Below are 72,089 nucleotides of genomic sequence, written 5' to 3'. Positions count from 1 at the left end.
AGAACTTTTGCGGTGGTCCGTTGCCCCCCAAAATATCCTTCATAAGGTGACTCATGAAAAAGTTCTAAAATATGCTTGGTTTCGTGCTCAGTTACGCATTGACGCAGAATATGATCAAGTCCAAGTTGATACAAGAATGGATCATCCGAGAAATAAAATTTAACCTCGTGCCTCAACTTTTTCTTCTATTGGTATGAATAGTCTTCAGGTACTTGGCCGCAAACTATGAAGTTTACGATATTCGCATACCATGGGATGTTAATGCATACCGTCATAAGGTATTCGTCAGGGAATCTATCTTCAATCTCTTTCTCTCTCTTCTAAACCTGACAATTTTTTTAACGTGATAAATGATTTGCGACTTTGTTCTCAGTGTCCTTTCGGTCTTTGATTTCTAAGTCAAATTCTTGCAGGAGTAGTACCCACCTAATCAGTCTTGGTTTTGCGTCCTTTTTCGTCATGAGGTATTTGATCGCAGAGTGATATGTATACACCACCACGTTCGATTCGATCAGGTACTGTCGAAATTTCTCTAGGGTAAACACCGTTACGAGCATTTCTTTTTCGGTGGTTGTATAATTTTCTTGCAAATCATTCAGTGTTTTACTGGCATAATAGATAGGATGCAAAACTCTGTCTTTTCGCTAGCTCAAGACTGCGCCCACTACATATCCACTTGCTTCGCACATCAGCATAAACGATTGCGTCCAGTCGAGCGCAACCAGAATTGGTGCGGTGATGAGCGCATTTCTCAGCGTGTGGAATGCTTCAGCGCATGCGTCATTAAAATCATATTCGCGATCAATCTCGAGGAGCGCACTTAGGGACCTTGTGATTTGAGAAAAGTTGCGGATGAATCTTCGATAGAACCCTGCATGTCCCAGAAAACGTCTAAGTATTTTCACATTGACTGGTGGTGGTAACTTAGCAATTACGTCAATTTTTGCTTGATCCACTTTCGATCCTGCCTTCGATATCTTATGACCCAACACTATTCCTTCTTCTACCATAAAATGGCATTTCTCCCAGTTCAAAACCAAATTTGTTTCTACGTATCTCTTCAAAACTCTTTCCAAATTTGATAAACAAGATTCATAGGTGTTGCTAAAAACTGAAAAGTCATCCATGAACACCTTGACTAACTCTTCGAGAAATATGAGAAGATGGCCATCATACACCTTTGGAAGGTGCCTAGTGCGTTACAGAGCCCAAATGGCATGCGGTGAAATGCAAATGTGCCAAATGGGCATGTGAACGTTGTCTTGTCTTGATCTTCCGGCGAAATCGCGATCTAGTTATACCCTGAAACCGTCAAGAAAGCAAAAGAATTCATTCCTGCAAGCCGATCTAATATTTGATCAATAAACAGTAGTTGGAAATGGTCCTTCTTTGTGGCCAAATTTAGCTTGCGATAATCCATGCATATCCTCAACCCTGTAGTTGTTCTGGTTGGAATTAATTCATTCTTGTTGTTGGTGATGACGGTCATACCCCCTTTATTTGGAATACACTACACCGGGCTTACCCAGCTGCTATCAGATATGGGGTAAATGACACCTACATCAAGCCATTTCACAATTTCTTTCTTGACAACCTCCCTCATCGCAGGGTTTAGACGGCGCTGCCTCTCTACGGATCCTGTTTTTCCCTCTTCAAGACGGATCTTGTGCATACAATACGAGGGACTAATCCTTCGAATGTCTGTTAAGGTCCATCCCAAGGCTTCTGTGTATTTCTCGAGGATCTAGATAAGTGCTTCCTCATTTTCTTTGCTCAGCGAGGCGGAGATTATGACTAGTAGAGTTTCATTGCCTCCTAAGTAAAGTATTTAAGGTGCACTGATAGTGCCTTCAACTCCAACACGGGTGGTTTTTCCAAGGATGGCTTAGTTCGTTGTGTTGATCGTTCAGATAACTTTATTGGTTCAAAATCATGGTCAGTCTATATTGCAACGCAACTCTCCTTCAGCATTGCGCCCACTTCAAAGTCTTCTTCTTCCGTTTCTTCCTGAAACTTGTGGCATTGTTCTTCCTGCAGTTCTCCAAGATACTGGCAGTTTTCCATATCATTTGGGTATTTCAACGCATTAAGAACGTTGAACTTCATTTGCTGATTGTCAACTCTTATAGTGAGCTTTTCTTTTTGTACGTCGATCAGCACGGGCCCCGTTGCAAGAAACGGGCGACCCAATATGATCGACACCTTAGTGTCAGCTTCATAGTCCAGTATAATGAAGTCAGCCGTAAAGATGAGTTTGTCCGCTTGCACAAGCACATCCTCTATCTTACCCTCTGGATGCGTTATTGACCTATCAGCCAACTACAACGTGACTGTGGTGGGCCTTGCGTTGCCAATGTTTAACTTCTTGAAGATTGATAAGGGCATCAGGTTGATACTTGCCCCTAAGTCACAAAGCGCATTTTCGACTTCTTTCCCCCCGATTGAGCATGGCAATGTGAAGCTCCCCAGATCTTTCATTTTCTTGGGGATATTGTTCTGGAAGAGTGCACTACACTCGTACGTTAGTGTGACAGTTTCATTTTCCCCAATCTTCCTCTTATTAGCATGTATATCTTTGAGGAACTTCACATAGTTGGGCATCTGTTCCAACGCTTCTACTAGGGAAATGTTGATATGTAGCTATCGTAGACCATCCAGGAACCTCTTGAATTGTTTACTATCGTCTTTCTTTTTCAACCTAGATGGGAATGGTGGAGGATCCCACCGTACTTCTTGATCGTTTGACTGTTCTTTGAGGTCCCTCACTTCCTGTGTTCTTGGGGATGGAGTTTGCGATGACTTTGGTTCTGGGTTCTGTGAAGATTCATTCTGCTTAGTGATAGTTGCTTCCAAACTGGTGGTTCTGCTCTTCGTAATCGAGTGGTCATTATTGGTGATTACTTATTCTGGTCGTTTTACTGATTCTAGTACTGTTGGCATGGGGACCGCCTTTCTACCGCTTCTCAATGTCATTGCTTGAAATTGCTCCTTCCCACTTGGTCCAGGTGCTTCTAAGCTGCTGGGAGGTGTACTAGGTGTTCTATTTTTAAGTTCGGTCGCAAGCTGTCTGACCTGTACCTCTAAAATCCTAATGGAGGATGCTTGCGACTACATGATCGCCTCGTTCCTTTCTATGTACTATTTAAGCAGTGCTTCCAAGGACGATGTATTGGATGAGGTGTTAGATGAAGAAGGTTGGTTGTGCGGTTGCCTGTTCTAATAATTACTCTGGCCTTGACTATGGTGATGAAAAACTAGAGGATTTTCTCTATTCTCGGAATGATTGGTCTGTATATTTATCTGGCCTCCCTAGTCGTTGCTCCCTCCTTAACTAAAGTTGGGATGATTCCTTCAACCTGAGTTGTATGTGTTGCTGAATGGGTTGTTATGGATAGAGTATACTAACTGTTGATTTAATGGGCAGACTTCCACTGAATGTCCCCCTCCGCATTGTATACAGCTTACAACTGCCACATACGTCAACACATTGGCTTATGTTGCACCCTGAGAGAGAGTTCCTTGATTTATAGCCATGGTTTGAAGGAGCGAGGTGACTGCGACCATCTAGGCGGGCCAGTGTGGTCATTGTATCCACTGGTACAATGGCGCTCTCTATTTTCCTTCGTTCTGGGCCTCTTCCTCCATACCTTTCATCAACCCAATCATCCGTATTTTGTGAGATGCGATCTAGGATGACTTTTGCTTCAGTACATGTTTTATCCATAAACTCTCCTGTCGCGAAGGCGTCTGCAGCTGCTTGCATTGCTCTGTCTAGGCCATTGTAAAAGGTCTCCATGAGGACGCAATCGGGAATCGCGATATGCAGATAGTTTGTCACCAATCGTCGAAATCGCACCCATGCGATGCTCAAAGTTTTGTTTTCTGTTTGCTCAAAATTTAACACTTCCGACGTCTTCTTGCGTTGACAGCGGGAGGGAAGAATTTCTTCATGAACCATTCAACCAACTGATCCCAAGAATTTATATCATTTGGTTCCAACTAATGAACCCACCTCTTTGCTTCGTCTCTAAGTGTGTACGGAAAAAGATATAGTCTTATGCCTTCCAAAGTAACGCTAGGAATGGAAAATGTGTTGCACATCTCTACAAAACTGGTCAGATATGCATGCGAGTCTTCTCCTTACAATTCTCCAAACTGACCCGCATTCTGAATCACTTGGAGCATGATAGGCTTAATTTCGAATATGGCGTTCTTCTCTACTGTAGGCCTTGCGATACCCAGCGAAAAGTCGTATAAATTAGGTGTTGCATAGTTCCTCATGGGAATGTTGCGGTCAGCAGCTAGAAAGACTGGGTCTTGCGGCGACCGATTCATTCCCTAATTCCCCTCAAGTCTCTCATAGTTGTTCGCCATATTCTTCTACGCCTAGTACGTTTTTGACGTGCTCTTCTGCGAAAAGTTCACTTGATTTCTGGGTAGGCGTTGAATTCTGGATCTGTTCCAGTAGTCATGCACCGTCAGTCTGGTGAATCCCGAAGGAAACACAATATCTAGTGGACATCTAACTAATCAGTACAGACACTATCACAGTCTCAACATCACAATTATCACAACATGGTTCTATAACATACGTATACACCTCAACATCATGGCTCTCATCATCATGGTTTTATAACATACATATATATCTCATCGTCCTAGTCCCGTAACATACATATACATCTCATCATCCCCATATTTAGTAGGATCTCCAAGAAGAATAATATACTCAAATCATTGTAGTATTCAAACATCTCTATGCGCATCTAGTCTTTTAAACCCCATGCCAACAAGGCATACATAAACATTACACCATTAATATATCCTCAGTAAATCATAATTATTAATAACTGACTCTAGTCCTTTCAAACCTCAGTCAATGAAGGCATACATGAATATCATATTAAGTAATGATCCTCTGTAAATAATAATTATCATTACATGGCACTAGGGCAGTTCCAGTAGTAAGATTACTTACCTCGATACTAGATTCAGATATCGATCCAAGCAGCAGTTGTTGATTTTGAATTGTCGATTGCGGCGACGTAATGCCACCGCAAGGACCGAATGATTATGTGTATGATGATATGCATTGCTAAATCACATTTCTCAATAATAAATGTGATCATGTGTTAATAAATCCGTGAGGTGGATTAACATCTTCACTTCTGCTCTCACAGGTGAAGATGTCGTTGAGCATGTGTTAGCTAGACATAGCTGATTTCTTCAACATGGATTAATTTGCTCGCTTAATCCTTTCTTCTTACCCTAGAGGATTAGTTACACATGGTGAAAGAAATGGACGATAAATGTATGGTGGTGAACAGAGAGATGAAGATGAATATGATAATGATATTAAAATATAAAGATTTTTGTTTGTTACAGATAAATGAATGAAAGATTAGAAATGAACAACATTTGATGAATAGAAAGTGAGAACAAATGAGGACAGCGTGTCAATGTCTTGACATGGATCCCAAACGGAGTTGATTTGCTTGCTAGCGTGTAGGAGGAGTGAGGTGGAAAAATTCCTCCTCGGGATAATTCCCCAGGTAGAAATGATCTTTGCACAAAGCTTCTCTTCGGGATTGTGAATGAATTTCTGGCTCCCGAGACTTTCTTTCGGACTTGTCTCGTATATCTCTCAGATTCTCTATGAATGTCTCTTCAGACCAGCCTGCTCTCTTTGAAATTGATGTAGCTATTTATAGACCTTAGCACCTCCTTCGTCAGTGGTCCCCCTCTGAAAAGTTACTTTTTCTTCCTTGGCTTGGTGAAACGTCCGCTGTGATCCACATTCAATTTGTCAGATCGTACAATAGAAAAACTATATTTCAGAAATCCTCGTGAATGCGTCGCTCTTTTTATCCATGGTCGATCGTCGCATGTGGCACGAATGCGTTGATTTTTTGTCCACGATCGGTTGTCGCATGCGGTGCAAATGCATTGCTCTTTTTATCCACGATCGACCGTCGCATTCGGTACAAATGCGTTGCTGTGTCCTCGAGCGATCGTCACATGCGGTGATACCTGTTTCCTGTAAAACAAAGACTTGGACATCTCTTTTTGCCATTGTAATGGGGTTAGCAGGTGTACTTTCGACATTTTACAACTTTTGTGTTTCTAAGCCAATTTCTATATGTTCGACACAACTTTTTCTTTCTTTTTGTCGCATATTCTAAATAAGATGGTATAAATAACTTATATTTCTTCAAGTTATCAGTAGTTTTCAATAATCAATCATTGAATTCAATACCCTAACGAAGCCTTAGCAATAACCACCCTTAAGATTCCAATCTCTAAAATCTTTCTTCAATCAGACCCTGCTTCCAAATTTTAATCCTTTTCTCCCGTAAAATTTTCAATTCTCAAAGAATTTAACTTACCCCCTTCCACAATGAAATTAATTCTTGACATTAATTTTAAATTAAATTTGTGTGACATAACCCCGTTCCAAAATGAAATGAATTCATGACATTAATTTCAATTAAATTTGTGTGACATAACCCCCTTCCAATTTATTAACATTAATTTCAAATTAAATTTGTGTGACATTAAAAGTCCAATTTCCATAACTTCCCTCCGATTAAACCATTAAATTGAAACACCTGTTCCTTCCAAAATGAAATTAATTCCTACCATTAATTTCCAAATTGAATAATTTCAACATCAATAGTTAAATTCCCGCAATTGCACTTAAATCCAAAAATTCAAAAAATGTCATCAATTAATAAAAATTACTAAAATTACATCAATAATAAAAATTCGGGGTGTTACATTCTTCCCTCCTTAAAGAACTTTCGTCCGCGAAAGTTCATTCCTGAAAAAGCTCCGAGTACTGGGCCTTCATCTCATCCTCTCGCTCCCAAGTAGCCTCCTTAAATTGGTGATTCTGCCATAGGACGTCACAAATGCAATCTCCCTGCGGCGCAATGTCTTTACCTCTCTGGCGAGAATCTCTACAGGTTTCTCCTCGTAGCTCAAGTTGCCATTCAGCTGCAAGGGCTCAAAGTCAACTACATGGGATGGGTCTGTTACATACTTTCTCAGCATCAAAACATGGAAGAAATTATGAACTGAAGAAAGTGATGGAGGCAATGCCAATCAATAAGGTACGGGACCAATTCGCTCCAAGACCTCGAAAGTTCCAATGAACCTCGGGCTCAACTTCCATTTCCTTCCAAACCTCAAAACACCCTTCATAAGTGCCACCTTTAAGAACACTTTATCACCGGTCTCAAATTCTAGGTTCTTACGTCGTCTGCTTTGAGCTGTTTGCATATGGGCCTTGATCTTCTGTATTACCCCATTCATGGCTTTCATTAGCTCAAGTCCTAGCAATTTCCTTTCTTCTACCTCTTCCCAACACACAGGAGACCTGCAGCTCTTCCCATAGAGGGCTTCAAACGGCAACATGCCAATAGTAGCTAGATAATTGTTATTATGCTAATTCCATCAATTGCAAGTGAGAGTCTCAACTCCCTGAAAACTCTAACGCACAAGTGCACAACATATTCTCTAATGTCTGGTTCAAACGTTCTATCTGACCATCAGTATGTGGGTGAAAAGTTGTATTAAAATCCAATTGAGTACCCAATGCTAACTGGAGACTCTTCCAATAACTAGATGTAAAATGAGGGTCATTGTTTGACATAGCTAAAACTAGTATCAAAAGAGGTGTGACAACCCCTTCCATATATAACTATGAAACTTAAGATGCTGAAAACTAACAATACTTTAACACGTTCAAGCTGAGAACCATGAAAACTATCGTGAGCTTAAGAAATTATTATCCACTAAAAACATATATCTAAGCTTACCATTCAGTCACAGGGAAAACTTCATATGTGTAGTGGAGAAATTGGTCATGCTATATAATGCATCATCTGAAGATGCATACCAGAACAAATTTGCTCAACTAAATACTGCTTCTACTCTAGAAGCGCCGACTATGATGTCTCTCTTAGGGTCTACATGTCTAAGAATAACTCTGTCTAATTAAGTCTCATATTCATGAGAAACACATCATGAGGCCCTATACTGTCATGGGCTATAAAACTACTTAAGCCAATCCTCATATTATTCTTTAGCCTTAAAACGATCACATATCATTACTTAGACCCTGCTGCAGATGAATCTAAAATTCCTTCTGAAAATGAGGTTTTAAAGTCCCTAGATGCTAAAGAATCAATCAATTGATAACACATTTTCATAACTTCGTAATATTTGTAATTGATCACTGTAGTTAGTTTTTACGATAAAATCTTCTTGAATCATAAGTCATAGCTTGAATTACTCGTACTCCCTAGATCTAGTTAATTCATTGCCCATGCAAGGGAAAACATACTATCCCGTACTGCTCCAAACCCACCTATAGCAACTTCTTGTTATCAACTCAACTTTATTACCAATCTGTCCCTTATGCCAATGGTGATATTGGAAGATCCAATTTACTTACTTTTGTGCATATACCACTTTTGTCTACCTCGAGCTGTATTAATTTCCTTTTTCAATCAAATTGATGGTCTTACTAGTTCATGTTTCGAACTTGCACACTACGTCAAAATCCCTTATATCTTACTAATGCCCTTAATGGTTTACCTCTTAACTAATGAAGCCTCAACATACCATGTCAATAGTTCTTGAACATCTACTGTTACTAGTAACTCCATTTTAACTTATCCCGTCTCAACCTTTTATTTTGGTAAAAGATTCTTGTGTTAAAACAAAGGTCCATACAAATCACCTATGTAAGCTATCTTTCTATCAAACTCATATTCTCCTAAAGTTCCACATGATAATGAGATATTTTTCTTTTACACCAAAACAAATTCCTTGTAACCCCTCATGTCATGCCTCCAAACCATACTTAACTAGGTGTTCTGAACACATTAAATTCCTTTCTCTTTCAAAAAGAGTAAACTTTCTTGGATACTTTTTTTTTCCACTTTCCAAGTGGAACATAATCTCTTTACTAAAGTATATTTTACTTAACTCCACCATAAGTCTTATCTCTCACACTAAGAATTTTCATCTTGTAGAATTCTCCTTTGCCAATTTTCATGATTTTAAACTCCAAAAGACTTTCATTTGTTCAAATTTTTCCAACTTTGATCTCCTCATCATAATAAGACTATGGATTTAATTAATCTAGGTACTCTAAAATAATCCTTCAACCCAAACAAATAACACTTTGCTTTATCCCCTTTAAGTCTAAACTCATGTCCAACTATTTTCGTTTCTTTTAATGACATCAACTTAGCTAGATATTCCAAAAGAATCCTTCATATCACTACACATACTTTATCTAGTCCATCAAGTCGTAGTATTGCCAAAGTGATTATGACTTATTAATCCTTTCAAAAATTCCTCTCAAAATGTTTGGTTTTAATACCTCAAAATCTTTAATAAATCCATAGTCTTTTCTTTTTCTCCTTCTTATCCATAAAACAACTTTTATCCTTTTACTTAAGTATGTGGCCTGTGAAGAAATTTATTTGTACCAACACCAATTGCACTACTCAACAATAAAATATAACACTAATCTTTAATGTATTCTTATCTAGACAAATTTAATCCTTGGCTTGAATATTTAAATACCTTTATTCCTGAATTGTAATAACTCTACATAGATTCATCAACCTTTAAGATCTTTGAACAGAGGTATATATTTGTTTGTTTCTAACAAAATTTCCACGAGATAAGCTAGTGCCAAGTGACCTCATAATTTTATTTTTTCCTCCTTTCGTAGCATCGTACCTGAATAATCCGCTTATAATAATTTCTAACGAGTCACTGACCTAGTATTAGATTATAACTAGTGCATTTAAGCTAAACAAATATTTTAACACACAACTACCATAAAACTTTTAATTGATAAGACATACCTAGCGATGACGAGGAATCCATTCATGGGCCATAGGGACATCTGGACTTACATAGTAAGTCAGTCTATAGAACCTAAAACATGAGCTCTAATACCAACTATAACGACCCGACTTCCTAGGACTCAAGTTAGACCGTTACTAAACACATGCATGCATGGAACTTAAAACGACACCTTTTTACAGTGAAATAAATGCTAAATAAATAAGATAAATTCAAAATGCCTTCATTAAATTCAAATATTAAAAACAGGCGATAGGGTACTGATAATGGGCAGAAATGCACGTTATCATAGTGCTAAGTTCTTAAACAATGTTGGATTGTGCTGATAGGATATGTTAAATTGCGTCCATTAAGCATAAATTCTATAATATTGCGGTCCCATGCGTCCAATGCATTAAAGCAGTTGATCTTTATAATTTTGTGTAGAATAATGCGTTAACGCAATACAAAGAATGCGATCATAGGAATACATTGGTCGAGCACAACTTCACCACAAGACTTTGCGTTGATCGTGCTCCCAAACATCCACCCAAGAAGAATCACCGCAACATGGTGGACGCATCCGGACGAAAGGACAATTACGATCGATGGGACAGAAGGCTGACAGCAGTCGAATCCAAATTAAGTTGACAGCCGATAACGGTCACAAAGTACATCCACCTTTATCGGTGACAATTATCCGTTGCATCAGTCAGAAATTAAAGTTGTCCCAACTATACAACCAGGAGAGAGAAACCGCCTTTCACCTTTGATGCCCTATAAATACCAAGTGCATTCTTCACAGAAGGGGTTAAGCAATCGATTACTTCATCACTTACAAGTTCACGCCTCTGTTCATAGTTCTCTTTTCCATTTTACGGTGGAGCTAGAGAAGAGTGGTGACGTCGGAGATCATCCAAGGTGGCTCTAGAGAGAACCTTGAGGCGTAAGAGTAGAGAGCGGGTTGTCTCTCGCGAAAGTGAGAATATCTTTAGAGCACGAGTAGAACAGTGTAATGCCTGGTGGCAAGAAATGGCTTCAGGCTCTTTACTATACTTGCATTGTTATTTTGTACTTCATCTTATATCTATTCAATGGACGTTTTATTTCTACATTTGCTAACTCCCTTAATACGCATGAGTAGCTAAACTAGTTGAATGGGTTGAGAGGAACTAAGCAAACATGATCTAGGAAGTTCATTGCTTGCGATTGTCTTGTTTTATGTTGTGTAAATTACCCCTTTAGAGTTACTCGAGAGAGAATCTAAAGAAAGAACCTAATGTCTCGAGAAGCTAGGTTAGAATTTGGTCTCGAAAGAGCAAGATTAGATTGCATAAACAAGAGATAGGGACTTAGAGATAAGCTTTGTTGTCAACTTGCATCGCATGCATCCTAGGAATAGGAATAATATTATATGGTCGCATATTTGTGTGAATGTCATATTGTCATCGCATAAATAGGGATAGAGGTTTATATGTGAACCCTGTAGACTTATCGCATATTTATCGCATGCGTTCTAACCTTAGAAGCCGTGGCATTCACCCCGAGAGGGGGTTTACTATTGTATGCATGTTGCACGATCGCAAAGCATGAACGCAACCTAGGGAGTGTTAGTCGAAACCCTTCTCAACTCGTTCACCGCATATTCATCGTATTTCCCGTTTACCAACTCTTTTCAAACTCTGTCGCATTTATTATTATTTTCATCAACGCAATAACCACTCAACACTTGTTATTTCACTGGTTACCGCAAGTTTTCATAAAAATCTCCAACGCAACTATTTTCACAAGTCCCCATGTTCGACCCTGGACTTACTAGGAAACTCAGAGGAATTTACACTTGGATTCCGCTGGGGAAACTTGAGTACACAACGATATCCATCTACACATATCATTCGTATCTCCACTTAATAATATAATACATAAAGTTTTTGGTGCCGTTGCCGGGACTTCGGCAAAATAGTTGTTAACGGTAATTTTGTGAATTCTTTGCAGAACTCTCAATCTCTGGCGAACTACAACCCGGAGATTGAGAGAACATTTCGAAGGAGACTAAGAGACCGCCAATAACAACCACTTTCTGATAAATAAGAGATGGCGGAGTAGCGTAGGAATGAAGCACCAAACAACAACAATGTCATGCCAAATCCAATTATGTTGGCAAACGATCGCAATAGGCCCATTAAGAACTATGCATCGCCAAATCTCTATAATTTCTCTCCGAGAATCATGCGGCTTGCCTTAGACGGAAGTAGATTTGAGATGAAACCGATGATGCTGCAGATGATCCAGGCTGCAGGTCAATTCGGAGGAAGGCATGGCGAGGATCCGCATGCCCATATCTGAAGTTTTATTGAAATCTGCAATACTTTTGTGTTCCCGAACATCTCTGCTGAGGAGGTTCGACTAACGTTATTTCCATTTTCTCTCTGTGATCACGCTAGGAAATGGGCTTATTCGTTCGAATCAAGAGAGATCACTTCTTGGGAGTAGGTGGTGGAGAAGTTTATGAAGAAGTATTTCCCACGTATAGAAAATGCAAGATGGAGAAAGCTTATTACTAATTTTGAACAAGATATGGACGAATCGCTCAGCGATGCTTGGGCGAGGTTTAAAAGGTTGGTCCGAGATTGTCCGCATAATGGGCTGCCAGACTGCCTTCAAATGAAAATTTTCTACCACGGTTTGAATTCTGATTCACAAACCGATGCCAATGCAGTAGCAGCTGGTGGTCTACTTGACAAGACTTATGATGAGGCGAAGAATATCCTGGATCGCATCTCCAAGAATCATGAAGATTGAAGGGAGATCGACCAGAGATTAAGACTCAAAGATTCTGATGCAAATAACGGTGCTATTGTCTCATTGCAAAACCAAATGACCACAATGATGAATTTGATTCAAGGAATGACGATCAGCAGCCCAACACCGCAAGGTGGGCAAATCAACGTAATAAGTCAAAACACCGCAAGGTCTGCAACTTGTAGTGATGGGCATGCAATGGAGGATTGTCCACAAAACCCACAGTCTGTAAATTTTATAAAGAACAACCCCTTTTTCCAACACCTACAACCCCGGGTGGAACAACCACCCAAACATTGCTTGGAAGAATCAACAACAAAATTTTCAATCTGTGGCACAAAAAGAATGACCACTTCTTTCAACGCAGCAACGGTCAACAGAGCAACCAAGCAAGTAGCTCACAATAACCACCACAATCTTCTTCCCTAGAAGGCCTATTGAAGCAATATATAGAGAAAAATGAGATGGTGCTTCAAAGTCAGGCTACGTCCATCCGCAACCTTGAATTCCAAATGGGCCAGATTGCAAATGAGCTCAAAAGTAGACCGCAAGGGACGCTACCAAGTTCAACCGAGCTTCCACACAACCTAGGGGGTTTAGGTAAGGAGCAATGTCAGGTTGTCACCTTGCGCGTGGAAAGACTGTGGAGGGAGAAAAGGAGGAGCAGAATAGATCAACCTCTATCGCAGCTGAACTGAGATTGCGACAACGCAAGAAGAAGAAAGAGAAAATGAAGCAGTACAACCTGAGGTTGCGTCAATCTCAAAGTCAAATGAAACGGGAACCATGAAAGTCTAGTTACCACCTTTCCCTCAGAGGCTAAAGAAGAAGAAAAATGAAGAGGTACAGTACCTACGCTTTTTATCTATGTTAAAGCAATTATATGTTAACATTCCTTTCAGTGAAGCGATTGAGAAAATGTCTGCCTATGCCAAGTTACTGAAGGACATGGTAACCAAGAAAAGAGGCGTTGGAAAATTTGCCACGGTGGCACTAACGCAAAGTTCAAATCTATTATTCCACTGAAGATGAGCGATCCTTGGAGTTTCACTATTCCTTGCTCCATAGGAGGACTCTATATTGGGCAAGCCCTGTGTGATGTGAGGGCCAACGTAAACTTGATGCCACTGTCAATCATTCGACAACTAAATGTGGGGCAACTTGTGCCCACATCCGTGACTCTTCAACTAGCCGACATATCTCTGGTTCATCTAGAGGGTAAGGTGAAGGACGTGTTCATCACGATTGATAAATTTATTTTGCCAGCTGACTTCATCATCTTAGATTATGAGGCCGATAAAGATGTGCCCATCATTTTGGGGGGTTCTTTCCTATCAACGGGTCGTGATCAAATTGATGTGCACAAGAGCGAGAGCATTTTGAGCATAAACAGACAAAAGCTCAAATTTAATATAATTCGTGCCATGAAATTTCCTGAGGAAGACCTGTAAGATTCGGAAGATGACTTGAATTTGATTGAAGAAGAAAAGTCTGATGAAGAGTATGAAGAAGAGGATGCCGACGCATCTGTAGCTGCCTATAATGCGATCGTAGCAAAAATAAACAAAGAAGAAGGATCGATCGCAACGCATGAAGAAGAGCCTAAAGAAGACAGAAAAATAACTCAACCTTCTCTTGTCGAGCTACCAATCCTTGAACTAAAAACCCTACCAACACATCTGAAGTACGCATTCATGGGGCAGAATAAGAAGCTACCAGTAATAATTTCCTCCGCACTTAACGCAGATCAAGAGAATGCATTGATGAGCATTCTCAAGAAGCATGTGCGAGCAATTGGCTGGACGCTTGTTGATATCAAAGGAATTAGCCCTGCGTACTGCATGCACCACATTCGTCTTGAGGACGACCACAAAGCAACCATTGAAAATCAACGCAGAATTAACCCTACGATGAAAGAGGTCATAAAAAAGGAGATTATCAAGTGGCTGGATACGGGCATTATCTATCCCATTGCAAATAGCACGTGGGTCAGCCCCATGCAATATGTGCCGAAGAAGGGCGGAATAACGGTAGTCCCCAATGAGAACAATGAATTAATACCACAAAGAACCATCATGGATGACGCATCTATATGGACTACTGCAAATTGAATGCGGCCACAAAGAAAGATCACTTCCCTCTACCATTCATCGATCAAATGCTAGATAGATTAGCAAGGAATGATTTTACTGTTTCTTGGATGGATAAGCCAGGTACAACCAGATCATGATAGCTCCTGAAGACCAAGACAATACCACATTCACTTTCCCATATGGGACATTCGCTTTTCGCCGCATGTCGTTCAGCCTCTGCAATGCACCAAGCACGTTCTAGAGGTGCATGATGGTGATCTTTTTAGATTATCTCGAGGACTCAGTAGAAATATTTATGGATGACTTCTCCGTTTATGGGAACACTTATGAAGTCTGCCTCGCTAATTTGGAGAAAATTCTGAAAATATGTGAAGAGACGAACCTGGTGCTCAACTGGGAAAAATGTCACTTCATGGTGACAAAAGGTATAGTGTTGGGACACAAGGTCTCCCGAGAAGGGTTGGAGGTGGACAAAGCAAAGAATGATGCAATTGAAAAGCTTTCACCTCCAACCAACGTGAAGGCAGTGCGAAGCTTCTTGGGGCATGCTGGATTCAACAGACAATTCGTTAAAGACTTTTCTAGAATAGCAAGACCATTGAGTGCATTACTAGAGGTAGACAAAAAGTTTGAATTTGACAACAATTGCCTCAATGCATTTCGAATTTCAAAGAATGCGCTGAATACCGCACTCGTCTTAATTGCACTAGATTGGACACTGCCGTTCGAAATCATGTGCGACACAAGCAGGTATGCGATGGGAGTCGCACAAGCGCAAAAGAAGAAAACAATTTTTCACCCCATCGAATATGCGAGTAAAACTCTGAACCCTGCTCAAATTAATTATACCACCACTGAAAAAGAGCTTCTGGCTGTGATTTTTACGTTGGAAAAATTCCAGGCATACTTATTGGGAACCAAGGTACTCATTCATACTGATCACTCGACAATCAAATATTTGATGACAAAAAGGGACGCAAAGCTGAGATTGATCAGATGGGTTCTTCTCCTTCAAGAATTTGATACCGAGATAATTGATTGGAAGGGGATAGAGAATCAAGTTGCAGATCACTTGTCTAGATTAGAAAATCCTGAGGTTGATCACAATGAATCTGAAGTGAGTTCCGTGTTTTCGGACGAGCAGCTGTTTCGCATAGAAGAACTGCCATGGTATGCGGACATCGTTAATTATTTGGTCTATGAACAATTTTCTGAAGATTACACCTACCATCAATGGAAGAAGCTCAAGAATGAATGTAGACACTACTATTGGGATGAGCCAAATCTGTATAAAAGAGGTGCAGACCAAACCATTCGATTATGCATACCAGATGCTGCTTAACAATGCATATTGTCACAGTGCCACGATTCACCTTATGGAGAGCACTTTGGAGGACAACGTACTACAGCCAAAGTTTTACAAAGTGGATTCTTCTAGCCTTCACTATTTAAGGCTACTGCTGACTACACAATGAAATGTGATCGGTGTCAATGCACCGGCAATATCTCATGGAAGAACGCAATGTCAATGAATACTATCTTGGAGCTGGACCTATTTGATGTATGAGGGATTGATTTCATGAGACCATTCCTTCCTTCAAATGGTAAGCACTATATTCTATTAGCTCTTGACTATGTCTCCAAATGCGTAGAGGCAATTGCATTTACCACAAATGATGCGGCAGTAGTCTCCTAGTTCCTGAAGAAAAATATTTTCACGCATTTTGGCACTCCCCGTGCCATCATAAGTGATGAAGGATCACGCTTTGTCAACCACGGTATAAAGGAACTGCTGCGTAAGTACAACATCCTCCACAAAGTGGCCACCGCATTCCATCCGCAAATAAATGGCCAAGCTGAAGTGTCCAATCGGGAAATTAAATCGATACTTTAGAAGGTAGTCAAACCTTCGCGGAAAGATTGGGCAATGAAGCTTGATGATGCATTATGGGCATACTGGATTGTATTTAAAATACCTATAGGCATGTCCCCCTATGCATTGGTATTCGACAAAGCGAGTCACTTGCCCTTGGAGCTGGAATATAAAGCATTGTGGGCGGTCAAGAAACTGAATTTTGATTTAAAGGAAGCAGAGGAAGCACGGAAAATGCAATTGGTTGAGCTAGAAGAATGGAGGAACAACGCATATGAAAATGTGAAAATTTATAAGGAGCGCACCAAGCACTGGTATGATCAACACATAGGCGGTAAGAACCTCTAAGTTGGGTAGAAAGTCTTGCTTTTCAATTCACGTCTGCGACTCTTCCCAAGAAAGCTAAAGTCTCGTTGGTCCAGACCGTTCAGAATTTGACAAGTACTTCCACATGGCGCGGTGGAATTATCAAATGACGACGGTACCAACATATTCAATGTAAATGGGCAGCAAGTAAAGGCATATCATGGAGAAGATTGGCATCGCCAAGTCGACTCCATGGAACTAAGAAACTTTGAATAAAGAAGGAAGTAGGTGGTCCCTGCGTTGTCAAATGATCGCAATTTATTAGGGACATAAGCTTGGGAAAAATTCAAGTCTTCAACTATTTTCTCCACTACTCAGAATTTTCACTATTGTTTCAGCTATCTTTTCATTTTTCAGTACTATTTCTGAAAAAAAAAAATAGTTTACGATAACGACTTTTACTTTGTTAAAATAATTTGACCCTCTCTTTGTTTTCGTTACAACGATCGAGGCACTGGATTGTGGAAATATTACACGAAACAACATTTATCTTATTCCATGACCGCAACCCAATAAAGAATGATCGCTGCAAGATGGATGCGTCAATACAATGTGGGCGACAACGCTAAATTTGGGGGTATACTCTTCCTTATCCTTACTTCAAATTTTGCACTATCTCATTGCATATTACTTTCCAAAGTTTTATCACCGCATCCTCCGTGACTACCGCAAACATATCACAAGTAGATAAGTTTAATAGTTTATCGCATGTATTCTTTGCCAAGTATGATTTCAATGATGAAAAATATGCTTCTATCTCTTTCATATATACTAGAGTCAACGTAAATCTTAGGATAGTCACCTCATGAAATATTTCTCGAAGTTAGGGGTTTACTAGCTTTCTTTCAAATTTTCTTTACAACGCATTCTATGACCATCGCATGACTTATTTTAACCTTTTGGCAATGAAGACATTGCCGTATTTTAAATTTGGGGGTGGGGTATTTGTCCAACCTTGCTACAAAAAAAATAATATATATATATATATATATTGCATAATAACTTCACTGTCAACGCAATGGGAAATCCATGTTGATAAGAGTAAGTTGTGAAATACACTTACCTATAGTTCGATGTCCACATGGCACACGTGGGGGTAAACCAAAATGAAAGTAAGTCACCAAGATCAACACATAAATAAATGACCATAACTCCATTGCCAAGTTGGTATGAGTTTAGTCTGAGAAAGAGTGCATTTCTCGTAGTTGGATGTCCACATGACATCCATGGGGGCAAGCCAAAATGAAGGCAAGGCACTCAGATCAGCGTAAGGTCAGAAAAAAAAAATAGCAATGAAGAAATTTTTTGTATAAGGATAAATCATTTGACACCCCGGTGGAAAATTTTCTTTTTGAAATAAATCATGCGATGTTCCAAAATTCAGTAAAGTCCTTTTGAAAGTTAAGCTTGCAATCCCTAAGTCTTAGAAATATTTTAGGAAGAGATTTGAATAAGACTTAAGGAAATTCTAGCATATAGGATCTGAACGAAGTATTCTTGAGAAATCTAAGAAAGAAAACTTTGCGGTTAACTTGCTAAAGAAATCTTTAACTTATGCTTGAGGACAAACATTGTTTAAATTTGAGGGTGTGATAATGAGCAGAAATGCACGTTACCATAGTGCTAAGTTCTTAAACAATGTTGGATTGCGTTGATAGAATATGTTAAATTGCGTCCAAGCATAAATTCCATAATATTGTGGTACCATGCGTCCAATGCATCAGAGCAGTTGATCTTTATATTTTTGTACAGAATAATGTGTTAACGCAATGCAAAGAATGCGATCATAGGAATACATTGGTCGAGTGCAACTTCACCGCAAAATTTTGTGTTGATCGTACTCGCAAACATCCACCCGTGAAGAATCACCGCAACATGGTGGGCACATTCGAACGAAAGGATAATTACGATCGATGGGTCAGAAAGCTGACAGCAGTCGGATCCAAATTAAGTTGACAGCCGACAATGGTCACAAAGTACATCCAGCTTTATCGGTGACAATTATCTAGCGCATCAGTCAGAAATTAAAGTTGTCCCATCTGTACAACTAGGAGAGAGAAGCCACCTTTCATCTTTGATGCCCTATAAATACCAAGTGCATTCTTCACAAAAGGGGTTAAGAAATCAATTACTTCATCACTTACAAGTTCACGCCTTTGTTCATACTTCTCTTTTACATTTTACGGTGGAGCTAGAGAAGAGTGGTGATGCCGGAGATCGTCCAAGGTGGCTCGAGAGAGAACCTTGGGGCGTAAGAGCAGCTCGTGAAAGCGAGAATATCTTTTGAGCACGAGTAGAACTGTGTAACGCCTGGTGGCAAGAAATTGCTCCAGGCTCTTTACTATACTTGCATTGTTATTCTGTACTTCATCTTATATCTATTCAATGGAAGTTTTATTTCTACTTCTGCTCACTCTCTTAATACACATGAGTAGCTAAACAAGTTGAATGGGTTGAGAGGAACTAAGCTAACATGATCTAGGAAGTTCATTGCTTACGATTGTCTTGTTTTATGTTTTGCAAATTACCCCTTTAGAGTTACTCGAGAGAGAATCTAAAGAAAGAACCTAATGTCTCGAGAGAGCTAGGTTAGAATCTGGTCTCGAAAGAGCAAGATTAGATTGCATAAACAAGAGATAGGGACTTAGAGATAGGCTCTGTTCTCAACTTGCATCGCTTGCATCCAAGGAATAGGAATGATATTATGTGATCGCATATTTGTGTGAATGTCATGTTGTCATCGCATAAATAGAGATAGAGGTTTATGTGTAAACTCTGTAGACTTATCGCATATTTATCGCATGCGTTCTAGCCTTAGAAGCCATGGTATTCTCGCCGAGAGGTGGTTTACTATTGTATGCATGTTGTACGATCGTAAAGCATGAACGCAACCTAGGAAGTGTTAGCCAAAACCCTTCTCAACCTGTTCGCCGCATATTCATCGTATTTTTCGTTTACCAACTCTTTTCAAACTCTGTCGCATTTATTATTATTTTCATCAATGCAACAACCACCCAACATTTGTTATTTCATTGGTTACCGCAAGTTTTCATAAAAATCTCCAACGCAACTATTTTTACAAGTCCCTGTGTTCGACCCTAGACTTACCAGGAAACTTAGAGGAATTTACACTTGGATTCTGTTGGGGAAACTTGTGTGCACAATGCTATCCATCAACACATATCATCTGTATTTTCACTTAATAAAATAATGCATCAGGTACCCATAAATCATAAATGATAATAAATAGGTCTGAAAAACAAATCTTAATAGTAAGTTTCAAACATCAAAACTAAAAGTTGAAAAACATAAAAAGAAATCTAAATATCATGAGCGGAAGCATAAAAGTGGTCCCAGTGACTTGATCACTAATTCTCCTTGTCTATCACTGGTGCATCTCTACCTTTACCTGAAACAACAATATGAGAAAGAATGAGTATAAAATACTCAGTAAGTAACCCTGCTACTGAGGTCGGGCGAAGCATCTATGTCCTCTAGATGTCTACCTCTTGTGGAACATAAAAACTTCTCTAGTGCTCATGGGACACATACATACATGAAAAACTGGTTTCTACCCTACTGTAGTTAAGTATAACCACTACCTCTGGTGAATCCAGAAGGCACACAACCCCTGGTGAATCTCGAAGGAAACACAACCCCTGGTGAATCCCGAAGAACACACAACCCCTGGTGAATCCCGAAGGAAATACAACCCCTAGTGAATCCCGAAGGAAACACAATCTGGTGAATCCCAAAGGAAACACAATTTGGTGAATCTCAAAGGAACACAATATCTGATGAATCCCGAAGGAAACACAATATCTAGTGGACATCTAACTGATTAGTACAGACACTACCACAGTCTCAACATCAAAATTATCACAACATGGTTCTATAACATACATATACATCTCAACATCATGGCTCTACAATATACATATACCTCCAGTCATCCTAGTCTCATAACATACATATACATCTCATCATCATGGTTCTATAACATACATATATATCTCATCGTCCTAGTCCCATAACATTCATATACATCTCATCATCCCCAGATTCAGTAGGATCTCCAAGAATAATAATATACTCAAATCATTGTAGCATTCAAACATCTCCATTCGCATCTAGTCTTTAAACCCCCATGCCAGCAAGGCATATATAAACATTACACCATTAATATATCCTCATTAAATCATAATTATTAATAACTGACTCTAGTTCTTTCAAACCTCAGTCAATGAAGGCATACATGAATATCATGTTAACTAATGATCCTCTATAAATCATAATTATCATTGTCTGGCATTAGGGCAGTTCCAGTAGTAAGATTATTTACCTCGATACTAGATTCAGATATCGATCCAAGCGACAGTCTTCAATAATCAATCTTTGAATTTATATCCCAACGAAGCCGTAGCAACAACCACCCTCAAGATTCTAATCTCCAAAATTTTCCTTCAATCAGACCATGCTTCCAAATTTTAATAATTTTTTCCCGTAAAATTTTCAATTCACAAAGAATTTAACTCACCCTCTTCTACAATGAAATTAATTATTTACATTAATTTCAAATTAAATTTGTGTGACATAACCCCCTTTCAAAATGAAATGAATTCTTGACATTAATTTCAATTACACTTGTGTGACATAACCCCCTTCCAAAATGAAATTAATTATTGATATTAATTTCAAATTAAATTTGTATGCCATTAAAAGCCCAATTTCCATAACTTCCCTCCAATTAAATATTAAATTGAAACACCTCTTCCTTCCAAAATGAAAATTAATTCCTACCATTAATTTCCAAATTGAATTATTTCAACGTCAATCCATTAATTTCCAAATTGAATAATTTCAACGCCAATCCATTAATTTCTAAATTGAATAATTTCAACGTCAATAGTTAAATTCCCGCAATTACACTTAAGTCCAGAAATTCAAAAAATGCCCTCAATTAATAAAAATTACTAAAATTGGTGTTATTTTTGTTTGGTGAATATTTTTGTAATTGCGTTGACATAGTTCGTGACATTCATTAACATGTGATAGGTACTTTCCTATTATTTTTTTATATATTGTAACTCACATGACAGAGAACAAAACAGAAAAATAAACAAATAGTAACAACTTTAGTATGATCGTAAATATAAATCCGAAATAAAATCATTTATTTTTCATTTAGCGAAATAAAAAGTTGGAGATTATTTTATTATGATAATCCGATATTTGCCTTGTATTCAACATCTCAATGATTGAATCACATGGCATATTTAATTTGTAGCAACTTTGGATCATTTGATTTTAGTTAAGGAGATAGTGAGGTTGATACATTCCATAATCTCCTCTCTTGCCATGCAATCAGTAACAATCTTTCTGTGTCGGCAAAATAATTCTTCGGCAATGGATTCTCCAAAATGATGAATCAAAAGTGGTTCAGCCACAGATTGCATACACTTGGCAAAATCATAGCCATCAGTATCGGCCATAGACTTAATTAGTGAGCTTAATTCAGTCTTGTGAACGTTTAAGTTAATGCTTGAAACTTGCAATAGATTGAGGATGAAACTTCCTTCCTTTACAACCTCGGCTTCAACTTCCTTTGGTGATGGCATATAGAATGGAACATTGAATGAATCTGCCTTTTTCTCTTCCACAATTCCCTATACATTAATGAATTAATAACAAAATGTATTGGATTATAACATATTTAATAAACTTGAAAAAATTTATCAATTGCCAATTTGTTCCATGAACTTTTCAGAAAAAATGTTCCTAACTTGTCAAAGATTTTTAAACAAATAGATCCTTAAATCTTCAATTTCGGTTATCCACATATTTCAACTGTTTTTTAAAATGAAATGATATATAGATATATAAAATTGAATCTTATGCTTAATAACAAAACAAACTTTTTGTTTAGTGTTTATTAGGACAACAAATTTTAAAAAAGATTGAGTAGGTCAAAGATATATTTAACACAAAATTGAAAATTTATGGGTCTATTAAATATCTTTTAAAATTTAAGGACCAAATAGATATAATCTCGCAATGACATTGGATATTTTTTTAACTTCAATAACCTATCATAAATTTTTTAATGTTCAAAGACCATATATATAATTTCTAAAGTTCATAGACCAAATAAATACTAATTTTTCCTTTGTTAAATAAACACTAGTTTAGAGAGACCAAATTATACTCTAGAAAAAGGGAAAAACCACATAAAGGAGGCAAAAAACGGGTGAAATTTCAAGTTTTTTTTTCCTTGAACTTTCATATTTATGTCTATTTGATTCTTAGTGTTTCAAAAGTATCTAAAAGATCTTTAAATCTCCGATTTATATATAATAAGTCCATTTTTAAGTCCTTGACAAATTCGAATTTTATAAAAATTAATTGTTCTAAATAGATATAAATTAAAATTTTATGTTTAATAGAATCTTGAACATGAACCATCATGAATTAGCCTAGTGGTAATAGAAACATCAAACAAGGTCAAAGAGCCAAGTGGGGTCATGGGTTCGATCCATGGTGGTCACCTACCTAGGATTTAATATCGTATAAGTTTCCTTGACACCCAAATATTAAAAAAGTGGATATTACCTCAATTACCATGGTGTTGAGAGCTAAAGCCAAGAGCTCCCAAATATAATAAGCTCCGGATTTTGATGGATCTTCACTTAGTCTTCCTACTAATGTTAAGACCATATGTCCACCCATTACCAATTCCTCAGCTCGACACTTCAAAAATATTGAAAAGTCTTTTTGAAATTGTTTATAATAAGCTTCAGCCACACTCTTTGGACTTGTACTACCTATGTAAATGTTTCCTTTGTTATTCTGTATCCCCATAGGAACCTGCAATATTCAATATAACTTTACCATAGTATATACTAATGTACATTTAAAAAAAAAAAGATATAAAATATAGTACAAATATGTTTGTATACAACCAAGAGGGTTTCAGAATGAGGTCCATTTGTGATTGCGTTTATGGGAGTAAAAAGTGAAAGAATCTTAAGAGTTTAATTATTTACTAACTTACCACCTTTTGAATTCAACTTCCTTGAAAAATATATTATTTCTTTTTCCTTGAAAAATATATTATTTCTTTTACGCCTATTCACTTTTCAATTTTCTATAACAATTTTGTATTAATTTTATCAAACACTTCGGTATTTTTTTTTAAGTTAAATTAAAATTTATCAAACACTATTTTTGTTTCATGTCACAATTGATTGCAAGAATTATTTTGAAAGCTATAACAATCTCACACTAACCTGAGGAAGAAAAAAACACTTTTGATCTTTTCGTTTAAATTTTGTTGCATTTGGATTACTAATACCCCGTTTGACAATTATTTAGTTTTTTGGTTTTGTTTTTGAAAATGAAGCCTATAGACATTATTTTGACCTTCAAATTTCTCCATTTGTTATCTACTTTTTACAAATGATTTAAAAATAAGTAAAAAAATTGAAAACTGAAAAAAGTATATTTGAAAATTTTGTTTTTGTTTTTGAAATTTGGTTATGAATTTAACCATTGTGCACAAAAAAATATGAAAATCATTGTAAGAAATAGAGAGAAAATAGGCTTAAGTTTTTAAAACAAAGAATCAAAAACAAAAAACAAAAAACAAAAAATGAAGGCCTCGTTTGGTAACTAATTAATTATTTGTTTTTGTTTTTGAAAATTAATCATATTCCATCAACATTTTTTACAACTTTTGCATCTTATTTAAGTAAAATGACTGAATTCTTACTCAAATTCTAAAAATAAAAATAACTTTTTGAAAGTTTTTTTTTTTTAGTTCTCAAAATTTGACTTGGTTCTTTAAACTATGAGTGAAAAGTAGATAATAAAAGAATAAATTAGAGAGAAAATAGTGTCTATAATCTTAATTTTTAAAAATAAAAATAAAAAATAAAATAATTATCAAATATGATCAAAATGATTATGACATGGGATGAAAGTTATCAAACTCCACATTTTAGCGTCAGAATCTCATTCGACACTTTTGGTCATTTTTTGTGATACGTAGGGTTGATTGGAAATCTTTTCGAATTATTTTCAAAATGACGTGACATTAATAATATTCACTTGATATTCTCTAATTGAGTCGATGAGAGAATAATATATTTGACAAAGTGGGGAGAGAAGAGGGGAAGAAGGGAAAAAAGATATAAAATAATAATAATAAATGCATCATTGTCACAGCAACCACCTAACATATATAGAATTAATATATTTATGGCATGTTTGTCCAAAAATAGTAAAACAGAACTATTAAGCTAGACTTACCTATCAGAAATGGAATGACAAACGTATAAACAACCGGAACCAAAAGGCAAGATTATATTTTAAACCCGTTGATATTCCAAGAAAGTAAGTAAATACTCATCAAATTGTCATAAAGATTTATATGGTTAACTAACGGTGTGTTAGTTATGTTTACGGATAGAAGAAGAGATCAATTTTTTCATTGAACAAGATACTAAATTAAAGATAATAAGATTAGGAGTTGCATCAAGATATTTCAACTACTTTGACACCTCTTTAACACCCTCCTCATATCGGGATACCAATAGCGATGCATTCATTCAAATGAAAGAGTATGTCAAAGAGTTAGAGGACGTACAGAGGAAGAGATCAATTTTATTATTAAAGAGAAAATCAGATAATATGAGGCATCATTAGAATTGGATAGTTTATATGTAACTCATCCATCTACATTATAGGGTCAAATTATATTGAGACCTCCATACTTGGTTATTGGGAGAGTTCGATACCAAGACATTCTAAAAAATCTTATGGGCTAAAATATTGAGTTTGAAAATTCTAAGATCCAATTGAATCAATAAATTCAAATCTCACAAAGCAAAATTTTATTTTCTTTTAAAATATAAACAAATATGTTTAAACCCACCTGAGAGAGCCAATGGAGACTACTAGATGAATGAAAAAAGTGCACAGTTTCGCTAGGAAAGAGTCTGGCATAGAAAGAACCTGGCACACCATTGAAGAAACATGTACCAAAATCTCCTCCAATATGGGTCTTTAAATCTTCCAAGAAGCTTGGTAATATTCTAAAAACGGCATTGAAGTCATTTCCATGGAGGTCATTCAAGAAGATTTGATACTCCAAAGGCTTTTTGTGAAGCTTTTGACGAATCTCTTCTACTTGTTTGATCAGATTGGAAACAACTATTAGAGTGTTTAATCCTGAAGAACAACCCAAGTCTACTATTGTTATGGAAGTTGGAAAGTTTTGATGGTAGAAATTGGTAATGGCTTCCTTTGCAATTGAGCAAGTCATGGATATTATCTCTCGCTGTGTATTAAAACTCATAAAATTAAATTTTGGTGTTAACAAAAAAACGAATAAACAATTCTTAATCAAGAATTCATTCATGAAAATTTGAGCTTAAATGTTAGAGTACTAAGAAACATATATAACCATACTCAAAATATATAAATAAATAAAATGTAACCTGAAGTAGTGAGTTGTTGACATAACTGGTATCTCCCATACCTCCATTTACATGCAACATTTCCACTCAAATTTCTATTTACTCTTGAGATTCTATGCTGCTATTTTGCAAAGGAAGGGGCACACTCCCATTTATTATATAGAAGAGAGAATTTTATATTGCAATAACCCAAAGTTAGTTTGTGTTTAGATTGTATTTGACTTACTGAGGTTTTAAATTCAATAATTTATTTTAGGTAACATCCATGATTTAATGGTCCGATTGGACTAATATGAGAAAAAGGTGTTTTTTAAAAAAAAAAAAAAAAACCCTCATTTTTATTTAATATTAGGGTGTATAGGATATAAGAGTATTATTCTAATTTTACTTCTGTACCCTTGATATATTATAGCTATATATTATTAGGCTTCATTAATGAGAAGGAAGAAGACTCCAATTCATTTACATTTTGCCTAACTTGATATGAAATCGGAGCAATAAATTTGGGTTTTCTATGGCCGCCCAACCTTCTCTACCTTCTCGACTCGATCCACCATCGACGGAGGCAGATCTATCTCCAATTTGGTGTACACTCTCCTCCATTGACCCCGATCCCGTCGTTCAAGATCTCAGTTCCTTCTTCCCCTTCCACTTCTGAATCCTTCCTTTGATTCCTCTCTCTCCAGCAAGCCTCTGTCGCAAAACTCCACCGTGTGCAATTCCAGATTCTTCAAATCTTTGTTGATCTGCGCTACCTCCCCTCCAATCGTCCAGATCCGACTGCGAACTACTATAGATCCGCCGCTGGTACCAGATCGGCTATGCTCATGGGTATCCTTCATTTTAGATCAATTTGTGCCGATCACATCGCATTCATGACCTGTATCTCTGTTCGTGGGTCTCAAAATGGCAACTTAGATCTGAGATAAGTGTTAATAACGATATGCGGCAGCTAAGTCCTCTTGAGGTTGTGTGGGTGCATGGTAGACACAAGGAAAGGTGTTAATGGTAGACTACAAGTTGGCTACAAGGAATGTAAGCATTGAGCACAAGGCATGGGCGAGGCACCCTAGGCTTTGAGGCTAGGCATGCACACTGGCCAGTGTGCGGGCTGTGAAGACTATGCATTGGCCACAAGCCTACACAAGGTGAAGATGGAAGATATGTGATAAACGAGATTCATATATCTTTATCTTTTTATCTATATATTTTATTATGCGCTAATGAATGAAAATGATAATTCTCTATGTGCTCCAGTGTTTTGCAATAAAGATATTGTTGCGATACTACATTCTAGGTGTATGCGATGATGATAATATGCTTCGTAGTATGTGATGATGTAGTGCGTGTCACAAGTTTTCTTGCACTAGAACCAAGTATAATTCCAACACAAGTTTCTCAGATTGACCTGAGGTCGAACACAAGGATTAATGTTGTTTAGATGCGATACTAATGTGGTAAATGCGACCGGTTTATCATAAAGAATAAAAAATTTGGTTTGACAGAAATGTAAATTGCGATGAAAAGTAAATTGCGTTGTAAATAAAATGCGTTAAAGTAAATTGCGTTGATAAAATAAATGTCTAAACTATTAATGATATAGGGTGAGGACTGGCTGTGAAGTTGTGAAAAAGAATCTAATGAATGCGGTGGCAAGTCTTGTAAATGAATAAAAAAAAATAATGAGTTGAAGGAAAGGACATCGCAAGTTCGTCAATCTTGTTAAGGACGTAACTAAGGTTCCGCTTTCCCTGGCCGCGTTCCCATATGTCTATGGTGAAACAGGGATGAACGTAATGAACGTAAGGTTGTTTTCATCTCTAGAAATACTTCTCGCTTTAGTTAACACATTCTTCCAACCTTCTCTCGATAGGCGGAATAACATCTTCACTTCTGCTCTCACAGGTGAAGATGCCGTCGAGCATGCTTTAGCTAAACTTAGCCGATTACCTTAATAAAGATTAAATCACTCTCTTAATCCTTCCCCTTTTCCCAGGGGATTAACGACACATGATGGAGAAAATGAATGATAAATGTGTGGAAAAGTACAGAAAGATGATAATGATTACAATAATGATATTTAAATCTAGAGATCAGCATTTGATACATATAGTGAATGAAAGATTAAAGAAATATGCACACAATAGATGAATGAAATAATAGAAAAAAGTATGGAAAGAGTGTCAATGTCTTGATACAGATCCCAATCGGAGACGTTGTGCTTGCCGGCGTGTGGATGAAATGAAGTGGAAAGCTTCTCTCTCAAGCTTGCTTTCCAGGTAGAAGTAACCTCTTGCATAGAGCTTCTTCTTCAGAAATGAAAAGAATTTCTTGCTCAGAGACTCACCTTTCAGCCTTGTCTCGTTGTTCTCCCAGATTTTCTCTATATTGTCTCTTCAGACAAGTCTCCAAAACAATGAATTCGAGGAAGCTATTTATAGACCTTGGCTCTCTATATTAGTGGTCCCACTTTGTAATTCTAATAATTCCTACCACGGCGTAGTGGAAATGTCCGCTCTGCTCCACGATCAATCTGTCAGAATCGTACAACAGAAAGCTGTACACGTCATAAGTCCTTCGAATGCGTTGCTCTTCACATCTTCGATCGATTGCCACATGCAGTGTAGTTGTTTTGAATTACCGCATGCGGTGGAAATGCGTTGATCGCTTGAATCCATGATCGATCGTTGCATGCGCTGCAATTGCGTTGATCTTTTCGTTCTTGATCGATTGCCGCATGTTGTGTGGATGCGTTGTTCATTTTCTCATCGAGCAATTAAATCATGCGGTGACCTATTTCCTGCAAAACAAAGACTTGGACATTCCATTTCTCCATAGCAATGGGGTTAATGGGTGTGTTTGATAACTTGTAGAAATACAAGTTATTTATACTGTTTTATTTAGATATTGCGGTAAAAAGAAAGAAACATTACGTCGATAGTATAGAAATTGGCTAAGAAATGCGAGAATTATAAAATGTTGTCAATACACCCACTAACACCATTGCGATGGTAGAATAGAATGTTTCAATTTCTATTTTGCAGGAAATCAGTCACCGCATGCGTTCATGGCTCAATGATAAAATAAACAATGCATCTACGTCGTATTGTGCCCATAATTCAGGAGATGATCAACGCAATAACGGTGCATGCGACAATCGATCAAGAGCTTAGTGATCAACGCAAATTCAACCGCATGCGCGATCGATCGAAGATGTAAAGAGCAACACATTTGCAGAGGATTCTGACAAATGTACAGCTCAGTTGTGCATTTCTGATGGGTTGATTGCGTAACAGAAGGAATATTCACTCTGCCATTTTAGGAGCTACCATAACCATAAAGTGGGGACCATGAAGTCAAAGAGCCAAGCTTCACCTATAAATAACTTCTGCAAATTCATTGAAAAATATACATGAATACATAGAGACGTGCATATATTGATTATGAGAGAGAGACTGGTCTGAAGTGACTGTCCAGAGTAGATCCGGGATAATCACGAGACAAGGCCGAGAGGTGAGTCTCCGAGCAAGGAATCCTTCCAATCCCCGCCGTTGAAGCTCTGTGCCAAGGCCATTTCTATCAGAAGAGCAAGCCTAAGAGGGAAGCTCTCCTCTCCATTACTTCCACACGCCGGCAAGCAAAACCTCCATTTGGAATCTGTGTCAAGACATTGACACTTTTTCTGTATTTGTTTCTAATCTCTATTTGATCATTTGTATTCATCTCCCTTAATATTTCATTCACACCATGTAGCAGACGCTTAATCGTAGTATTAAATGTTATGATAATTACCATTGTCATTTCTCTATCTATTTCCGTTCATCCATAATCCATTTTCTCTATGATATTTTCCTAATTCACTAGGTAAATAGAAAGAATTAAGCGAGTGAGTTAATTGTGTTAAAGAAATAATTAAGTTTAGCTAAAGCATGCTCGACGACATCTTCACCTGTGAGAGCAGAAGTGAAGATGTTATTCCGCCTATCGAGAGAGGGTTGGAAGAATGCATTAACTAAAGCGAGAAGTATTTCCAGAGATGGAAACAACCTTGCGTTCATCACGTTCATCCCTGTTTCACTATAGAGATATGGGAACACGGCCAATCACCGAGAGGTGTACGCCAAGGAAAAATGGAACCTTAGTTTCATCTTTAACGCAATTGACAAACTTGCGATTTTTTTACTATATATTCTTTCTCTTTTTGCTACATTCATAAAGACTTGCCATCAGATACATAGATTCTTTGTACAATTTCACAGTCAGTTCTCGAACTCAGTATCATGTATCATGTATCTTTATCTTGTATCATATTAGTTTAGGATTTTATTTTATCAACATAATTTTATTTCATCGCAATTTACATTCATGTATAAACCTAATTCTTTATTCATTGTTAAATCGGTCGCATGTATCACAAAAGTAACGCATTAACGAAAACAATCCCAGTGTTCGACCTCGAATTATTCTGAGAAACTTGCGTTGAAATTATAATTGGTTTCAGCACAAGGAAACTTGTGACATGCATTACTCCATTGCATACTACGAGCATATCATTAACAACGCATATATTTAGACGTAGTATCGCATAGACATTCTCTTTATCACAAAAGAACTTTAGCGCATATTTAGCACATCATTCATTGCATCCACAAGCCATACGTTAGAGTAGATAAAGAGATTAAATCTATATCATCAAGTTTATGGTGCCATTGCATGGGACATGGACTTGTTTATTCATTCACATTCATATTTGTCCACATGCTTAAAGATATAAATTTACCGTTACAAGTTTATGGCGCCATTGCCGGGGACATGGACTTGTTCATTCATTCACATTCATATTTTTCCACATGCATAAAGATATAAATTTACCGTTACAAGTTTATGATGCCATTTTCGAGGATTGGTAACGGTTAGTGTTGAGTATTTTTGTGATATTTTGCAGGACAGATCTCTTTGTACTGTCTGTTTAATGTGAAGAACAGGCTGACGGTTTATAAGTATTGGAACTTATCCAGAATTTGAAGCTGACCCAAAGATCGAGCGTACTTTTCGCGTAAGGGCACGCCAGAACGGAGCAAGGCATAGAAGAGTCAATATGGCAGACAACAATAATAATGAGGCATCCAAAGGAAACCAAGAGGTAAACCGGCCAGTGCAAGATCCCATTTTTCTTGCTGCTGACCGCAATATCCCTATGAGGAATTATGCGGAGCCCAATCTCTATGACTTCTTGCCTGAAATTTCACGACCAGTGGTTGAGGAGAATGCACGTTTCGAGATAAAGTCGGACATGCTCCAAATGATACAAAACACGGGGTAGTTCAGAGGTCTACAAGGTGAGGACCTACATGCCCATCTTACCAGCTTTGTCGAGATGTGCAGTACCTTCTCCATCCCTGGCGTAACCCCAGAGGTGGGCTCATTCATTGGAGCCAAGCGAAATAACGTCCTAGGACCAGTTGGAGGAACGGTTCATGAAAAAGTTCTTCCCTCCAGCAGTCAACACAAGAAGACGAAAGGATGTGTTGAACTTCGAGAAGATGGATAACGAGACTCTGAGCACCGCTTGGGTATGATTTAGAAGGTTGGTGAAAAATTTTCCGGATATCGGGATTCCCGATTGCATTCTGATGGAAACTTTTTATAACGGCCTAAACAGATCAACACAAGTCGTTACTGATGCCTCCGCAGTGGGAGGATTTATGGATAAAACCTACACAGAAGCCAAGGTCATCCTTGATCGCATATCGTGAAACACGGATGGCTGGGTGGACAACGAGTACGTAGGAAGAGGCTCCGAGAGAAGAAGAAATGACAATGCCATTGTACCTGCGGATACAATGACAACTTTGGCCGCACAGATGGCCGCGGTAACCTCTCTTCTCCAGACGATGTCACTTAATCAAGGTGCCCTCTCTCAAAGTTCAGTGCAACCCAATACACCGGCATAAGTGGCTGCAATAAATTGCGTCCAATGTGGAGGGGGGCATGCAGTAGAAATATGTCCATTAAACTCGCAGCAAGTGTTTGCTATCCAGAACAATTCATAATCCTACACTTATAGTCCCGGTTGGCAGAATCACCCTAATTTCAGTTGGGGAGGAAATCACAACCAAGGGGGGCCGAGTAACCATCAGAACAGCAACTCCGAGAATCGAGGAAATCCTCCACCTTTTCTTCAAAATTAGAACCAGAGTCATCAGAGACAACCGCAAAACCAACCTTCCTACTTAAACACCTCTGGAAATTCATTGAAGTCCCTGCTCAAGCAATATATTGAGAAGAACGATGATGTCATGCAGTCGCAGGCATCTTCAATAAAAAACTTGGAGATCCAAGTTGGGCAATTGGCAGCCAAACTACGCAATAGAACACCTGGAATGCTGCCAAGAAATTTCGAAGCCTTAGGATCTCACGGGAAGGAGCAATGTCCTTGACGACATTGTAAGCTTGACCGCCTGCTGAGGTGTGGATTGCGTTCATCATGAGAAAAATGTCTTCCGGTCCATATCTCTAAATTCTATGTTTAATTGCTTTCTTAAATACCTTCTTTAATGTTTTATGAATTTTGTTATTTATTGCTTCCTTAAACTTGTTTTTATTGTTTTATGAAATTACTTCTCATTTAATTCACTTGCGTTAATTTTCTTGCTCTGTCTAATTTCCTTTCTTTTCTGTATTAATTACGTTATCCTTAATTGTGGTGAATGATTGTTTAAAAGAAATTGATTACCGCAAAGTCCTAGCGACTTGCATTGATGAAAAAAAAAAGTAAATTATAATAATAAAAAAATAATAACAATCTACATTCGGTATGCATTACGATGATGGGTGCATCTTGTGCCAACAAGATACACTTTGCGTTCATCCTACCCAAATGCATTGCACTGAGGCATGTGTTGCGCTCATATGTATTTTTCACCCGTCCTTAGTGAAAATGCACTATGTTGAGGTAGTGTTGCGCTAGTAGAAATACAGTGCGCCCGTCCTCCAGAAATGCGTTGAGCCGGGGGGTGTGTTGCGCTGATACATGCGTTGTTGCCCGTCCTCTGCAAAGATGCATTTGCGTTGATGGAGGCATTGTGTTGATTCTTAACCTTGCGTCCATCCGAATAAAACACCAAAGACAAATTCTTTTTGCAAATAGAGTAGTCCAATCGTTTAGGGTTCCAAGGACATGATGAATTCGCAGACGAAAGGACGTACTTCTCTGTTGATTCATAAATGTGAGGAGCACGGCGACAGGCTTTTTGAGTACCTCGAGGCCTGCCATCGCAGAGTTTGCGTTGGGCCCATCAAGGCCCAACCTTTAAATTCCAGCCTCCTTCTTCTTAGGTCGTCTATTTGAGTCTTTTGCAAAAAAAAAAAAAACCCTAATCGCCTCTACATACAAAGACTTCCGAGTTTTCTTCCTAAAACCCTAAGAACTTTCCCAACGTTTTCACTCAGTACATCCCTGGCCGATCAGTCTTACCATCCATCCTCTTTACCTTCATCACCCTCACAAGGCCAAATCACTGCAAGAGAGGCGGCATTCCTCGTAGCAAGCTGTCGTCTCGCTGACCAACCAAAACCCATCCCTCGAGTCATCGGAAAACCTCGGCAAAAGCCTTTAGCAGCCAGACCACTTTGCATTAAAGAGGGGCGGAGCACAAAAAGTGCCCCACTCCCAACACTGTCTTCTGAAAGTGAAAAGAAGAGAAGAGACGATAGCGAGGTGTTTGGGAGCATACTTAGTAATATGGAGAAGGAAAAGGGGGCTACCCGAAGTTGGGGTTATTAATCAGCCACTACCTTCGGAGGAGGAGATGAAGGAAGCTTCGAGAAGGAGCGCTCTGGCAATCTCGGATCCTAAGGAAACTACTCACATAGAATTCTATGAGGGACCCATCAGGGTTGCTTTGGAGGAAACGATAGCGGAGAAGCAGCCTGAAATGGCTGAGGAGAAGAAGAAGAAGAAGATCAAGGAGAAAAGGGCTGAAGGAGATCAGGAAGCCCATCCAATCAAAAAGAAAGAAAGAAAAACGAGTGAAAAGAGGGAACGCAGGCGGGAGGAGATGCGCCTAAAGAAGAAGGAGGAGAAGAGAAAGAGGGCTGAGAGCCCAAAAATCGACAAAGAATCCACCTCTGCAAGGGTGGATAAGGGGGAGTCAGCACAACAAAAAGAATCAATGCAACCTGAGGAGGAAACAATGCAAATACAAACGGTTGCGATTGATGATGGAGAAGATTCAGACCTTCCCCATGGATCCTTTACCTTTGGTAGTTCGCCCTCCAAGCCCTCCTACAGAACCCCTCTCCCCACTCCCCGAACATTTCACCAACCTTCTTCTTGCTCCTGCTTCACCTAACGCATATCCAGTAGCCTCATCCTCCCCTTCATCTTCACCGCAATTTTCCTCTCCACCGCCGCATGTTGATGACCCACCTGATTTGGGTGAAGGCACTTCTGCCTAACCCCAAAACATTGAGGGTGAAACATCGCAGGCGCAGCCCACCATTGCCACCCTAGCTGCTGAACTTGCTGATATGCGTTCTCTTCTTTCTCATCAACATGATTATTTCTGCCAGAGAATAACGGAGGTACACGAGCGACAAGAAGAGTTGCAACGCAGTGTTGCGATGACAAGGCAGGTGTGGAGCAACATTCAATGCAATATCTATACGATCCACCTGAACCAAAAACAAGTAACAGAGTGCAACCATGAGTACTTCAACTTCTAGACAGCCTATCTCCATGGTCCCATGGTGCCTCCGCACTTACAGCAACATTTGCACTTTGAAGAAGCTCTTCGTGTTCCTCCACAAAATCCTCCTCCTGAACCTCCTCCTCAATAAATCTACAAATTCTTTTGTGATCATTCTTTTATTTTTATTTCATTTATTATTTCTATGTCTAGAAGCTATTTCTTTATTCTTTGTACATGCTCAAATTTTGTATTGTGTTATTTGTCATTCTTTGTATACTTGGTTAATTTTTAATGCAACTGAGTAACAATTCTTTCCGTATGCGTTAGCCTCTTATTTATCATCCTTTGTCAATTATTGCGATGTTCTTTATCTTTTCTTTTGCATTATTCATTGAGCTACCATGATGAATTATGTGCATACCCTTAGAAACATTTTCCACACTTTGTATTTTCTGACAAACACTTAGATAATTCATAGCAATAGTACTGCTTTACCTTTTATCCTTCAAGACTCTACTCAAACCTTCTTTTCAAAATTTTGACTAAGTGTTTTGTCTATTTTGTCCAAAACAACGCAATGAGGACCTTGCGCATCTCTAAATTTGCGTCGAAGGTGGGTTTCCAAGAACGACGCAATATGAAAATAAAAAAATGAGATAAAAATAAAAGAATATAAGAAACAACTCCTCTGACTAGCAAAAGTTAAACTTAGCTAAAAATCAGGAGTTGAAGTTGAGATTGGCACACAACCGTAGTTGGATGTTTGCATGACATCCGTGGGAACAAGCCAAAACGAAGGGTGTAACCATGATCAACAATCTCTAATAAAATGACACAAACTAGACCACTGCATACAGACGCACCAAGTTGTTTTTGCATGAAGAGTAAACATTCTTTTCAAAACAAGAAAGGAATTTTTTAGAAGAGATTTGTTGTATAAAAGAATAAAGTAGAGTCTGTTTATAAATTATCAAGGATAGAAAGAAATTGCATTGTTAAGTAATGTTGCCTAGGTGGAGCATTCGGAGCAGCCAATCGACGCAAAATAAGGATAGGAATTGAGCAATTTTACCTTAGTAAAAGATATGCTTGAGAACAAGCATATATCTAAATTTAGGGGTGTGATAACTTGTAGAAATATAAGTTATTAATATTGTTTTATTTAGATAATGCGGTTAATTGAAAGAAAAGTTGCATTGATAGTATAAAAATTGGCTAAGAAATGCGAAAATTATAAAATGTCGTCAATACACCCAGTAACACCATTGCGATGGTAGAATAGAGTGTTTCAATTTCTATTTTGCAGGAAATCAGTCACTGCATGCGTTCATGGCTCAAAGATAAAATAAACAACGCATCTACATCGCATTGTGCCCATCATTCAAGAATGAAGAGATGATCAACGCAATGACGACACATGCGACAATCGATCAAGAGCTTAACGATCAACGCGGATTCAACTACATGCGGTAATAAAAAACAATAACGCATGCGCGATCGATTGAAGATGTAAAGAGCAACGCATTTGCGGAGGATTCTGACAAATGTACAACTTTCAGTTGTGCATTTCTGATGGATTGATTGCGTAACAGAAGAAATATTCACTCTGCCATTTTAGGAGCTACCATAACCATAATGTGGGGACCACGAAGTCAAAGAGCGAAGCTTCACCTATAAATAGCTTCTACAAACTCACTGAAAAATATACATGAATACATAGAGACATGCATATATCGATTTTGAGAGAGAGACTGGTCTGAAGCGACTGTCTAGAGTAGATTCGAGATAATCACGAGACAAGGTCGAGAGGTGAGTCTCCGAGCAAGGAATCCTTCCAATCCCCTCCGTTGAAGCTCTGTGCTAAGGTCATTTCTACCAAAAGAGCAAACCTGAGAGGGAAGCTCTCATCTCCATTACTTCCACGCGCCGGCAAGAAAAACCTCCGTTCGGAATCTGTGTCAAGACGTTGACACTCTTTCTGTATTTGTTTCTAATCTCTATTTCATCATTTGTATTAATCTCCCTTAATCTTTCATTCACACCATGTATCCGACGCTTAATCATAGTATTAAATGTTATGATAATTACCATTGTCATTTCTCTATCTATTTTCGTTCATCCATAATCCATTTTCTCCATGATGTTTTCCTAATTCACTAGGTAAATAGAAGGAATTAAGCGAGTGAGTTAATTGCGTTAAAGAAATAATTAAGTTTAGCTAAAGCATGCTCGACGACATCTTCACCTGTGAGAGCAGAAGTGAAGATGTTATTCCGCCTATCGAGAGAGGGTTGGAAGAATGCGTTAAATAAAGCGAGAAGTATTTCCAGAGATGGAAACAACCTTGCGTTCATCACGTTCATCCCTATTTCACCATAGAGATATGGGAACGCAGCCAATCACAGAGAGGTGTACGCCAAGGGAAAGTGGAACCTTAGTTGCATCTTTAACGCAATTGACAAACTTGCGATGTTTTTACTATTTATTCTTTCTCTTTCTGCTACATTCATAAAGACTTGCCATCACATACATAGATTCTTTGTACAACTTCACAATCAGTTCTCGAACTCAGTATCGTGTATCATGTATCTTGTATCTTGTATCATATTAGTTTAGGATTTTATTTTATCAACGTAATTTTATTTCATCGCAATTTACATTCCTGTACAAACCTAATTCTTTATTCATTGTTAAATCGGTTGCATGTATCACAAAAGTAACGCATTAACGAAAACAATCCCAGTGTTCGACCTTGGATTATTCTGAGAAACTTGCATTGGAATTATAATTGGTTTCAGCACAAGGAGACTTGTGACATGCATTACTCCATTGCATACTACGAGCATATCATTAATAATGCATATATTTAGACGTAATATCACACAGAAATTCTCTTTATCGCAAAAGAAATTTAGCGCATATTTAGCACATCATTCATTGCATCCACAAGCCATGCGTTAGAGTAGATAAAGAGAATAAATCTATGTCATTAAGTTTATGGTGCCATTGCCAGGGACATGGACTTGTTCATTCATTCACATTCATATTTGTTCACATGCTTAAAGATATAAATTTACCGTTACAAGTTTATGGCGCCATTGCCAGGGAAATGGACTTGTTCATTCATTCACATTCATATTTCTCCACATGCTTAAAGATATAAATTTACTGTTACAGTGTTCACGACACTGTACAATATTCGTATTTCTAAGCTAATTTCTATACTGTCGACGCAATTTTTCCTTCTTTTTGCCGCATAATATAAATAAAACGATATAAATAACTTGTATTTCTACAAGTTATCACACCTCCAAATTTAGATATATGCTTGTCGTCAATCATATCTTCGACTAAGGCAATTTCGCTCAACTCCCATCCTAACTTTGCGTCGATCGGCTACTCTGAATGCTACGCCTTTACAAAATTACTCAAAACCGTAAGTTCCTTCTATCCTTTAACAATTCATCAACATGCTCTACTTTATTTTCATCTAAAAAAAACCTCTACCCAATGTTCCCTTCAAGTTTTGAGAAGAATATTTTACCTCTTGTTGCAAAAAGATTGAAGTGCATCTTTATGTGATGGCCTGGTTTGTGTCATCGTATAGAGAATTTTGATCATGGTTACACCCTTCATTTTGGCTTGCTCCCACGGGTGTCATGCGAGCATCCAACTTCGGTTCTGTACCAATCCCAACTTCAACTATTGATCCTCAGCCAAGTTTTACTTTTGCTGGTCAGAAGAGTTGTCTCTTTTATCCTTATTTTCTCTCTCTGTTTTTTTATTATGTCAATCCTGGAAACCTAACTTCGTTTTGGCTTGTTCCCACGGGTGTCATGCAAATATCCAACTACGAGTAGGTTCCTTTCACGACTTAACTCTTATCAGGTTGGGATTTCCCTTGCGCTGACAGTGGAGTTTTTATGATTTTTTTTTACGATGTTGATGAACGCATTTACCTGATATTACCGCATCCGCTTGATCGCATCTGCTCAGACCTTCCCTACCCCCAAATTTAGAGATGCGCAAGGGTCTCATTGCGTTGTTTTGGATAGAAAAGACAAATCACTTAGTCAAAATTTTGAAATGAAGGTTTGAGCAGAGTCTTGAAATAGAGAAGGTAAAACAGAGCTATTGCAATGAATTGTCTAAGTGTTAGGCAGAAAATGAAACGTATAAAGAAATTTTGCTAAGGGTATGCATACTACTCATCATGGCAGCAGAATTAACAACGCAAAAGAAAAGACAAGAATTACCGCAATAATTGACAAAGGATGATAAAAGTAAAGAGGCTAACACATATGGAAAGAATAATTGCTCAGTTGTATAAAATTTGACTAAGTACACAAAGAATTATAAACATCGCAACACAAAATTGTAGCATGTACAAAAGAATACAAGGTATAACTTCTATATAAAAGAATTGAATGAATGGCCACAAAGAAAAAAATAGCAAAATTGCGGAGAAGGTGGCACACCCCCAAATTTAAAGTTGCAGTGGGGGATCTTGAGGAGGATGTTGTGGAGGAGCTGGTTGAGGCGCATCTTGAAACTACAGAGGTTGCTGTAGATGCGGAGGCCCCATGGGACCATGTAAATAAGCTATTAAGAAGTTGAAGTACTCATGGTTGCGTTCTGCCATCTGTCTTTGGTTCAGACGGATGGTAAAGATATTGCATTGAATATTAACCATCGCCTATTGCATCATTGTATAACTGCGTTGCAACTCTGCGTTGATCTCCTGCAACTCCGTTATTGCTTGCGGAAGAAGTTAAGTTGATGAGAGAAGAGGGAACGCATTTCTACTAAGTCAGCAGCAAGGGTTGCGATGGTGGGTTGCGTCGTTGATGTCTCACCAACATCGGTTTGAGGTTGAGCAGAAGGGCCTACTCCCAAACCGTGTGGGTCATCAACATGCAGCGATGGAGGTGAAAAGTGAGGTGGAGATGGATGGTGGGGAGACACTGCTAGAGATGCGGTGTTTGAATCTAGAGCAAGAAGAAGGTTGGTGAAGTGTTCGGGAAGAGGGGAAAGGAGCTCAATTGAAGGGCTTAGTGGGAAAATGATTAAAGGCAAAGGGTCCAAGGGTCGTTGGGTTCACTCTTGCAGTGATTTTTCTTGGACTTTTTCCTTACCCTTATCATTGTGGCACTGCTTTTTTGGTTTGGGTTGTTGCGGCGCATTCAGATCTATGAGGGGCCTTTTGGCCTGAAGCTCGGGGCAATGTGGGGAGTCCTTGAGAAGCATTCTTAGGATCTTCATATGAATGAGGTCGTGAACTTCAAGCAAGGGCTCTTCATCAATGCCTACGCCCACAGAGAGGCATAGGCTCAAAATCGTCCACGGAAAGAAGTATTGGCCTCTCACACGGCCAACAAAGCCTCGAATCTGCTTTGCAATCATCTGGCCTACATCAATCGAAATTCCTCGTGCGATATAGTATGCAGCCATGACTTGATCCCTTGAGATTGTTTTTTCATGCGTTGTTGGGATGAGCCATCGTTTCACCAAATATACCCAAACTCGCACCTCTGGGAGCAGCTTATTGGAGGCGAGGGTCCTAATGCCTGTTAAAGATACAGACTACTTGGTGCCTGGTTGCGTTAATACCTTTAGCACATCCTTCATGTGTTCTTCTTTAGGATTATCAATTAACTTGTTATCTGGTGCTTCTGGGATGTTCTTCAACTTGTATAATTCATTGATGTCTTTGCACTAAACGACACTACCCTCCCTTCTATGGTCACTGCATCTTCGGTGTCAAGGAGCCGACCGTGATAAAAGGCCCTCACTACCGCAGGAATAATGATGGATGGGCATTGGCAAAAAGTCTCCCACCCATGCTTCAACACAACACTCGTGATCATATCTGGTAACGGAGTTGACGCAGGAAAGAAACCCATCTCCATCATCATATCATCATTTTCTTTCTTTGTTGATGGGTGCCTCCTAGTCGACGCAAGCTCGCTGCTCTCAACTTTAGCCTTGCCCTTGTCTGGAGCCAATGAAAGGCGGGATTTTTGTCTTTGTTTGCGTTCCCTTATGCGCTACACATTTGCTTTGCATCATTTTTCCTTCTTCTCCTCCCTCTTCTTTTCTTCTTCTTCTTCTTCTCTCATTTCTCTCCCAAGCTGCTCTGAGACAAGCAAAATGTGTTGCTCATCCTCAAGCTTTTTCTTTTTTTCTTCTACTACCCTTGCGTTGTCACAACACACGTCTTCATTGTGCAGTTTCCTGGCGAAATCGTCTGATGCGATGATTTGGCATGCACGTGACATCTTTTCTTGCTTTTCCTCTGCCGCTCTTTTTCTTCTCTCCTCTTCTTCTGCTATCGTTGAAAAATGATGGGTCACTTGTTGACCCTTGTGGCGCATTCTCCTTGCAACGCCGCATAAGAAGGGTAATGTCAGGATCTTCTCTGTCTTCAGTTGCAACCATTCTGATATGCGGTGATGAAACTTGAGGTTACGCTGATGCTTTGGCTTGCGTTGACACCCCCTCTTCCACCCTTGCGGTGGTTGATTCTCCGTTAAAATCTAGGTTTTCTGCCCTCTTCCTTTTCTCTTCCTTCTTCAGGTGCTTCTCTTCTCGCCTGCATTGTTTCTTTTCATTCTTCTTCTTTTCTCTCTTCTCCTTCTTCAACCGGGCAGCTTCATCTTCTTACAACCGTTTTTCTTTGCTTTTTCTCTTCTTCTTCCCTTCGGTCGTCCTCGGCTACTTCTTTGCTCCTACAACCTCCAGAACGGCCCTGATGGGTCCCTCATTGAAGTCAGTTGGAACAGTCTCCTTAGGATCCGTAGTGGCCAGGGCCATTCTCCGCGAAGCTTTTGCCATTTTCTCCTCCGAAGGTAGGGTCTGGTTCACAACTCCAGCATCCGGTAGCCCCCCTCTCTTTCAATATTACTCAAAATGCTCCCAAATACCTCTTTGTCGTCTCTTCTCTTCAATTCGCTTTCTGACGAAGGTACTGGGAGCACCACCTCAGGTTTGGTGGTAGGGGCACTCTCCGTGCTCGGCCCTTCTCGAATGGTGAGTGGTTTGGCTACAGAGGTCTTTCGTCGAAGTTTTCCAACGATTCTTTAGGCAGGCTTAGGCTAGGCGGCGAGGCGGCAGCTAGCAGTGAGGAATGTCGCCTCCCGTGCGGTGACGGGGGCTTGGGAAGGAGAAGATGGTAGATAAGATGAGTGTGAAGATTGTCCGGCCATGGTTTCAGTTGAGTGAAAGAGTTAAGAAAATTTTGGTTTGAGGAATGGGATCGGAAAGGTATGGTATGTAGAGAAAATTTTAGGGTTTTTTTCGTGAAAGATTCAAATAAACTCCTTGGTTGAAGGAGGTAAGATTTATAGGTTGGGCCTTAATGAGCCCAACACAATCTTTGTGTTGCAGACTTCGATATTCTCAAAAAGCCTGCCGCCGTGCCCTCCCATTATTATTTAGTAGAAAGGACGTCCTTTTGTCTGCTAAGTCATAATTCCCTCGGATGCTTAAATGATTCAACTACTCTCTCATAAAGATTTTATCATTTTATTTTATTCAGACAGGCGCAATGTAAGGATTAACGCAATGCATCCGTTACCGCAAATTCATAGTTGTGGAGGACAGGGACAACGTATGCATTAGCACAACACACCCCTCAACGCAAACGCATTTCTAGAGGATGGGTGCACGGTATTTCTATCAGCACAACACTACCTCGACATAGTGCATTTTTGCTGAGGACGGGCGCAGTGTACACACGCACGCAACTCATTCGTCAATGTAATTCATTTGTGGAAGATGGAAGCAAAATGTATCTATCAGCGCAAGATACACCGATCATCGTAATGCATACCAGATGTTATTAAAGTTTTTATTATTATTATTATTATTTTTGTTTCATCAACATCGCAACTGTTATCCTCACAACTAAGTTGGTAAGACGTTGCAGTGTTCATTTTCTTTTTACTATTCATTCACTGTAATTAGGAACAATGCAATGCTAAGACAGGAATGTAAATAAATTCAACAAAGCATGAAATTAACGCAACGTGAATTGAAGTAGAGGTAAATTCAGAAAGCAATAAAGACTAATTTAAGAAAGCAGTAATAACGCAATAAAGAAAGCAGTAGAGAAAGTTGTAAAGAAAGTGATAACGAAAGCGATAAAGATAGATGTTAGGGATGCTGCTTGAGACAAAGTTCTTCAAGAGTACCGCAATCTGCATCCCTGCAGGCGGTTAGACTTTCCTGCGCAATGTCACTACTGACATTACTCCTTCCCATGAGATCCGGGGGCTTCTGAATTACTTGCCAGCGTTCCCGGTATTCTAGTCCGAAGCTCGGCTGCCAATTGCCCTATTTAGACATCCAAATTCCTTATGGAAGACGCCTACAATTACATAACCGCATCATTTTTCTCGATGTACTACTTCAGTAGGGCTTTCAAGGATGATGAATTTATAGAGATGTCTGATATGGAAGGTTGGTTGTGCGATTTCCATTAGTGACTCTGATTCAGACCCTAGTGAAAAGCTGGAGGATTTCCTCGATTCCCGGAGTTGTTCTATGAATTCCTCTAGCCTCCCTGATCGTTGTTACCCCCTCCCCCCCCCCCAACTAAAGTTAGAGTGGTTCCGCCAACCTGGATTATATGTGTTGCTGTACGAGTTATTCCAAATGGCATACACTGATTGCGGGTTCGATCGGCACATTTATGCTGAATGACACCCTCTGCATTGTGCACAGCTGATTGCTACCACTTGTGCCAGCGCATTGGTTTGTGCTGCACCCTGAGAGTGGGTTCCTTGGTTAATTGCCATCGTCTGGAGGAGAGAGGTCACTGCGGCCATTTGTGCGACCAATGTTGTCATTGTATCAGTTGGTACAATGGCATTTTCTGTTCTTCTTCTCTTTAGGCTTCTTCCCTCATACCCGTTGTCTATCCAGTCATCTGTGTTTCGCAAAATGCGATCCAAGATGAATTTAGCTTCAATATAGGTCTTGTCCATAAATCCTCCTGCCGCGGAGGTATCAACAACAGCTTGAGTTGATCGGTCTAGGCTGTTGTAAAAGGTCTCCATCATAATGCAATTGAAATCCCGATATACAGACAGTTCTTTACCAATCTTCTGAATTGCACCCAAAAGTGTTGAGAGTCTCATTTTCCATCTGCTCAAAATTCAACACATTCCTCCATCTTCTTACGTTGACAGTTGGTGGGAAGAATTTCTTCATGAACCACTCTACCAACTGGTTCCATGAAGTAATTTCATTTGGCTCTAGTGAATGAGCCCACCTCTTTGCCTCATCCCTCAGTGTGTACGGGAAGAGATATAATCTAATTCCCTCAAGAGTAATGCCAGGAATGGAGAAAGTGTTGCACATTTCCACGAAGCTGGTCAAATGTGCGTGCGGGTCTTCACCTTGCATACCTCCAAATTACCCCGCATTTTGGATCATTTGAAGCATGACCGACTTGATCTCAAAGTGTGCATTCTCCTCAACCATAGGTCTTGAATTTTCGGGCAATAAGTCATATAGATTCGGCGCCACATACTTCCTCATCGAGATGTTGCGGTCGATAGCAAGAAAAACAAGGTCTTGCGTTGATCGATTAACCCCTTGATTCCCTTCAGGCCTATGATTACTATTCGCTATGTTTCTCCTTCGCCTAATTCGGTTTTGGCGTGCTCTTGCGCGAAAAGTACGCTCGATCTCTGGGTTGGCTTCGAATTTTGGATCAATCCCAGTACTCATAAATCGTCAGCTTGCTCTACGCGATAAATAGACAGTACAGCAGAGATCTATCCTGCAAAATACCACAAAACTATTCAACAATAAACGTTACCAATCCCCGGCAAAGCTCGATGCGCCTGAACCCCGAACCATCTTGACCTCGGCTAAGTCTGGCGCCAAAAACTTGATAACATTTAAAAATTTATAATTTTCTATATTGCTTATGCATACTGATGAATGAATGATTCAAGTTCTTGTCCCTGGCAACGGTGCCAAAAACTTGATAAACGAGATTTATGTATCTTTATCTTTTTATCAATATATTTTATTATGCGCTAATGAATGAAAATAATGATGCTCTATGCGCTTAAGTGTTTACGATAAAGATATTGTTGCGATACTACGTTCCAAGTGTATGTGATGATGATAATATGCTTCGTAGTATGCGATGATGTAGTGTGTGTCACAACTTTTCTTGCGCTGGAACCAAGTATAATTCCAATGTAAGTTTCTTAGATTGACCTGAGGTCGAACACGGGGATTGTTGTTGTTTAGATGTGATACTAATGTGGTAAATGCGACCGGTTTATCATAAAGAATAAAGAATTTGGTTTCACAGAAATGTAAATTGCGATGAAAAGTAAATTGCGTTGATAAAATAAATGTCTAAACTATTAATGATACAGGGTGAGGACTGGCTGTGAAGTTGTGCAAAAGAATCTAATGAATGTGGTGGCAAGTCTTATGAATGAATCAGAAAAAGAATGAGTTGAGGGAAAAGATATCGCAAGTTCGTCAATCTCGTTAAGGATGCAACTATTTTCGCTTTCCCTTGGCTTACACCTTTCAGTGATCGGCCGCGTTCCCGTATGTTTATGGTGAAATAGGGATGAACGTATTGAATGCAAGATTGTTTCCATCTCTGGAAATACTTCTCGCTTTAGTATAGCATTCTTCCAACCTTCTCTCGATAGGCGGAATAATATCTTCACTTCTGCTGTAACAGGTGAAGATGTCGTCGAGCATGCTTTAGCTAAACTTAGCTGATTACCTTAACAAAGATTAACTCACTTACTTAATCCTTCCCCTTTTCCCAGGGGATTAATGATACATGATGAAGAAAATGGATGATAAATGTGTGGAAAAGAACAGAGAGTTGATAATGATTACGATAATGATATTTAAATCTAGCGATCAGCGTTTGATACATATCGTGAATGAAAGATTAAAGAAAGATGAACACAGTAGATGAATGAAATAATTGAAAAAAAAATATGGAAAGAATGTCAATATCTTGATACAGATCCCAATCGGAGACGTTGTGCTTGCCGACATGTGGATGAAATGAAGTGGAAAGCTTCCCTCTCAAGCTTGCTTTCCAGGTAGAAGTGATCTTTTGCACAGAGCTTCTTCTTCGAGAATGGAAAGAATTTCTTGCTCAGAGACTCACCTTTCAGCCTTGTCTCATCGTTCTCCCGGATTTTCTCTGTATTGTCTCTTCAGACCAGCCTCCAAAACAATGAATTCGAGGAAGCTATTTATAGACCTTGGCTCTCTGTATTAGTGGTCCCACTTTCTAATTCTGATAATTCCTGCCATGGCGTAATGGAAATGTCCGCTCTGCTCCACGATCAATCTGTCGGAATCGTACAACAGAAAGTTGTACACGTCAGAAGTCCTTCGAATGCGTTGCTCTTCACATCTTCGATCGATCACCGCATGCGGTGTAGTTTTTTTGAATTACTGCATGCGGTGGAAATGCGTTGATCACTTGAATCCATGATTGATCGTCGCATGCGCTACAATTGCGTTGATCTTTTTCGTTCTTGATTGATTGCTGCATGCTGTGTGGATGTGTTGTTCATTTTGTCCTCGAGCAATTAACGCATGCAATGACCTTTTTTCTGCAAAACAAAGACTTCGCCATTCTATTTCACCATCGCAATGGGGTTAGTGGGTGTGTTCACAACACTTTACAATTTTCGTATTTCTAAGCCAATTTCTATACTGTTGATGTAGTTTTTCCTTCTTTTTGCCGCATAATCTAAATAAAACGATATAAATAACTTGTATTTCTACAAGTTATCAATACGCCAGAGCATGCGTTGAGTAGTAGGTATGTGAACGGGAAGGCAAGGCATGTAGGCGAGGCGATGATGCTGCCTAAGAAGCTTTACGTTAAGGCTGAAGCCATGCGTTGGTCGAGAGAATATGCGACCAAGGAGCCAAGCGATGGCAAGGATGTGCTGTCTATGCTAGGCAATGGAATTTTAAGCTAGGGAAGCCAAGGGAACAACCTTGAGCTAGGTGTTGGGCTTAGGTTAGCGATGGCCTTAAGGCATGCGGCCAAAGGAATGTGTGCTGGTTCAAGCGTTGGTTCTAAGACATGCGTCAATTGGATAGCATACGTTGTTGGGGCTGTTATGCCTTGAAGTTAGTTGAAGACAAGGACTTGCATTGATAGCAAAGGGAAGGAAATCAACATAAATCACCGTTTAAGGGGGCCACCTATCCTAATTTTGTGATTTACTCCTACTTAGAGGTTGAAGTGGCAGCTTAATAAGCAATGCATGGCTAGCAATCTCAAGTATAAAAGGAAGGCTTATTTTAAAAGCATGTTTTGAGCAAATTATTTGTGCTATCAGGGTGATTTTAAAGCCACCTAAAAGCTGTAAGAGTTTATTTGTTGAGGTAGGGTTGCCGAGGGAAAAACTTCAAAGAGAACGTGCTAGATCTTGAAGAAACTGCAAGAAGGTCGAGCTCTTAGGTAATTCAGAACCAGTGTTGAAGATTTGAAATTTTTGGCCAAACAACAAGGAATTCAAAGCTTAAATTTTAAGGTATGTATTTTAGGATAATTTTGAACAAGTTTGTAGAAAGAAAATTTCTTATGAAAAGTCCTAGAAAATGAGTTATTTAAAGAGTAAGTTGAATCTAGAATTCTTCGAACAAGCAGGCAGCTGCTTGAGTTGAACAAGTAGACAACTTGAAGTTGGACGCAAGTACATAGACAGTAGCAAGTGTCAGCGTGCGTTGATCCATGCGGGGGACTATGTAGATGATCATAGGTGTCTTGAACGCCCAAGGGAAGGCTTAGGCGTTGATGTGCAGTAGGTGAAGCACCTAGGACATGCGATTGATGCATGGTGTGCGTTGATGTTGTGTTGGACTGTTGCATAGTAAGCTTGACACCTAAAGGAAAATTCATTTCTCAACGCATAGGGAGGTTGGCGTTGGAGACTTAAATGTCAAGGAGGAAATGAGTTTATTGTCTTGTCCACGGTATTGACATCAATAGGGGAAGCTTATCAACCTTAAAGGAATTGCCCAAAAACCATGAGTGACTAAGTGTTTTATAATGCTTTTAGAAATTCATGTTTCAAATGGAAGTTTATTCTCATGTTAGTTATTTGACAAGAAATTTCTAAGCAAACACATGTATTTATGTTTCTAACGCATGCTAGTTAATGAAGCTATGAAGCATGTTTTAATTAACGCATGCTAGTACTTTGAAAAGAAGTTTTAAAACATGATTTAGTTAGAAACACTAGAAGAATTTTGGGCCTTAATGTCGGTTGACAACCAACATTAAAGATAGTGTTATTAAAACCCTTTAATGTCGGTTGTCTTTAATATCAGTTTTAAACCAACATTAAAGGTTTAATAACACTGTCTTTAATGTCAGTTGCAACCGACATTAAAGCCCTTTAATGTCGGTTGCAATTGAAGCCTAAGAATCAAATGAAGCCCTTTAAATCGACATTGAAGCCCAGAATCTATTTGTTTTATCAATTATTGTCCGTTTTTTTAAATTCCTGCCAAATCCATTTTTTTAGTTAAAAAGTATAACATGACACATCATCATCGAACACTGTGGCTATGACATATTATTTACGTATGGATTGCAATTCTATTATATTTAATTCGCAAATTCTGCTATAAAATTATAATTTAAAAGGCCATACAATAATCCAACCCATTGAAAACACAAATTACAAGTAATACAAACATTATGAGTTTACTGTCCCTCTCCACTTGATAAGTATGAATCCCTTCATAATTCTTCTTGAACAGCCCCCCCCCCCCCCAGCTTTAGCAGTGTCTGGTTATAGGCATTTTTGTCTGACCACTGCTGTTCAAAGGATCACAAACAAAAAAGGTTTAAGACAAATGATTGAAAGTGAAAATGTGATCAGAATTCATATTCAACTAACCGTATTTATTGGGAATGTATATAAATGGTACATTCAAGGCAAAATTCTTGTAGTGAATGTGTTGAATCTAGAGTTCCCCAAGAAAAAGCATAAAGAGGTTGTGATACCAAATCTTTACTCCTTTGTTGCACCTGCAAAACAAGAAAACTCAATAGTTGAATAAATGAGAGAATCTTCTTTTTCAAGATCTTGAAGAAGAGAAGCTTGGTTAACTAGATATGAAATACGAAGACGATGGAAAATTTTCGACAGCATAACGATGCTACCACAATAAAACACAAGATTTACCTTGAACCTGTTCAAAGAAACACACTCCTAAAAATATTTGACAACCACTTGTTCTCAACAGAACTATCAGAATTCCCAAAAAAAATGAATATTCAAGAATGCATACATCAATAAGAAAATTTAGCTCACAATGTATTTCAAATCTCAAAAGTTGTCACAAAAACTGCCTTAGTGCATGAATAAACCACAAACTACCATAGTGCAACCCACAAACTCAAGCACCTTGAATCAAATCTAAACTATAAATAAATAGTAGTATAACTAAGGAGTATACCTAATGTGAGGCAACTTCAATCAATATGAACTAAACCTATACTTATAGGAAACTAAGGAAGTAGGAGTTTTCTTGAAACAGACACAATTCTTTTAAATTCTTATAATGCCAAAGCATTCTCCCTCTCAACAAACAAACAAACAAAATAGAGGCTTAAAATGTCAAGCATTTTGATTATTCTCGTTCCCCTATAAAACTTTTCCAATACATATATTCAAGAACCAACAAGAATAATAGATGAAATATGGAGTGCTTTCTTGGACATGAAGGAAAAATACATAGAAAAACTATTATTATAGAAAGGTCTGGAAAACAATATTTACATCCTCAGGGTTGCTAAAGCACATTTGACAAGAACAAGACTCAGGACAATACATCCTAGCGGCGAAACAATCATAATACCTGTAAATGAACAAGTAGTATAAGCAAAAATGGTGGAAAACAAGAAACGGAACAACAAAAGATTCTTTAACTTTGTATAAGTGACTAGAGCTTTGAGCTTAGCACCATCTAAAAACTAGATACAATATACGATATAGAATTTTGAACAAAACATTATAAAAAACCACAATCAAATAGTTAATTTGCACAATCAAATTTAGCAAGTACATTATCAAGGAACTTGCATGGCGTTTTCTATACGAAAAAAAAATCATAGTTTACCAATCAAGATACACGAAATATATAGAGTCAAATGTTTATACCTAAAAATTGAACTTACTTGTATCCACCTTGAGTAGTAGAACAGAAAATTTCATTTCCACTAAGATGAACAACACACTAACAAGATCGCCATCGCATTCTTCAAACGCAAATTCAATCTACAAACAAAAAAATTAGGTCAAGAAACAAAATTGAAAACCCCTACTACCTACTTTCAATTATCCTTAGTTACGCAATTATTAGTGAAACAGAAACAGAAGAAGGAGAGCAATAAAGACAAAGGAAAGGATCAAACTAGAGGAGATGATGAAAGAGAAGTGGTTTTGGGATCAAACGAGAAGATCTCAAATGAAGAAGGACATGAATACGGTTGCTTGGACCTCCCAATAAGGGAAGAAGAGCATACGAAACATAATGGTGACGGTAGCACAGTGGACAAAAACCTGTAGATGACTAACGAAGATGGTGACGGAAACCCAGATAGAACCGCAAACGAAAAGAGTTTGATGGCTAGGCGAACGCACGTGATCCGGCAGCAGAACGAACGACGAACGATGATGGAACGAACGATGAATGGTGGTAAAACGAATGACGAATGACGACGGAACGAATGGCAAACGACGACGACGGTAGATCTAGCAAACGACGGCGGAAGATCTGGAGACACACGAAGGACAGCGGCAGATCTAGAGACACGTGAACGAAACGAATAGCAGATCCGACGAACGACAGATTTGGAGACACGCGGGTCTTTAATGTCGGTTTAAGTACCCCTACAATGTTGGTTTTAAATCGACATTAAAGATCCTCTTTTTTTAAAAAAAAACAAAACCGACATTATACATCCGATTTCACTTTTTCCAACCGATATTAAAGCCTAAAATTCTTGTAGTGAAACTATGGTATTGAGAGCTAAAGCTAAAAGCCCCCAAATATAATTAGCTCTAGATTTTGATGGATCTTCACTTATTCTTCTAACTAATGTTAAGATCATATGTCCACCCATTACCAATTCCTCAACTCGACACTTTAAAAATATTGAAAAATCTTTTGATGTAAATGTTTCCTTTGTATGCTCTATCCCCATAGGAACCTGTAATGTTCAATATAACTTTACCATAGTATATACTAATGTACATCTAAAAAAAAGATATAAAATATAGTACAAATATGATTGTATAGAACTAAGAGGGTTTCAGAATGAGGTCCATTTGTGATTGCGTTTGTGCTTACCACCTTTTGAATTCAACTTCCTTCAAAATACATTTTTTCTTTTACGCCTATTCACTTTTCAAGTTTCTATAACAATTTCGTATTAATTTTATCAAACACTTCGGTTTTTTTAGTTAAATTAAAATTTATCAAACACTATTTTTGTTTCATAATTGATGGCAAGAATTATTTTGAAAGTTATAACAATCTCATGCTAACCTTAAGAAGAAAAAAACAGTTTTGATCGTTTAAATTTTGTTGCATTTGGATCATTAATGTCCCGTTTGACAATTATTTAATTGTTTTTTTTTTTTTTTTTAAAATGAAGTCTACAGACACTATTTTGACATCCAAATTTCTCCATTTGTTATCTATTTTTACAAATGATTTAAAAATGAGTAAAAAATTGAAAACTAAAAAAAGTATATTTGAAAAACTTGTTATTGTTTTTTAAATTTGGCTGAGAATTTAACCATTGTACACAACAAATATGCAAATCATTGTAAGAAATAGAGAGAAAATAGATTTAATTTTTTAAAACAAAAAATCGAAAACAAAAAACAAAAAATGAAGGTCTCGTTTGGTAACCAACTAGTTATTTGTTTTTTTTGTTTTTTTTTGAAAATTAAGCATATTCCATCAACATTTCTTACAACTTTTCCATCTTACTTGAGTAGATTGACTGAATTCTTAGTCAAATTCCAAAAATAAAAATAACTTTTTGAACGTTATTTTTTTTAGTTCTCAAAATTTGACTTGGTTATTTAAATCATGGGTGAAAAGTAAATAATAAAGGAATAGATTAAAGAAAAATTAGTGTTTAAAGTTTAATTTTAAAAAATAAAATGATTATCAAATCGAATCGAAATGATTATCACATGGCATCAAAGTTTTCAAACTCCACAATTTAGCGTCAGAATCTCATTCCACACTTTTGGTATTTTTTGTGATACGTAGGGTTGATTGGAAATCTTTTCGAATTATTTTCAAAATGACATGACATTAATAATATTGACTTTATATTTTCTAATTGAGTCGATGAGACAAAAATATATTTGACAAAGTGGGGGAGAGAAGAGGGGAAGAAAGGAAAAAAAAATATAAAATAATAATAATAAATACATCATTGTCACAACAACAACCTAACATATATAAAATTAATATATTTATGGCATGTTTGTCCAAAAATAGTAAAACAAAACTATTCAACCAGACTTACCTATCGGAAGTGGAATGACAAACGTATAAACAACAGGAACCAAAAGGCAAGATTATATTTTAAACCCTTTGATATTCAAAGAAAGTAAGTAAATAGTCATCAAATTGACATAAAGATTTATATGGTTAACTAGCGGTGTGTTAGTTATATTAACGGATAGAGGAAGAGATCAATTTTTTCTTTGAACAAGATACTAAATTAAAGATAGTAAGATTAGGGGTTGCATCAAGATATTTTAACTACGTTGACACCTCTTTAACACCCTCCTCATACCGGGATGCCAATAGCAATGCATTCATTCAAATGAAAGAGTATGTCAAAGAGTTAGAGGACGTATAGAGGAAGAGATCAATTTTATTATTCAAGAGAAAATAAGATAATATGAGGCGTCATTAGAGTTGGATAGTTTATATATAACTCATTCATCTAAATAAGCTCGGGTCCTTCTTCACCTTCCACTTTTGAATCCTTCCTCCGATTCCTCTCTCTTCGGCAAGCCTCTATCGCAAAACTTCGCCGTGTGCGATTCCAGATTCTCAGGTCTATGTTGATCTGCACCGCCTCCCTTCCAATCGTCTAGATCCGATTGTGAACTACCATAAATCTGCCGCTGGTACCAAATCAGCTATGTTCATCAGTATCCTTCCTCTCATATCAGTTTGTGCCTATCAGATCGCCTTCGTGACCTATATCTCTGTTCGCGGGTGTGAACAAAGAATATGTCAGTACACTACCACACACCCTTTTTGGATTGAATGGAGCTCTAATACCACTTATGAGAGTTTTGAGCCTAACTTAGATGGCCAAATAGAATGCACAAACAATTAACAGAATAAATCAAAAGCAATAAAGAACGAACACCAAGATATATAGTGGTTCGACCAATTTGGTCTACATCCACTTTGAGAACCAACTTGAATCAATTTTATTACGAGCAATAAGAACTTTACAATTACAGATAATCAATAATAATCACCAATCTGTAATTTAGATATCCACTGATACCAAGAGATCTACACACCTTTGAAACCGAGAATAACACGTTGAAAAACCAACCCACGTCAAGCGCACTGTAGCCCACCTCTAACCGACGCACTGCCTGCAGACCCATGTTTCCCCTGACACGGATTACCTGCGAACACCCACACCAATCCAAAACCACTGCGAGACGGATGACTTGACAAAACTATCGGACGAAGATAGATGAAAACTACTATCGATCCTTGCCATCAACGCCAGACAGACGAAAAACCAATGTTAGAATTGCGGCCCACCGTCGGGCGTCCTGACCGGCGAGAACCCACGCAGCCTAAAATCTGCCACTAACGACTGTCTCTCTCATCGGACGCCTCTCTCTTTATCACGGTATGTATCTCTCAAGTCGGCTACTTTCCCTGTCCACCCAAAAGTGTTTCACGATTTTCTTCAGCCCTAAAGAATAAGATGGGTTTCCTTGTTATTTTCTACAAATCTCCCTCATAACAAGAATATTTAAGTACCAAGTTAATTCTCCAATCTCTCTATCATCCAGATTTAATATTTAGCCCATCTAACAGACCTATGGGCTGGAAGAACCTTGGTTAACATATCTGACAAATTCTCAACTATATGAACCTTGACCAGTTCCACATCTTTTTGGGCTACAACTTCTCTGATAAAATGAAATTTGACATTGATATACTTAGACAATTCGTGATAAGATGGATTCTTCATAAGATGATCTGGCTATCACAACGGACGATAGGAATGAGCTCCTGCGAGAACAACTCACCAACTATCCTTTTCAACCACATTACCTATTTCACAACTTCACCCACTAAAATATACTCTGACTTAGTATTAGACAAAGCAACAACTGACTGTAGAGCAACCTTCCAACTGCCATATTACCAAACAAATGAAAAATGTGACCTGATAGATACCTTCTTTTGTGAAGGTCTGCAGCATAATCTTCATCTATGAAGCCTTCCAATAGTGTTAATTTATCACAATCCCTGCTAAAACACAACGATACACTAGCACTACCTTTCAAATATAGAAGCACCCATTTAACTTCATTTCAATGCTCATTCCCTAGATTTGACATAAACCTACTTATCATACTCATAGCATCTCTCAAGTCAGGCATAGTACAAATCATCAAATACATAATACTTCCAACAACATTACAATAGGGAATATTAGACATCTCTAACCTTTGTTGTTCAGTGACAAGATACTAGGACGAAGAAAGCCTAAAATGAGATGCTAAGGGTGTCGAAACTACCTTACGACTAGATATATTATACTTCTCAATCAGTTTATGCACTCCTGCGAAATGGTTTACAAACCTTTCTCCTTATCTTTTGCACATCCATGACTAAGATCCTCTTCAATTCACCTAAATCTTTCATCTCAAATTCACTACTCAACTGTTTCTTGAGATTACAAATTTCAGAATAATCCTTAGACATTAAGATCATATCATCTACATACAGAAGTATATAAATATATGTACCTTTCTGATATAGTTTCCAGTACACGCAGGCATCATATGAGCTCTTGTGAAACCCTACTTCAAAATAAAGTTGCCAAACCTGATATACCACTGTCTCGGCGATTGCTTCAGTCCATAGATGGATTTGTGAAGACAACAAACCATGTCTTCCTTTCCTTTCACCTCATAGCCCTTAGGTTGAGCCATGTAGATCACTTCCTCCAAATTTCCATGAAGGAAAGTTGTGATGATGTCCATCAGTTCAACAAATATATCAAAGTGAACAACAATAGATAAAATTAATCGAATGGACGAATGCCTCACCACCGGAGAGAAAATCTCATTAAAGTCAACTCTATCCTTCTGAGTGTAGCCCTTGGCTACAAGTCTAGCCTTATACCTAGGCTTACTATCACCTCCTGTACTTGACTTGATTTTATAAATCGATTTTGACTGAATGAGCTTCTGATTAGGAGGCTTCAAAACCAATAACTGTTTGATTCTTCTACATCGAGAACAACTTTGCTTCCATGGCATCATTCCATTGGTCCTTCGAATCAGATACAATTGCCTCCTCAAAAGTAAGAGGTTCTGCTTCAATACTGTCAGCTGCTTAAGTAAGAGCATAAGTAACTAAATCAGCATAACCATACCTCGTAGAAGCTTGTCTCACTCGTTGAGACCTATCACGAGTAAGCTGACAGTTCTATAGGTCACTGCTAATGGAATTTTCTTCACCGAAAGCTCCCTCATCAATCAAAGTCCTTTACAGTTGAGGCTGTCTACCATCAGAACTAGATGACTTATCAATGGATTCGCATGAACTAACTGATGATCGGGTTTTAGAATTGATTCTAACCGCTGCCTCAACCTGAACAATTGACTGCTATTTCTGCTGCTCTTTGACACAAAATGGCATCTCTGCTTCATTAAAGATCACATCTCTGCTGATAATACATTTATTTCTGCCCTCTTCCAAGCACCAAAGTTTATATTCTTTAACACCCTGAGGATAGCCAATAAACATACATTTCAGTACCCTCTTATTCAAGTTCCCTTCCTTAACATGAGCATAAGTTGAACATCCAAACACTCTGGGATGATCTAGACCTGGAGCTTTTCCTGTCCATATCTCCTGAGAAGTCTTTAGGCCTAAAGTGGAAGACGGACTTCTATTAATGAAATAACAGCCCGTTTGGGCAGCTTCCTCCCAAAACTTCAAGGGTAGTGAAGCATTTTTTCAAGAGACATCTTGTACATTCCATAATTATTCTGTTAAACCTCTCAGCTAAATCATTCTTCTGTGGAGTGTACGTAACAGTGAAATACCTCATAATCCCCTCAGATTTGCAAAATTTATCAAATTTGTGATAAAAAAAATTATAAACCGTTGTCTATCCTCAAATACTTTACCTTCCTGCCTGTTTGGTTCTCAACCTAGTTTTTCCATTCAAGAAATTTCCCAAAAGCTTTATCCTTCTGTTTCAGTGGATACATCCACACCTTCCTTGAAAAATCATCGATGATCAACATGAAGTATCTTGAACCTCCTATAGAAGGTACCTTTGTAGGACCCCACAAATTTGAATGAACATAATCTAAAATTCCTTTGGTAGAATGCTTTCCTTTCCTAAACTTCACTCTGGTAGACTTTTCCATTATGCAATGTTCACAAAATGGGAGTTCAATGTCTTTAACTCCTCCAAGAAAACATTGTTGTGAAAGGGCTTGAAGACTTCTTTCACTCACATGAGCTAATCTTTTATGCCATAACATAGATGTATCTGTTTCTTTCCCAGATGCAATAGCAGCACTACCTGAAACTGCAATACCCTCTAACACATACAGGTCATTCCTCAAGGTCCTCTTCAGCTTAATCAAAGAACCCTTGATAACCTTCAAAACTCCATTCTCAGATTTATAGAAATAACCTACTCTATCTAATTCACCCAGAAAAGTTAGATTTCGTTTGAGTTCTGGAACATACCTTACATTTATAAGAATTATGATTATTTCATCATGTGTTGTAATTCGAACTGACCCAGTTTCTTTTGTTGGGTTTTATGTCCTAAAACTCGTGGTTTGTAAACATTAAGAACTTATTCTGAGAATTCAATACAGTTGTTGTTGAATATATTGTTTTTAGAAATCCAATAAACCTAAGTCCCTTGACTATTATATGAGTACTTGAACTTTATATGGAGACATACAAGTCGATCAGGTTCGAGTAAATAGTCAAAATGATCTACAGTATATGAATAAGGTTGGGTACTTTATTCTGGTAACACGGATGCGGCCTACTCTGTAGTTGTTACAAAGAGTTGTAAAGTGCTACAAACGAAGTGATCATAATTTGTTCATGTTGGGACATGAGGAGTGGGAGTATCGTGTGCAAATGAGTTTTGTGCAAGATTGGACCACGAAACCAGTCACTCTTACTTTATAACGCTGTTTACTGTTTCAGAGTGACTATTTCAAAGCGATGACTTAGGTAATTTAACCTTAATCCTGAGCTAACTATGAACTTCTGTTTATTTGGGATTATGCTTTGATCTACAAATGGTGAAAGTAGACCAATTGCCTCTGCTCAATAAGCTTGCCGTTTTGGGGATAAGACCAGATGAATAACTGGGAACATAGGGTGCAAGTGAGAATTCACTTCTACTCGATTAGGGTTAGTAAAGAGGTTGTTCCCTATAAGTGTTGATTCTGGGTCTTAAACAAGAGGCCTCATCCTCTCATTGGCCTGAAAGGGATTTAATTTGTTGATTCAATCACAAATCAATTGTTCATTAGGGGATCAGTGGAACTTAAGAAACAAGAGGTAATTTCGGGGGTATAACAGAGATTCGACCCAGTCTTTATTACGAGCAACCTGTGAAGGGGGTTAACTTACTAATCATGGTTATATCGACTGGACATAATATATCGAAAGTGAGGGGAATTCAGCTATGGGCTTTAGTAGAATCACCCATTAGTTAACCAATGAGGGTTAGATCGGTCTAATGAGTTTAGCCTATTAATCTCAGATCGTTGGAGCCCATGATCTGTAGGTCCGCGAGGTTCCCCTACTAGCTCGTAAATGGATAAACTCTAGAATAGCGTGATAGGTTAATTTGAAGTGTTCAAATTAGAATTAAATAAATTTGGAGAAATAATATTTAAATATGATTTAAATATTTGAAGATGGAATTGTGTAAAAAATATAATTTAATATTTGATAGTAAATTAATTAGAATTATTTAAATTGTTTAAATAATTATTTATTAATTTTATTAAAGAAAATTAATTTATGAAATTAATTTTGTAAAATTAATAATATTTTCAATTTTATTTAATAAAATTGATTTATAAAATCAATTTAGATAAAATTAAAAAAGAAAAAGAAAAACACAAAAACACAAAAATTGGAAAATTGTTTTTTCCTTTGTCTTCTTCTATAATAGCTTACCAACAACCCACATTAACTCTTCATAACTCCAAGAACGAGCTGCATCTCATGCAACATGCATGAATGTCTACAATATATTGTAGAAATTAGAGTGTTTTGAAGTGATGGCAACCAAACAAAATTTTTTAGAAAAATTTTAGAGAAGAATGTTGTTCTTCTACTTGATTGTTGTTGTGAGCTTCTCCAACTTCCCTTAATTCTAGCTTATTTTGAGTCCTACTACTCAATCTTGAGCTCCAAGAGGATATTAGGGAAGATCTTGGTGTGGTCTACAACAAGATTCTGTGGAGATTTGCAGCTGAATCAAAGCTTAAAGGATGTTCTTCAAAGGTATGTCATGAAACCCATTTATTTCTGTTGAAACATGTTTTCTTTCATACCAAAATTAATGAATTAGAGTGCTTTTGGATCCTAGTTTCTTCCGCTGCTCATTGGTACATTCCAATAACTGGTATCAGAGCATCTATCAGCATTCAATTTGGTTTAGTTTTTGTTTGGTGGGTGTTTTATATGAGAATTATGAAACTGCTATACCGATAGGGTTCTTTCAGTTTTGGCTTTTATTTTTGCTTTATTTATCTATTTAAATTTGTAATTGGCTCTTGCTTGATGAGCTTTAATGTGTTTCCAAGAGTCTATAATTTATCTGAAGTCATTAGAGTTGAAATTAGATTGTAAATCGAAGAAACGAGCGAAGAGGTCAAGTTGTAGTTCAAGAAAATAAGGCTCTGTTCTTATCATCGTTGAGCTTCAATAGCTAAACGATCGTTTAGCTTCATGCGTTAGACTATGCGAAGAAAAGCTAAGCGATCGTATAGCTTTGCACGTTGATCGTTGAGGTGTTGTGTGCTAGACGATCGTGTACCTGCTGGAGTTAAGCGATGCATTGTATTTCTATACGATGGCATTACACGATCGGGTAGCTTCGGGTGGGAGTTAAGCGATGCAATGAAGAGCTATACGATAGCCCTGAGCAATCTCTTACCACGATCGTTTACCTTTGATCGGGAGCTAAGCAATACGTCGAGTTGCTAAGCGATAACACAACGCGATCGTTTATCTCTATGCGCCAGCTAAGTGATGCATCAAGTTGCTAAGCGATAGCACTACACGATCGCTTACCTATGTGCGGCAGTTGGATGATGCGTTTAATGCTATATGATGGCATTTAGTGATTGTTTAACTTTTGTGCGCGCTAAAAGATCCACTTCATGCATTAGACAATGGAGCTAAGCGATCGTGTAGTAAATTTTCAATGCTAAACGATGGAGTTGGGCGATAGTGTTAGACACCAAGCGATCGTGTAGCTTCCTTCAACACTAGACGATGACACTATGCAATAAAAGAAAAATACTACACTTTACTAAACGATCAAACAAATACTAAACAATCAAAAGAAATGCAAGACGATGGTTGTCATTGCTAAACGATGAGACTTAGCAAGATGTTGAACATGGGCAAGAGTAGCCGGTTCGACCAGTTCTCTTGTGGTCCGGTCTAATTCAGCTTTGAATAGTTCTTGGCTGGTCTGGTTTATACTTGGATGGTTCGGTTCAGACGAGTCGGGTCTGATTCAAGCTACAAGAGTTCGTTTTAGAGCGGTTCGAGCGGTCCGGGAGCGGTTTAGAAGCTATTTTGTAATAATTAGGTTTTGTTTGCTTGTTTTGCCAAAACCAAAGCCATATCAGTTAATGTTTAATTATTTATGTATGTGATGTATGTTATAATTAAATAAATCTTGTATGGGCATACAGTATGCCATGTAGATTTAAAATCCCACCATAGGAAGCAATACTACATGCATTGAAAGTATGTTTTAAAATGTTATAATATATGGTATGCATGTTAGGGTTTCTTTTATTTAATATAATAGTGATATTAGATATTGAATGCTTTGTTCTTTGTCGTGGATGATTAACATATCTAAAATGTTGTAAGCTGTTATAAAATTGGGTTAGACGTTTAAAATCCATAACAAAGAACAGTTGCATGCTCACTTAGGTTAACCACTTGTTTTAATAGTTAAAATAGATCGTTAAACTTATAAAACTAGGGTTACAAACTCAACCAGTATATAAACCTATCGAAGGCTGGGGGTATTTAAGTTGACGGTCTACAGAACACCTCCTACCTAGGGGATTATAGTCAAATAATTGAGCGTTGGTAACCGGTTTTAAGAGCATTTGTGAGTAGTGTGAGGTAATAAAAACGGTTTTTCTCCTAGACATCGTAGATTTAAATCCATTTATAATACTTGGATAAACCACATATACTTAGGGTTATTTTTATTAGCCAAAAAGAATCTAAGTATAAATATACCCAAACATTTAGAACACTTCAGTGGGAGAATAAAAGTTATTAGCTCTCACGTTCTCAAGAGTTTACACCGTGAGATCCATGCTCGGCTTCTTGTTGATTTTATCTCGACTGCTCCATACGGAAAGTGTTTGCATCGGTCAATAACAAGGTAAATGGGGGAAGTTTTTCATAATAAGTGGGTGAAGGAAATATGTCAACATTGTCCTACGGTCTTCTCCATTAGTTTGAACTGTGAGATTGTTATGTTATGCCTGCTATCGTTTTTATGTGGCATTAGCTAGTCATTAACCACGACGATCCCTACGGAGGGTTGTAAGATAGGATTCGGAACAACCTAGGCTTTAGTAAAATGAATAGGGCCTTATGGTTTCGTCTTTGGTATTGTCTTCTATTTTGGAGGCATACTCATACTGTTCTATAAGATCTGAAACTGGTCGGTCGATACTTACAAGTCTTACTAAATGTTAGTAATGATCTTGACCGAAAATGATAGCTAAATAACTATCAGAATATGAGTTATCTTAGAGATAGTATTTGGCCAAGAACTGTCTTGCTTTTGTGAAGGAATTCTTGACTGCCTCACGGAAGCATTTGTTCTAAATCACTTAAGTATCGTTGCAAAAATAATGATTATGGGTACATTATCACTTTGCTAAAACTTGATTGGATTTAAAAGCAATTCACTTATAAAATTTGTTTATAATTTCATAATGACGAGTTTTATTATACAATTGTTGGCTTCGGACAAACTGATTGGGGACAACTATGTAACCTGGAAATCGAATTTGAATACAATACTCACGATAGACAATTTTAGATTTGTCTTAACAGAGGAATTTCCTCCCATTCCTAGCTCAAATTTCAATCAAACCGTTCGGGAAGCATTTGATAGATAGATCAGGGCGAATGATAAAGCCCATGCGTATATTCTCGCCAACCTGTCTGACATCTTGACAAAAAAACACGAGGATATGAGTACTGCCAAAGAGAATATAGAATCTTTAAGAAGGATGTTTGGACAGCCGTCCTTCACCAGAGGCATGATGCTATCAAATACGTTTACAATAGTCGCATGAAAGAGGGGACTAATGTTCGTGAACATGTTCTGAACATGATGGTCCATTTTAATGTGGCTAAAGTGAACGATGCTATGATGGATGAGAGAAGTCAAGTTCACTTTATTCTAGAATCCCTTCTGAAGAGTTTTCTGCAATTTTGTACCAATGCCTTGATGAATAAAATCGAATACAACTTGACAAACTCTACTTAATGAGCTATATGATTTTCAAACCATGTTGAGAACTAAGGGTCTAGAACCAGTACTAGAAGTAAATGTTGCTTCTGCTGAGAAGAGAGGTATTTCCTCCAAGCCTGAAGTTGCCTCCTCTTCGCAGACTAAGAGTATTCTAGCGAAGAAAGACAAAGGGAAAGGGAAAAAGAAGCCTACTGGCAAGAAAAGCAAGAAACCCGCTGCAGAGAAAGGGAAATGTTTCCACTGCAACGAACTAGGGCACTGAAAGAGAAATTGTCCTAAATATCTTCTAGAGAAGAGAGTAGAGAAAGACAAATAGGCTGCTTAGATCCTAGAGACTGTTTGCTCAGCTCATCCAGTAAGAGAAGTGGTTGATGAAGATGTAAATTACCTGTTTTTGTTAAATTCTGTTATGAACCTTTTGTACATATTTTTGTTTTTGAATGAAATGTTCATTTTCAGGAAATATATTTGTTCTATCTCATAGTAACTTCTGTTAAGAAACAAATTGTTAAAAGACATTTGCAAATATTCAAATATTTAAACAGCTAAAGATCGAAGTATAAAAATTTTAAGATTTATAGATATAACTGTTAACAAGAGTTGTTAAGGCAGGTTAGACCATCTTAATGAAAGAGTTAAGAGTACCTCAATGTAGTGGGAGGAAAATGTGCTTCCTGGCCATTATGGAGAATTAGATGCATTCCCCATATAGTTTAATAAAAAGACTATTGTACACTAATATGTTTACAATGATTCTCTCGTCTAAAGTGTTTAAGAATCATCTAGTAAGACTAGACATACCAGAGGTTAATAAATAACTTAGGGCAAGTGGGAGAAATATCGGGTATGAGATACCAAAGGTATGGTATGCCCTAGTTTATTGCATTTCTCTATAAAACTCAGAAACTTAGTCTTATATATCGGATATATAAGTTACCACTAGAGTTTTAGTCCAAGTGGGAGTTTGTTGGGTTTTATGTCCTAAAACTCATGGTTTGTAAACATTAAGAACTTATTCTAAGAATTCAATAAAGTTGTTGAATATATTGTTTTTAGAAATCCAATAAACCTAAGTCCCTTGACTATTATATGAGTACTTAAACATTATGTGGAGACATCCAAGTGGATCAGGTTTGAGTAAAAAGTCAAAATGATCTACAGTATATGAATAAGGTTGGGTACCTTATTTTGTTAACACTATTGGATGCGACCTACTCTGTAGTTGTTATAAAGAGTTGTAAAGTGCTACAAACGAAGTGGTCCTAATTTATTTATGTTGCGACATGAGGAGTGAGGGTATACTGTGCAAATGAGTTTTGTACAAAATCGAACCACGAAACCAGTCACTCTTATTTTATAACGTTCTTTACTGTTTAAGCTGACTATTTCAAAGCGATGACCTAGGTAACTTACTCTTAATCCTGAGCTAACTATGAACTCCTATTTGTTCGGAATTATCCTTTGATCTGCAAACGGTGAGAGTAGACCAATTACCTCTGCTCAATAAGCTTACCATTTTGGGGATAAGACCAGATGAATAGCTGGGAACATAGGGTGCAAATGGGAATTCACTCCTACCCGATTAGGGTTAGTAGAGAGGTTGTTCCCTTTAAGTGCTGATTTTCGGTCTTGAACAAGAGGCATCATCTTCTCATTGGCTTGAGAGGGATTCAATTTGTTGATTGGATCACAAATCAATTGTTTATTAGGGGATTAGTGGAACTTAAGGAACAAGAGGTAATTTCGGGCGTAAAACAGAGATTCGACCCAGCCGTTATTACGAGCAATCTGTGAAGGGTTAATTTACTAATCATGGTTATATCGAGTGGACATAATATATCTACAGTGAGGGGAGTTTAGTTATAGGCTTTAGTAGAATCACCCATTAGTTAACGAATAGGGGTTAGATTGGTCTAATGAGTTTAACCGATTAATCTCAGATCGTTGGAGCCCATGATCTGTAGGTCCGCGAAGTTCCCCTACAAGCTCGTAAATAGATAAGCTCTAAAATAGCGTGATAAATTAATTTGAAGTGTTCAAATTAGAATTAAATGAATTTAGAGAGATAATATTTAAATATGATTTAAATATTTGAAGATGGAATTATGTAAAAAAATTAATTTAATATTTGATATTATTAATTAGAATTATTTAAATTGTTTAAATAATTATTTATTAATTTTATTAAAGAAAATTAATTTATAAAATTAATTTTGTAAAATTAATAATATTTTCAGTTTTATTAAATAAAATTGATTATGAAATCAATTTAGATAAAATTGAAAAAGAAAAAGAAAAACACAAAAATTGGAAAATTGTTTTTTCCTTCGTTGGTATAGGCAGTAACTTTCAATTCTTTTAAGCCTTTCTTAACCTTACTTTCATGTCCTCAGGATCCCTCTCGTGCAGATGTGATACCAGTTCATTCATGTATCCCTCTTGAACTCAGGTCGTTACACCTAGCTCACCAACAACCCACTTAACTCTTCACAAACTCCAAGCACGAGCTACATCTCATGCAGCAAATTTCATTGCATGAATGTCTGCAATATATTGAAGAAATTGGAGTGTTTTGAAGTGATGGTAATCGAACAAAATTTTTTAGAAAATTTTGAGAGAAGAAGGTTGTTCTTCTACTTGGTTGCTATTGTGAGCTTCTCCAAATTCCCTTAATTCTAGCTTATTTTGAGTCCCACTACTCAATCTTGAGCTCTAAGAGGATAATAGGGAAGATCTTGGGGTGGTCTACAACAAGATTCTGTGGAGATTTGCAGCTGAATCAAAGCTTAGAGGATGTTCTTTAAAGGTGTGTCATGAAACCCATTTATTTCTATTGAAGTATGTTTTCTTTTATACCAAAATTAATGAATTAGAGTGCTTATGGATCCTAGTTTCTTACGCTATACATTGGTACCTTCCAACAACTGGTATCAGAGCATCTATAAGCATTCAATTCGGTTTAATTTTTGGTTTAGTGGGTGTTTTATATGAGAATTATGAAACTTCTATACTGATATGGTTCGTTCAGTTTTGGCTTTTATATTCGCTTTGTTTTTCTATTTAAATTGTAATTGGCTCTTTCTTGATGAGTTTTAATGTATTTTCAAGAGTCTGTAATTTATTTAGAGTCATTAGGGTTGAAATTAGGTTGTAAATCGAAGAAACAAGCGAAAAGGCCGAGTTGCAGTTCCAAAAAATCAGCCTCTGTTCTTTTCGTCATTGAGCTTCAGTAGTTAAACGATCGTTTAACTTCATGCATTAGGCGATGTGAAGAAACCTTATCCTGGTAACGCTATGGATGTGGCCCACTTTGTAGAATAGTTACAAGTGTTGTGACTTGCTACAGATGGTTTGATCTTGATCATTCATGTGGAGACATGCGAGCGGGTGCGTCCTATACAAAGAAGTTTGTATAAGATCGGACCATGAATTATTTTAGTCTCGTTATATAATGTCATTCATGACAGAGACTTTACTTCACTAGGATGGCCATAACCAACTGTGAAACCCAGTTGGTTTGTGATTGTTGGTTGTTGAATGTTATATAAACATGTTTGTTGTTATCAAGATTTCTAAGTAGGTTAAGCAGGTTAATAGGTAGTAAGTACCGACAAAAGGGTTGATAACTGTTGCAGGTCATACCTTCTTCCAGGTTGAGAGGGTAATCTGGGAGGGTGTATGATAATTAATTATTCAAGTACCTTTGAAGCTTCAATCTACAGGTCCATGAGGTCCCCTCTGTAGCTCAATAGGGATTAAATGAGAATCAATATTGGATTAAATTGAATTGTTCAAATTAATTGAGAGAATTAATTATATGTGATATAATTAATGTTATTTAATATATTTGATATAATTATTATAATGTATTTGATACATTATAATATAACGTTTATTTGAGAGGAAATAAATATTTGAATATGATTCAAATATTAATTATATGAATTGCGTTCATATAATTTAATTTAATATAAATGAAATTTATATTAAATATCATGCATTATTGAGAGAGATTAATTAATTAATTAGTTATTTTAATTTTAATTTTTAAATTTTTTTAGGAAGGGAAATAACTTCCCTCCCCTGATCTTTCTCTCAACTCACTACGTATGATTGGTTGGTTTTCAGTGTGGGAGGGTGTCTTCTTCTTCACAGAAGATCTTGAGAAAAATAATAATCAATTCCTTTTCTCTCCGTAAGACACAAAATTGTTTTTCCCCAGAACTTAATCTTTCCTCTCAGTTCCTCCCTCTCTTCCAAACACCTAAGAGCTCACACCTCCTTCAAGATTCTCATATCTATAAAGAATACGGAGGAAGATGTTTTGATGGTGGCTATTTTGGACCGTTCGTATTTTGATCTTAACTATTATGGAGAAGAGGATTTGGGAAGAAGAAAATTGTTCTTCAAGGTTAATGTTTTCTTAACCTTAATTCTCTCTGTTCTTTTACAATAGCATGTTGTAAATTACCTTTTGAATGCACAATTTGTTCTATAATTTTTGTTTCGGTGAAATAATGAAAATTGAGATGTTCTACGTTTTAACTCAGAGCCTTCATAGGTTCCTACAAGAGTGCTAGTGAGAAGGAGTCTACTAAGACATTTTTCATTGATATCTTTGGTTAGGGGGAGCCTAAGTATTCTAGAGAGAGTGTCTCACATCTAGGGGGAACCTAGGTAGATGGTGGAGTTGTTAAACTAACAAAGGTCACTATATTTGAGTTGCAATACACATAAGTACTATGTTGTAATTGCTTATCAGTTATATTAATAAAGTTATATTTTAATGAGCACACTGCCCCCCACATGTATGATATCACCAAACTTGGTTAACAATCTTTGGTGTTATTTTTATTTGGTATTTTTGTTTGTTGAATATTCTTGTAATTGCCATGACATAGTTTGTGACATTCTTTACGTGTGATAGGTACTTTCCTATTATTTTCATATACCATAACTCACATGACAGAGAACAAAACAAAAAATAAACAAATAGTAACAACTTTAGTATGATAGTAAATACAAATCCGAAATAAAACCATTTAATTTCATGTAGAGAAATACAAAGTTAGAGATTATTTTATTACGATAATTCAATATTTGCCTTGTATTCAACCTTTCCATGATTGAATTACATGGCATATTTAATTTGTAGCAACTTTGGATCGTTTGATTTTATTTAAGGAGATAGTGAGGTTGATACATTCCAGTGATGGCATATAGAATGGAACATTAATGAATCTGCCTTTTTCTCTTCCACAATTCCCTTTACATTAATGTATTGAATTTTAGCATACTACTAAAATATATAAAAAAAAAATCAAATTACTTTTCTGAAACATGCCTATAATATAACCTGTCAACTTTAAATTTTGTCTCAAAGATTCTTGAAGTTTAATACATTTGATAGATGGTTGAAATTTCAGTTTGCTTTCTTTGTGTCATTTACGTATTTCGGATTTTTTTTAAATTAAATGATACATTAGATATAAAATTGAATTTTAAATTTAATAAGAATTCAAATTTTCTGTCTAATGTTTAGTAGGTCCATGAATTTTTTTTTTTTTTTTAATAGGTCAAGGATCTATTTGACACAAAAATGAAAGTTCAAGGATCAGTTGGACATCTTTTAAAATTTAGGGACCAAATAGATACAATTGTATAAAATCAAGGACATATTATTAGACTTTTTTTTAAAACTTTATTGACCTATTATAAATTTTTTACGTCCCGTTTGGTAACAATTTGGTAACAATTTGGTTTTTTTTTTTTTTGTTTTTGAAAATTAAGTCTATAGACGTTACTTCCACCTTCAAGTTTTTTCCTTAGTTATCTATTTTTTAACAATGGTTTAAAAAATCAAGTCAAAATTTGAAAACTAAAAAAAGTAGCTTTTAAAAACTTGTTTTTGTAGTTAGAATTTGACTAAAAATTCAACCATTATACTTGATAAAGAAACAAATCTTTATAAGAAATGGGGAGGAAATATGCTTAATTTTCAAAAACAAAAACCCAAAAACAAAATGGTTACCAAACGGAGTTTAATATTCAAGGACCAACTAGATAGTTTTTTAACTTAATAGACCAAATAAACACTAACCTTAAAATTTAGAGAGACCAAACTTATAATCTAGCAACCAAGAAGAAGAAGAAGAAAGAAAAAGTTAAATTACATGTTTTTTAAGATTGGTATCTATTTGATTCTTGACGTTTTAGAAATATCTAATAAATCTTTAAAATTGTTAATTTGTGTCTAATAAATTCATAAATTTTTAATTTTGTATAAGTCCTTTGCAAATTCGAAATTTATAAAAATTAATTGATCATATAATAAATTTAAATTCTATGTTTAATCTAATCGTGAAATTTAAATTCTGTTTCCCCACCACTATTGCTCTTAATCTAAATGCTTTCATATGATTTTTCTGCTTTCCATTTATCTCTCCTTGCTTTTCTTTTCACAAGTTTGCTTTGTATCTTGTTTGATCCATTCAATTCTTTTTCAACTCTTCTCTATATTGATTTTTTTGTGGTTGTGAAAATGCATCGAGCACACGATATAATAAAAGTGTTAAAATTTTGTAATCTAATCGAGATATTCTAGTGCATTTAAATGTACAGTATTAAAAGTTTCGAGACTAAATAAACATGAAACCACGAAGAAAGTGAATATTACCTCAGCTACCATGTTATTGAGAGCTAAAGCCAAGAGCCCCCAATTATTATAAGCTCCAGATTTTGATGGATCATCACTTATTCTTCCAACTAATGTGAAGACCATACGTCCACCAATTACCAATTCCTCGGCTCGACACTTCAAAAACATTGAAAAATCCTTTTGAAATTGATTATAATAAGCTTCAGGCACACTCTTTGGACTTGTAATACCTATATAAATGTTCCCTTTGTTATTCTCGATCCCCATAGGCACCTGCAATATTCAATATAATTTTTTTTAAAAAAAGTTCCAATAGAGAAACAAAAGGGAAAATGGAGAATGGATCCCCACTCGACCGGGAATCCCCACCCTCATCCCCGCCTTTAAATGGTGGGGAGGGGGCGGAGATAGGGGTAAAATCCCTCAATGGGGACGAGGACACGAAACTCTCCCCCTCCCCCCCGACCCGCGTTGCCAACCTTAAGTCTAAGGCACGCCACTCTACCTATGAGCCAAATTCTTTGATAATCAAAAAGGGAGAAATTATTTTATTGTAGTTTCACAAATTTGATCCTGTTTTCAAAAGTATTTTTTCAATTTTAGAAACAAGAAACAAGAACAATTATCAAACGAGATAGTTTTTTAATAAATGAGAAACAAAAACGAGAAATAAGTAATATGAACGTTATCAAATAGGCCTTGTAGTTTCAAACTCAATAATTTATTTTAGGTAAACACCCATGATTTATGTCTCAAAATAAAATTGAAAATGATTATTGTCACACGAGAGGAGAGATTCAATAGAAAAAGAGAGAAATTTAGTTTTTTTAAATAAAAAAGTATTATTATTATGAAGTTTTTATTGTTAATTTAATAATTAAAAATAGGTGTGACATCAGTTTTCTTGTGACAAATTAACAAAAAAACAATGACGGAGTGACTTGGGGTGCTACCAAAAGTAAACATTAAATAATATAAAATTGTTGACCAATCTAAAAACTGAAAGACCTAAATTAAACTAAATCAAAACTTACAGATCAAAACTACTGTAATTTTCTCTAAAATATACATAGGAAGTCGTTGCTTGTTAAGAATACATACATATATATACAAAGTTGTATATATAGTATATAGGGAATTTCGATGCGCCATCGATTCGGGATTTGTTTACAACTTTTTGGCCTTGTCGAAATTAAAGGTAAAGAAGTCTCGGTTCATTGATGGTGTATCAGAATTTTTTACATACTATATAAAACTTTGTAATCGTAGACAATTGCATTTTTTCGTTTTAGGTATGAGCTCTGGATTTGACTGTCAACCCTATTCTATTATTTTACCTATAATTAGAAAACACATAAATGAGTCATTTGCGCTTCTAAAATGCAAAATGACGGTTTGTTTTGATTTTATTGAACCCGATTACATAGGCAGTCTGCTATCGTAATTTGATTTCTACTAAGGCTGTTTATATTAACACTAAAAATGAAATGGATTATGTTGTGATTACTAAAATTACTAAACTTTCAAATGTTTGACCGTTTTGGACATTCAGGGATCTTCATCTTGTGATTCATCGCTCAAACGCGCTTTGTTTGTAGTTTTTTAATAATATTGAGAAGTTTAGGCCTCATTTGGTAACTATTTTGTTTTTTGTTTTTTTTTTTTGAAAATTAAGTATATGGACACTACTTCCACCTCCAAATTTCTTTCTTTATTATCTACTTCTTACCAATATTTTAAAAAACCAAGTCAAATTTTGAGAACTAAAAAAAGGAGCTTTCAAAAAGTTGTTTTATTTTTTTGAATTTGGCTAAGAATTTAACCATTGTACTTAAGAAAGAAGCAAATTATTGTATGAAATATAAATGGAATAGGCTTAATTTTTAAAAACAAAAACAAAAATCAAATAGTAATCAAACGGGGCCTTAGTATTTAGGTTTCTGATTATCTGTTCAACTGTTCCTTTCATTCCCTTCATTGTTATCTTACTTTGTGAGCCAAATTACTGTGTTAGTATCATTATTTTGCTTAGATTTAATCTTGTATATTATATCAGTATTCGAATGATACATATCGACATTGATGGTAAATGTATTTATAATTAAATGCATTAATTTACGGTGGTATTTAATTATTCATAAATATGATTAAATTATGTTTCAATTATGTCTTTATCGCTTCAAAACTTTTGTTTTAACCTTTAATCTTTGACATTATTTCAAAATAACCATTTCATTAGCTTCTTGACTTAAAATGAAGATGAAAAGAGGATAAGCTATCAATCACATTCAAAATGATTTGAAAGTGATTGGATAATATTTTAGGGCTGTTTTCAAATAAAGAAAAATGAACAAACTTATTTACAAATATAGAAAAATGTCATTGACTATTAGTGATAGACCGCGATATAATAATAGAAATCTATCGCAAACTATCAGTGATATTTTACTATACTAGAAAATATTTTTAGCAATTTTACCATTTAAATAATTACCGAATGGATTTGAAGATTAATTAGGGATGAATTTCCTTCTCAATATTCAAAGATTTGAAATAGACCATAACAAAATCAAGATCTTTAATCTACAATCAGATAATGAAAATTAATGTTGGGATATGAAGGGAGAAGAGGAAGGGACAAACAAAGAGATTCAAGAAAATTGCACCTAGACACAATTTAGATTTCTTAATTTGGGAATGAAAACTATGTTCCTAATTTTCCATGTTGTTCTCCTACCTCCCACAAATAGGTGCTTTTGCAACTCACTCTAATCTTCTATAATCTTTTTCTTTGACTTTTCTTTCCTACTATCTTTAATTTTTCTATATACGAAGATGTTGATTTTAAGCGATATATAACTTCTCTAACACGTATCTTTCCTTGCAATTTCAACCAGAAGCTCTATTTTTAAAGGGTAGTTGTTTAAAATAATAAAACTCTGGAAAATATTTCTAAGTATAGAAAAATGTCATTATCAATCAATAGTAAATTGTGGTAGATTTCCATCATTGACACGAATAGATGTCTATCGCAGTCTTTCGCAATTTATCACTCATAATAAATATTATACAATTTTTTTTAAGTTACAATCAATATTTGAATTTTAGATCATGTAACAATTTTTATTTTGATGTTCTCATGCTATCGTTTTTTAAAAAAAATCTTATATCTAGTA

The 72,089-nt window shown here is 37.0% G+C and overlaps 2 protein-coding genes across 2 annotated transcripts; both read right to left on the bottom strand.

The window, feature by feature from the left end:
- Positions 1-6,846: 6,846 nt before the first annotated feature.
- Positions 6,847-7,416, bottom strand: LOC150037195 (uncharacterized). Its single transcript, XM_090311911.1, has 2 exons — positions 7,117-7,416; positions 6,847-6,996 (listed from the first exon to the last, which is right to left on the bottom strand). The coding sequence occupies exons 1-2, from the start codon at positions 7,414-7,416 to the stop codon at positions 6,847-6,849; spliced, it is 450 nt and encodes a 149-aa protein (XP_090168037.1).
- A 14,738-nt stretch (positions 7,417-22,154) lies between these two features.
- LOC120068827 (S-adenosyl-methionine 4-1-methyl-2-pyrrolidinyl-3-oxobutanic acid methyltransferase-like) lies at positions 22,155-26,685 on the bottom strand. The gene is made up of 4 exons (XM_039020462.2): positions 26,499-26,685; positions 25,934-26,338; positions 23,611-23,865; positions 22,155-22,667 (listed from the first exon to the last, which is right to left on the bottom strand). Exons 1-4 carry the CDS (start codon positions 26,556-26,558, stop codon positions 22,299-22,301), a joined length of 1,089 nt encoding a protein of 362 aa, XP_038876390.1. The 5' UTR covers positions 26,559-26,685; the 3' UTR covers positions 22,155-22,298.
- Positions 26,686-72,089: the final 45,404 nt, after the last annotated feature.

Source organism: Benincasa hispida, chromosome 3 (genome assembly GCF_027475165.1).
Source record: "Benincasa hispida cultivar pf3 chromosome 3, pf3_genome.v1.1, whole genome shotgun sequence".
NCBI lineage: Eukaryota > Viridiplantae > Streptophyta > Magnoliopsida > Cucurbitales > Cucurbitaceae > Benincasa > Benincasa hispida.
The sequence above is the reverse complement of the archived record's forward strand: the minus strand, read 5'-3'. Positions and strand labels throughout refer to the sequence as shown.

Coding starts and splice junctions, on each gene's coding strand:
- LOC120068827 (XM_039020462.2), bottom strand. CDS start 26,558: ATGTTGCATGTAAATGGAGGTATGGGAGATACCAGTTATGTCAACAAC. Junction 26,339..26,498: donor TCAACAACTCACTACTTCAG/GTTACATTTTAT, acceptor TTTAATACACAG/CGAGAGATAATATCCATGAC. Junction 23,866..25,933: donor GTCTCCATTGGCTCTCTCAG/GTGGGTTTAAAC, acceptor TGAATATTGCAG/GTTCCTATGGGGATACAGAA.
- LOC150037195 (XM_090311911.1), bottom strand. CDS start 7,416: ATGTTGCCGTTTGAAGCCCTCTATGGGAAGAGCTGCAGGTCTCCTGTG. Junction 6,997..7,116: donor TCTTGGAGCGAATTGGTCCC/GTACCTTATTGA, acceptor GAGCCCTTGCAG/CTGAATGGCAACTTGAGCTA.